Genomic DNA, 72,089 nt, shown 5'->3' on the forward strand with positions numbered 1-72,089 from the left:
ACCCTGAGGGACACATGTCTTTTGAGTCTATTAACCTTGCACATTGACTTTCACAGGCCATACATTGTAATTCACATTTGTGGACAAACATGCTTATGACTTGTACATGTTTTGTCATTTGTCCTGACGTCTTTCTTCTCACCTGTCCACCTAGTATCACTAGTTCTGTACATTTCATTAGGACGGGTTACCTTCATACCTCTCACCTGTACACATTATGGGTATACCTGGGGTTTGACCTATGATTCTGTTACATTTGTCATGATAATGTGCCTTTCTGGTAGATTGCTGGCAAGCCATGATGGACAGTGCGGTTAGGTAATCATGACTGACATTTCTATTTCATGATTACTAACTCTCATAACATTCGCATTCCTGACTACTCAATTATTCTATCAATGGTCTGACTTTGTCTGAGGTATATTTAATATAGTCCCTATTTGTCTGTCGTGTACTATGCCTTAGTCCAGCTGTCTTATTCTGACATTCTGGCAGGTATGGTTACCATCTTGGTCGTATGCGTGTCCATCCATGATAATTGCCTACATGACACTGATATAGGTCCCTACATCTTCCCCCAATGGTTTACACAATATCCAGTAGATGGGTTGCACCTTTTTGGAGAATGTAGGCATGTGCTATACCCACATAGGTATAGTGATCATTCCCATGGGGCATACCTAATAGATCTGTGCCAACCAACACCTTGGCCCAATTCTGCATACCCATGATTCCCATACCTGACACACCTCCACAGTACCCATTAAACATGTTTAATGTGAGTGATAATAAAGTGTGAGGACACTTCTGAGCACTCCCCACTCTGCGGATATCAGCCCGTATGTCATACATTCAGTCGACCCCTTGCACCTGCTACTGTTGCATGTACACCTATATCGTAGTTGCAGGTGTGACTTCTTTTGCATCAATGATGGTTGGCACTTCGTACAGGATCAATTTTTGGGGACCTGCAAAGGACACCTATATTCATGTTTAACGTGTAGAATTTGCAGGCCCTGTCACACTGGTACTTTCCGGGCAATGCTTTGGAAACCATCGGTGTATTCTCCTTTCATGCATGTCTGTCTGTCTATCCATATTAGCTATACCGTGACCTATTTATATACATGTGTTATATGTACAGGGACATATGTTTGTTGTGTATATATCTATTCATGTATCGTGTGTGTATAGATTTATATATGTACATATATACATATGTCTGTACATTCCTCATCTCGTAATTTGCTTTGGATTATGTCTGTGGATATATGTGTATATATATCTCCATATCATACCTTTCAACTGTACAGATTTCCGCTGCATGTACAGCTGTTTGCCTCTTATCTTTGGTCTGTTTTTCATAACCTTGTGTCTATCTGGCAAGTTAGTGGCATATCATTAAAGACTGATGTTGGTAAATAATGACAAACATTAAAGGTTATGACTTCATACCTTTCAGAGAATCCATGCTAGTGACACACCTGTTATTCTATCCACTTTCTATGTTTGTTAGGGCAATATCTGGGGATTGTCCCTATTTGTACCAGTTGTTGTCATGGCTTTGTCCGGTTTCGTACTTTACAGGTTTAACAGGTATGAGCCATGTACATAGAACGTGGGGAAAACACCATTCATTTTCTATTCTGTGAGTGGATTACACACGCGCAGGCGCACTTGCATATCCTTATTGTGGGTTACATGTGTTTCATAGATAATTGTGCTTCCGTGAACTTTCATAATTCTGACCGTAACAGTTACATATCTGTATTCCAGTTTACGGACTACTGCGAAACACACTTTCACCTTTTCATATTTAAATGTGTGTACTGCACGAACGCTTTCATTACACTTTCAGGTTATATGTGCAGTGGTCGTAGGTCAACCGGGACTTCATTCACGTTGGCCGGATACCGGAACCACTATTCTATTGGTGTTCTCCCTCATTGATATGCATACCCATAGTACTTAGCTACCTCAAAATATGCCTCACCACTTCACCTACGACACAGGCATCCATTCTCCTGCTGGGAAAAAGGCGGTACTACATATTACACATTCCCTATTGCCTACTGCTGTGGACTCCGGCTGTATTGTTAATCACTCCGAGGATATGCAGAACACCAAGGCATATAGCCCAGCCACATACAGGTCTTTGATTGTCAGGGTGTTCATGTAATGATCTGGGTTTAGGCTTGTCCACCTGGTGAACGGAACTTCCCTGGCCAAGGTCAAATGTCAGACGAAGCATATGGACAGGGATTATCTCCCTATTTTGAGGTTTTACCTGTGTTTATAGACACAGGTGTTTGGGCACCTGTCAGCAGCTTATTCTGTTGGCCTTACATATTATGGGTGGGGTTGTTATAGTCCATACTCCACGATGAGGGGTGTTCCCATTCATATTTGACTATTACTTGTATACGGTCATATGGGGATTATTATTTTTGGACATGAAGTGACTACAGGTATGCAGTTGTACATTACACAAGTGTGAAGGGCTGTTCCTGTAAATATGTACAGAACATACCTCTCAACCTCTTAGAGCACCAAACCTGTGCAAAACCTACACGATGGGGGGGACAATTAGGAACACATTTTAACGATTGCTCTTACAAGCTTAGAATGTTGATAGAATGCTAGGTTTTGCATTAGTATGACTTTTCTGCAGGTTGTGGAGTCTTATACTCAGGATATTTCTCATTATTTAGTGACGTCAATCCTCAGCTATTTACCACACTGGTGCAGATTGTCAGAGGCACACACCAACACTATGGGCGAACCTGTGGTCATTCTTAGGGTTGCCACCTTTTCGACTGCCCAAAGTGGGACATGTTCTGTAGAGATGTCAGATTTTCCAGGACAAAACATACCTACAGCCATGCATAGTACTGAACTTTAACCTTTTTTGTACATATAATAGCTTATTCTAGTAAAATTTGAATTGCTTATGCTACTTCACATAACATATTGAGGATTCATATATAAAATAACTGTTTTATGCGACTATTAAAGTAAATTAGGAAATAAACTCTCAGGACATTTGCTATGTCTTGATTTTTTTCACAGGACACAACTGCCTACAGAGGGATTGTTACTCGCAAAGTGGGCCAGGTGGTGACCCTAGTCATTCTGCGAATATCCGGACAGTTGAGTGGTATGGCACAAACCTCTGTAATATGCTGTTGTGTTCTGGCACAGCAGTAGCTCAGCATTAAAGACTGCAGTTGGAACGTGCTGACAGACAGTTGGGTTTTAGACTTCATACTCCAGACATTAATGCCAATGTGCAAACTGTTATTCTGTCAAATTCTGTTTCTAAGAGATATGTTTACAGATTGTCCCTGATTTTGGACCTTTGTCTCACTTATATTCACAGCTCTGTCCAGATATCTTGCTCACACAGGTTGACATGTATGGTCAGTCACGACTGCACACAGTCAGTGTCCCTCACACTTGATCAGGGTTGACCTGTTTATGTAGTGTCTTCCTCGCCCTCATGCCGTTTTCCACTTTGCGAATGTGTGCATTATATTCCTCTCCTATTCATGTCTGGACATGTGCGTCACGGGAAGGTATTTTATCCTGGGTGGTAGGTTATGCATGCCCACTTAGGGCTGGACAGTGTCATGGACCTCCACAGCACGTTCTGACTTGTGTCTAGATATCTACTGGATTGGACATCATGTCGTCATACCCATTCTACTATTTACACAAGTTGGTCATCCCGTGAGGGTTATCCCAAAAATTGGTCAAAACCAAAACAAGTTAGATAACGAAGATTTTTGTGGCTGCACGAAAACGTGCAGGGGGTTTTACCTGCAGGGGATACATGGTTTGCAATCCTGACACTGCCTAGGGTGACAATACCTACTACATATGCATAGGGGTCACTGTGTGTAGCTGTTTCTGCAACAAACCAGTGGACCAAGTACGGCTGGATTTGGTGGACGTTCTGGTATGGTGGCAGGTTGTGTGTTGTGGAGGGTATGCTGGGTAGGCTATTATGCATCCAGGTGTGTTGCGTTTGTTATGGCCAGTTCCATCAGGACCCATCTGTGGGTATGTGACGGTGCCGTATCTATACATTTGTCTCGCATATTTCCATATTCATATGTTTGTGAGATTGTGTTCTACACTATGGCCTGTCTGCTTGTCTTGCAGCTGTTTCTACATGAGGTTGCGTTTCTTTCCACTTCACCCGCTGCCCCCTCATACACCTCCGGTTCACCTTTTCTGCATATGACACAAGTAATGCCTTTGAGGAATTTACCATTAAACACACACCCCTCACATGCGAATTACTCACACCCCATAGAGCACTACTTTGGTTGTTGGCCCATGACATGGCCAGAGTTACACATTGACTACCCTACATGTGTCGGGTACCTTTATGGTTGTGTGGACTACCCTGCCATATTTGCTTTCCATATGCTATACCTCACGCACATAGGTACACGCCCTTACTTCACTTTCATTACTTGGTTGGTTATCCGGGTACTACCCGTTCGACTGTGTCACATACGCATTCGGATTATACAGCTGACTTCCGGATTTTGCCAGCCTGTTCTACTCATTGGTAGGATGGCACCTTTTCCTATGTCCAAGCTATTCCTTACACATGTTCGACCGTTGTGGACATTGCCTCCCCACAGTCAACGGTTGTGTTTCCACCTTTTCAATTGGCCACAGTGTGACATAGGTTTACCACCTGTCCCACTTTGCGAGGGACAGCCCCTCTTTGGGCAGTTGTGTCTTGACATGTAATTGTCAACATGGCAAATGTCCTGAGATTTTAGGGCAAACATATTTCTTATATTTTATGTGATAGTTGCATTAAACAGTTAATTCTGTATCTGAAATACCTGACTGTTATGAGAAACAGAATAAGCAACTAAAATGCTACAGGAATACGCTTTTCTGTAGGCAAAACAGTTATGTTCTGTCCTTTGTACTGGCCGTGGGTATGTGTCGGCCTGTACAGTCTGATGTCTGTACCAAACATGTCCCACTTTGGCCATTTGTAAGGGTGGCAACCCTACTGTGACAGTTGCGGTGCACACAGCATATTTTACAGGCCGACACATACCCAAGGTCAGTTCGGCAGATAGAACTTACAATTCTTGCCTATATCTAAGCTTATTCTTGTAGCATTTCGTTATCTTATTCTGTTTGTTATGACATTTATGCATTATACGTCCAGTGAAATATGTTTAATGCAACTATTGCATGATGTCTACGGAGGAATTATGTCCTATATGCTCTGGACATTTGCCAGTTTTACATGTTTGTGTCAGGACACATCTGCCCACAGAGGGACTGTCGCTCGCAAAGTGGGACAGGTGGTAATCTTGGTCGACTGTACGGATCATACTGTTCCTTTTGGCCTACATGTGTCTGTGTTATTATGGCTCATTTATATGCTCCTTCTGTTTCGTTTACATGCATATGCTATTTCCTATCACATTTGGTATGTGAAATACGGACATACCTTTTGTATGTGACTATTACATGGCTTGTGGGATATGATTCAGACATACGGTCACTACCTATATCTACATTTCTCCTCGTGTATTTTGTTATGGACACATCTGCACAGCTATGTTCCCTCCCTCAAATTATGGGTCGGCTGGTGACCCTCTCCGTTGGACTGGACGTACCTACTGGCGGTGCTCTAACATCTGATACGTTTCACTTCCACATGGTATAGCTATCAACACTATGTTGGACTACAGGCATACGGTTTTCCTGTCATTTGTTCATGGGTAGGGACCCATTATTCCCTACCATGCATTTGTGTTTGACTCTTCATTTTCTGTTTGCAGGGACTCTGCTTTGCATACGTTTCAGTCTCCACGGACACTGATAGGTACGATTACTATTGCTGGCGGAATATAATATTCAGCAGTTTAGGTTGCTCCTCAAAAGCCGACATTGACACGCCTCTCTGCGCAACTTCTATACACCCCTTGCACTTGCGCACGTTTCCTATGCACGTGGCTGTGGCAGCTGCGCACCTTCATTAATATTCATTTAGCGTATCTACTCCACATCTACGCCGCATGGCTGGCGCAAGCCTTACGCCGGACTTGCGCCGAGCTTCATAAATCCGGGGGTATGTCTATAGCTTAAAATTCCTTCTTTTGAAATTCAGCATTGTAAGCTTTCAGTATAATGAGACTCAGTCAAATGAGTTTTCAGTATTTTGAAAATTAGAACCACAGCTAGTAACAGGCAGAAAGGCAAGGCTCAACAGTTGTAAAATCCACAAATGTTATTAAAAGTTAGCGCTTTCGCAGTGTTCACCACAGCTTTGATGAAGCTGTGGTGAACACTGTGAAAGTGTTAACTTTTAATCAAACTTGTGGATTTTACAACTGTTGAGCCTTGCCTTTCTGCCTGTTACTAGCTGTGGTTTTGCTTGGAATTCTGCTTAGGTTTGCTGCTGGAACACACTCACTGCTTTTGGGTTTTCTTGCTGATTTTAAAAATTAGGTATTGTGGACTCATTCAAATGAAATTCAGTATTTTGAGATTCAGTCATGTGAAGTGGACCCATATCTATCTATATATATATATATATATATGTATATATATATATATATATATATATATATATGGAGAGAGAGAGAGAAAGAGATTTGTATATATATATATATATATATATATATATATATATATATAGATATATAATACATATATATATATTTACAGAGAGAGAAAGAGATTTGTATATATATATATATATATATATATATATATATATATATATATATATATATATATATATATATATAAATATATATATCGAGAGAGAGAGAGAGAGAAAGAGATTTGTATATATATATATATATAGGTTCATAGCTTCATATGTTCATACTAGGCTATCTGCCCTGGGCAATTATAAGCCTAGCCCAATTCTGTATGGCTTACGCCACCCCTTGATTTGAGTATACTGTGCCCTTTTTAAGGTTTAGTTTACTGTGCCTCTGTCTAATAGTAACACAGGAGTAATCCCTGGGACAAACCTACGATCCCCCATCCACCTATCGAGATTCTTCTTGAAGAGATTCAGTGAGGTGCTCTGCCTCACATGAACTGGAATTCTATTCCAGAGCGAAGGGAGCCTCTGGGTTATGAACCTGTCCCTCCAGCAAGTTCTATTTATTTCTGTGCTGAGGTTCAAGTCCCTCGAGTGTGTGGCTCTAAGGGATTTAGATTTACTGAGGTGGAGCATGTCCATTAATTCTGGATTTGACATAGCTTTGTATGTCAGGCATAGATCACCTGGAAGTAGGCGGTATGCAACTGAGTAGAGCTGGAGTTTTTTTAACCGAGCAGCATATGGCATCTGTTTGAGACCCTTGATCCTCTTGGTGAGTTACTTTTGGGGTCTTTCTAATTGCTGCAGGTGTCGGGTAAGGTACATCCCAAAAGGGGCATTGTATTCTATGATGGGCCTGATGAGGGATGAATAAAGGGGCACGATTACCTCTCTTGATCTAGATGTGAAACCCTTCATGATGAGGTGGGCTATGTAGAAGGTCTTTCTAACCACTTTGGCAATGTGGTTTTCAAAGGAGAGATTGCTATCAACTTGGGTCCCCAGGTCCCTAATAACTTTCTCTGTACATAACGGGTTACTGCCTATGTGGTAACTTGTGGGCACATTGTTTTTGCCAAAGGGTATGACTATACATTTTTTGGCATTTAGCTTTAAACCATGGTGCTGGCACCAGTTATCTGTCTCTGTGAGACCTTTTTGAAGGATGTTTGTGTCAGCTGGAGAGTTGATTATGGCGCCCAGTTTGCAGTCATCTGCGAACTTGGTGAGCCATAGTCCTCCCACGTTTGCCTGTACCTCGGAAAAGTATATACCGAACAAGAGTGGTCCCAGGACAGAACCCTGTGGGACACCACTTGTGACCGGTTTCGAGTCTGACATGGCTCCAGCAACTCTCACTCTGTGGGTTCTGTCTTTGAGCCAGTTTGTGACCCATCTTGTGACATAGGGGTTTATATTTAAGCTGGATAGCTTATCTATGATGCCCGAGTGGGGTATTGTGTCAAATACCTTTGCAAGGTCCAGATAGGCTGTGTGGACTACCTTCCCTTCATCCATGGCTTTGGTGACTGTTTTGAAGAAGTCAACCAGGTTCAAAAGGCAGAATCTGCCCTTGACGAAGCCGAACTGGGTAGGATCTAGTGTCTGTAGGTCCCCAGTGTCTTTGTTTATGAGCTCCGTGATGATCCTCTCCATAGCCTTGCAGACTAAGCTAGTCAGGCTTATGGGGCGATAGTTTCTAGGGTCCATAGAGGCTCCACCTTTGTGGAGTGGGACCACTGTTTCTGTATGCCATTCTGTGGGCACATATCCTGTAGTGAGGCTGAGATTGTATAGTTGTTTTATTTGAGGGATTAGTTCCTCTTGGAGTTCATGTAGGATGCAACCTGGGATGCCATCTGGTCCCATGGAAGCAGTGTTTTTTGCTTTGGAGAGGGCAGCCTTCATCTGAGCATCAGAGATGTTTGGGAGGCAGCCCTCTGCCGGGATAGATACTTGCTCTTTTGGGGCGGGGGGGGTGGAGAAGTTTGCACTGAACCTGTCTGCCAGGATATTGGTGATGTCTGTGAGTTCAGTGTATTTTTTGTCAATTAGAATCAACTCAGAACAAGTCTGGGAGTTGCATCCCAGGTTTCTAACATAACTGAAAAAAGCCTTATGATTGTCTTTGGTGTCCTGTGCAATTTTTCTCTCGAAGCTGGCCTTGGAGGATTTTATGAGGGATCGTAATTTTTTGCTAGTACTGATCAGAGATGCCTTCCCTATTAGGGATTTTGCTCTATCATGTAGTAGCTTCCTCCTTCTGTTGTACAGTTTATTTATGGCAGGGGTCCACCAGACTGGACGCCTGCCTTTGGATGATTGGGTCTTGGTTTTGTTTGGGATAGCATGATCCATGCATTCCTGGAGATGTCCATAGAATGCATTTATATAGGATTCTGCAGTTTGGGCCGTAGTTTCCACTGGCCCTGGGGCCTTCAAGGATTCCACTTCAGTTTTGAGAAGTGAGAAGTTTGCTTTTGAGAAGTTTTTCACTGTGGTTTTCTGGGCTGGGGGTGGGGTCGGGATGTGGACATCCAGTGAAATGAATTTATGGTCTGATCTTACCAATGAGGGATATACTTCTGGTGTGGAGCATAGAGTCCCCATGTTGGTAATGATCAGGTCTAGTATGTTGTCCCCTCTTGTGGGAGTGGTGACTAGTTGTTCCATAGCATTTGAGTTTATAATTTCCAGGAACCTTTGGGCTAAAGTGATGGGGCTTGAGTAGTGCTCCCAGTCAATGTTTGGGTAGTTGAAGTTGCCCAATATAATGGTGTTCAGAGAGATCTTCATGTTCTCCAATGTTTTCAGGAAAGCCGAGTGGGATTCCTGACTTTGAGAGGGTGGTCTGTAGGATGCTATAAACTGAAAAGCAGTCTTGCCCACTGTTAGTTGCACATGGATGGTCTCCGATACTTCATGCAATGCCACTAACCTGGAGGTGTGGATATCCTTGATAAATATGGAAACTCCCCCTCCTTTTGTGGTTCGGTCCGGGTTTTGGGGCCGAAAAGCATGATATGAGGTATAGCCTGGTAGTGCTGGGGTGCTCTCTGGAGCCTTGAACCAGGTTTCTGTCACTGCACAGATATCGATGTTCTCCATACTGAGGAGAGCTTCGAGTGCGTGCATCTTGAGGTTAAGACTTCTGGCGTTAAGCAGCATTACCCTTAGTTTCTTGTTTCTTGTGCTGTCTATGAGGGTGGGTTTGACTTTTGAGCCTTGCCTAAAAAAGGCACTATGGGGGTGGCAAGAGCCTTTGCCAATATCCGAAAGCCCAGTGGTGACAGGTGCAAGCCATCCCTAGCGAAGCAATGTGGCTTGTCGAGCATGTCATCCCAGACTGACAGACACTGGGTCCCCTTTGAATGACACCAAAATTTTAGCCAATTGTTAAAATCGATCATTTTGTCTTTGTACTGTGGCATCATTCTAGGTGAGGGTAAGATGCTGCTCAAGGTCAGGGTCATACCAGCCTGGGCTACATGATCAAAGAGCTCCTCTATGTCTCTTTTCATGTAGTCCAGGGAGGTACGTTTCAGGTCATTCACACCAGCATGTACAATGACTGAGTCATATTTGTATTTGCTTTGGAGTGACCTGAGTGCTTGCGTTATGTGGCGGATCCTAGCACCCGACAGGCAGCTCACCGTGACCTTCTCTTTATTCAGCCTGGTGAGCGGGACGTCAGTGTGTCTGACAATAGATTCACCTATTACAAGAGTATCAGGTGTGTTATTCAGCCTTAAGGGCTGTGGCTGCTTGGCACACTGACTTTGTGGGTTATGTGTTGTGTGTGTTTTGTTTTGAGGTAGCATTTGCTTGGATGTCTGCTTTGGAGGTCTCTGTTGCTTAGGTAGATTTTTATTTAGAGCCTCCGAGTATGTTTTTGTGTATTTATGTGTTTGGTTCGCTGATGTGCTGGGACTATGTGATACTGGAATTGTGTTGTGTGAGGTTACCTTCTCCTCCTGACTGGTTACACCAGTTTTGAGATGAGAGAGCTCAGCCTCCAGTTTGGCTAAATAGTTGCATCTCTCACATATATTTGAACCTGTTTGGAGGAGGAGAGGGTTGTCCGTGTACATGAGACAGTTGTTAACATTGCCTCAAAATTCCCAGATTCACCAACTGGACTGGAGAGGAAACCATTGACTGACCTTTGGACATGCTAGAGTAATATAGGGAAACTGAATTTAAGACGGACCAATAGAGGACAGGGTAATCATAGAGAGTATAAGAGTAAGTAGTGCTTATGGTTTAATAGTGCTAACTTCTAGGATTACTTAATTGGACCAGTGAAGGGCCTTAGAATGAGAATATGGTGTTTAAATTGAGAGATAGAGCAGTTCTAAGGGAAAAAGTGAAGAGCAGACTTTGTGGAGCCAGGAATAGTTTAAACCCAATTAGGCAGCACTGCCCGCTGTTGCACTATGCACAAAAACGCACAAAACCACTCAAAAGAGGGTTTTAAGAGAGGAAGATGAATGAGTTTTGGAATTGACCCAAAATGGCCAATAAAACTACAGTTTCAAGTCAGTAACCACTCCCACAGTGGCAGGCAGGCTGCTCAATGTTTTTCACTGCCACTGATCAACAGAGAGGCTTCCCTTTAGCCCAAGCAAAAAATGGCCTCACAGAAACTTACAAACAGTTCAAGAACAGCAAGCCTGTAACTGAACTTTTTTAAATCTCAGAAAAGTGGGAAAAAAGCAAGATTTTTTTGTTTTTTTGTTTTTTCAGAGATAGCAGAGGTTCACAAGTATCAACAAGTTATAACAGTGCAGTAAATGACCCCACACAAGAGTGCTAGGACAAAGACAGATAAAATGCAAGTTTTGAGAAAAAAACGATTTTAAAAATAAGTGCAAACAGGAAATTCAGTAAACAGCTCTAGGTTGTGCTCTAAATACAGTTACTAATGCAGAAATCAAGTTTATCAAGCCAGAAAATGCTCAAAATAGGCGGCTATGCAGAACCAAACTTAGCAAATAAACAGAGGAAAAATACTTAAAATCTCAAAAGTGGCTACTTTCTTCTCTCAGTGTTTTCTCCTCTTGGTGGGTGCTTCACCAAGAGCCAACAAGCCTGAAAAGATGCCAAAACCACGAGGAAACCAGGTTTAAAGAGAGGAAGATGAAGGAGTTTTGGAATTGACCCAAAATGGCCAATAAAACTACAGTTTCAAGTCAGTAACCACTCCCACAGGGGCAGGCAGGCTGCTCAATGTTTTTCACTGCCACTGATCAACAGAGAAACTTCCCTTTAGCCCAAGCAAAAAATGGCCTCACAGAAACTTACAAACAGTTCAAGAACAGCAAGCCTGTAACTGAACTTTTTTAAATCTCAGAAAAGTGGGAAAAAAGCAAGATTTTTTTTGTTTTTTTGTTTTTTCAGAGATAGCAGAGAGAGAGAGAGAGAGAGAGAGAAAGAGATTTGTATATAAATATATATATATATATATATATATATATATATATATATATATATATAGAGAGAGAGAGAGAGAGAGATTTGTATATATATATATATATATATATATATATATAGAGAGAGAGAGAGAGAGAAAGAGATTTATATATATATATATATATATATATATATATATATATATATATATAGACAACTCATTTTTCCCATTTTTGCACATGGGGTCAGGTGTCACTTCAACACTGATGATCATCTAGAGCCAATGTTTACAATATTTATATATGTATGTATAGATATATATATATATATATATATATATATATATATATATATATATATATATATATATATATACACACACACACACACACACACACACACAAACACACACGAGGAAGGAAGAAATAAATTAGTATAAATGTTAAAAATGGATGTAGCTAAAATACATACAGTCCATCCAGTCTTATGCAGTGGTATTAGAGAGATCTTATTTTACTAAGGAACCCTCTATTCCCCCTTTCAATTGTGGATTTGGTTAGGTTACAGGTTGGAGTATATGGTAGCATGCTGCTCTGATTGGCATGGTTGGTACTGTGGGCAGTTGTGATAACGCTGCTGTTTGTTTAATATAGTGGTCAGAGGTTCAATGCTGTCTTAATAGTAACAATTGTAAATGCTGTTATTTAATATTGCTTATGCAGTTGTATACTATGTTTGACTACTGTTAGTTTTGAGCATTCAGTAAAGTAGTTACACTGGTTATCTGGCTTTGTTTATTGTGTCAGTGCAGGTTTTATGTTCAACACAAATTCTTCCATCCACTGCCAACCACACTAATCCACAATGGCTGCCAGAATCCCATAAGACAGAACTTTCACATATGTCTGCTGTTCATAAGTAATTATAAGGTATAAACACTGGTAGGGAAGGGCCATCCATTAGTGGATATAGGCAAGAAAGTATAAATTAACTGTATCTTGCTAAACTGTGTTTTATTCCCACAAACTCCACCTGCATATTTTATGAATAAGAGGACTTCTCTTGACAAATCCACATCTCTTGTGTTGACCAGTTTGCAAACTATAAAAATTTGTCAGCATGTGAAATGTTGCACTCACACAGCCAGATGCATGCAAATGCAACATCTGTCCTATTTGATGTCACAGCCATCTGGATACATATTTACAGTAACACAGTCCATGTCTTAGATGACCCTCTGAGTATAACAGTTCTGAATGATGAAAGAAAAAGAATGGTCTAATAATGTTGATGTCTGCCCTACTGACTGTACGTCTATACATCTGGCCTGTGACAGTCACTAATGATAAATGGGAGGGAAGAGCAGACAGCAGCTGTAGGAAAATTTGCGGTTAATCCAGTATGAAGCGCTTTGTCCAACATCTGCACACACAGGCTGTAAAATTTGTTGTTCATTACTGGGAACTCAGCTCATATGTCATGCATTTTAAGTCTGTCTCTAGGGGTTATAGTAAGAGGACCCCTGTCCTTAAAACCAAGGAAATTATCCGCTCTTAAAAAAAGCAGAAATTCAAACAAAAAATCAACGTTAACATTTCTGGTACTGTCCAAGTCACATGCATCCTTGTGATTAAAAGGCAGCATTACATTGCAGAAGACAGAAGAAAGAGATCACATGTTTTAATTTCTTTGAAAATTCAGCCTTAAAATTTTAACTACAGTTGAGCTTTGAGACAACACTTAATCTCGAATTTATATGGGACTCAACAGCAAAAAGAGAATCTTTAAGAAACCCAGACTGTAAAATTGTATTAAGAATCATTTGTTTTGTTTTGTTTAAAACCGAAAATGGAAATTTGCTACTTTAAGTACATTTCCATATTTGGTAGTACCACTACTGGAATTTGGGACTTATTAAATATGACAGAAAACTATCTAATCAGCATTCATTATGTGATTATACATAGAAAGTTTAAAAGCAAAGTCTGAATAAGTGCAAACTATGCTTGTTTCAGTCAGCTCCTCAATCCAAGTTACTTGACATCTGTGGTTATCATATATTCACTTTATAAATAAAGGTAACACCTTTCATTTAATAAAATAACATAATATAGACAAATAAATTATTTGCAGATGAAGCAATATCTGAGAAAAAAACAAACATTTGCATCATAGTTCTATAACATCGCTCACGTAGAGAAAAGTAGTGATTCCAAGAAAAAAAATTAAAGCTTTAAAATAACATTGTGATTATCTCAAGCCAGTGTGAAGGTAAAGTGAGTACATCTCAGGGAACAATCAGCTAGGTTCAGAAATCCTTACAGGTCTGTCCTGAAAAAGAAATAACTTTAAGCTGGTTGAATCTACACAAGAAAAAAATGAAGTGAAATGAAGCAAATAAATTATTAAATAACTATTCCAATTTCACTGAAGCATAAAAAGCAAATTATTATCCTTGTGAAGTACCCTCTTGCTGGAAATGGCACAATGAAAGAGACATTCATAATTTATAGTGCATTTGTTTAAATACAAAAATAACTTGTTATAATTAATTAGTTGTACTAATAAAATGCTCAGAAAAAAAAAGAAGCATTGCATTGCAAAATTACCTATAGGAGATAGTAACATAGGTAGCAAAGGACATAGGGGAAGGATAAGAGGGGCATGTCCATGTGACATACAGCTGGAAAGCAGAGTTTACTAGACATGTGACAAAGACAGACATTTTAAAGTTTAAATGTTTCCTGGGCAGCATTAATCAATCTGGAGTTGTCAGAGTGTATAAGAACTCGAAATAGAGCATCCACCACAATTGTCCAACACTTTATATTTCCCCACACCTGGCCTCACCTGTGAAAATGTTTCCCTGACAGTTTCTTATCCCCCCCTCTTCTACTACTCATACACCTGACATTCTTTCATCAACTCCAATAATCCCACCTTCAAGTATTAGATTTTCTAACTCAAAATCAAGCTCAGTTTAATTTTTATACCATATCTAGCCTAATCAGATTATCCACTAATTACTTTTTCAAACCAAACTAAACTTTTTGCAGCTCTGTTCTATACAGACTTGCTGTAAAAAATTAAATTAAACAGTTATTTTCCATACTTCAACCTTCCACACTCACTTAACCTCTGTAGACATATTCAGTTAAACACAGGTCCCCTCCATCTGTCACAAAAGGATTGCCAAATTACTACAGGCTTTCTCCATTCTTCACAAAATGCTTGCCAGACTACCAACACAAATACACACTGCTCATTAGTACAAGCCGCTAAAGCAGATAACCTGCACCTTTATAGCATTAACCTCAGGTGCATTGGAAACAAACTCCCAGTGGTACATGCTCGGATTGGCCTCCACTTTCCTTACAACATGGTTTTAACCGAAACTGAAATAATGTTTAAAATATGAGTTGATCCTACCACAAGGTGTATAACATGCTTATATTAGATAGAACAAAAAAGCAGGTGGAGTGGCAATATTCTACAATAACACCCTCCAAAGTTACAACACAACTTATAACCCCCCAGCTACTAAAACTGCAGAGATGTTTGTATCCTCGCTTAAATTTAAACTATAAGACCTTATGCAGTCATTGCTATCTACTACCCTCAAGTAACAACATAGATACTACAGGTGAAATCCTCTCATGGATTTTAATATAGATCAATAAATTATTATTAATGATTCCAACTGTAATATAATCAGTTCACATGTCTTCACTCAAGTCATCTCCATTTCAGCTCAGCATAATAAAAACAATAATAAAAGCTCACCATTGACTGGATAGTCACAAATTCTCCAAACAATATTTTCACTTCTGGGTCCTTCCCTGACTCCTTAAGTGATTGCTTCCCCACTTTTGCAATTAGGCCATTAAAATTCTCTGTGAAACACCACAAGTATAGTAATCTAGTATTAAAACTCACATCTTTCCATGAGGATGCTTTTCTTGTCAGCTTAAGATACAATAACTGGAACTGACTTTTCATCCTAAATAAACATGCCCTAATAAGAATCAAAAGGTGAAAGTTAACCCTGCACCCAAAATAGCTAGAAAAAAAATAATAATAATGAAAAAAAGAAAACTCTCTCCAACCTCCAGAACTATATACAACTCTGAAACACTGCAAAACACATGAACAAATGTGACAAAAAACATACTATCCAAACTTCCAGTACAATAAGCAAAATGTTTCTGGGCCTCCGTTAACAAATTACTACATATAGATGCTGGCCACATTACTCAACCAACCCCTTCTGCTAATTCCAGTCAATTAAAATCAAATTTTATCAACACCCTAACTTCCCTCTTAAACAAATCAACCACTTGTAACACTTCCACAGCCAGAGTCAACAAATACCCATAACGCATTTGATTTTGAGTCCATCACCACATCCACCATCAGGAAATACCTTCTCAAACTAAATCCAGCTACACTTGGCCTAGACAATGTTCCAGCAGAGTACATTAAACTCACAGCAGACACCCTGGCTTATCCAGTTTCTATCCTAATACACTGTTCCATCACAGAAAGCTACGTCCTTAAAATGGGAAAAACCCTTATAGCATTCCCATACAAAAAGGTGGCTCTTCCACTGATATTGCCAAGTACAGGCCAATAGCCATTCTGTTCCTCCTATCCAAAGTCTTAGGAAATGTGCCCAATCACAGCTACTTAAATTTATTGCCAGAAAGAACTTACCAAGCTCCATGCAACACATTTTCTGGCCACACAATAGCACTATAACAGTTCTACTTGGCTTTGCTACCATAATCAGCAGGAATGCAGAGAATGCAGTAGCAGCACGTTTTTCTTGATTTAGTAAATACTTTTGACACAGTGTCTCACCAAAAACTACTACACAAACTCTTCTCCCTAGAACTTCAACTTTCATCACTGATCCGTACCTAAACAATACTCTGACAACAAACCTCTTTACCATTGCCTCTTCTGACCAAACCAAAATTGAACTTGCAGCTCATACCAAGCTCCTATGTGTCATCATAGATGATGCCATGAAGTGTCACAACCACATAAAGCAAGATATTAGCAAAACACACTAAAGAACTCCGCACCTTTTTCAAACTAAACCTTACCTGTCTGACCAGGCTAAGCAAACTATTAACATTATTCTTTCTACTGTTACCCACTGTCCTGTATGGTGTTCTATAATGTAAACATGCAAGCTACCCAAATAATCATAATAGAAAAATGTTACCACAAAACAGTTAAATTTGCAGCTGACATGCCTTATAGATTCCATCAGCGCATGGCACTAAAACAGATACATTGCTTAGAATTGCTTCATTATCTAATAGTTACACAACTAAAAACTGTTCACACTCTAATATTCCAACCTTAAAAAGCCTAACACTAAAATATATTATCCATCCTCAATCCCCAGCTAGGACCCTTTGTTCTACTGACAAATTGTTACTGCACCCAATTAAATCAAACAATACTGCAGACGACTCACTGTTTTCCTCTCATGCCTTCTAACATTTCCCTCTCACTCAGCCAGACTACCAGTCTGAAATCCTTCCAGCTAGTACTGAAGCAGCACATAAATGTCTCATGACTTTCTTCATACATCACAACTGGCTAGTTCCCCTAAATGATCCTTAGCTGCTCTGTCACATCCTGTCTTACTTATCTAGTACTCTTATCTAGTACTCTTTTATCTTATCCTGTACTGTTTTTCTACTTGGCCAGGTACAATATTCCATACTCTCCTCAATGTTGCATTGTTATGAACGTATACCTTATCACTGTCCTGCTATTATAAAATACTACAGATTTAAACTTTGTTTAAATACTCATTCTGATCTATGTGTGAATGATTTTTCATATCATCGCATTGCCTATATCATGATTATGCAATGTTTGTATGTAGACTATTCATGTGTATGTTGTCAGTGTTTTTTTTTTTTCTCACTATTGGAGTCTCAAACAGTTACTGCTTTTTTCCTCATTATTGTACACTGAAATGATTCATCATATTATGTACATGTGTATGCATATTACTTTCTTTATGTATCTTATGCAGCTTTTCTCCCCAGACATCAACTGAAAAGAGGTTTTCCATCCAGTCAAGCTTTCCCACTCAACAAAAGCAATACTTAATTAATTTAATTGTTATGTTAATTGTTTTGTTCTCATTGTTCACAAACAGGGTTTGGAACAACTGAAAACAAACTAAACCTCATTCCAACCTCAAAAACTAAATACAGCTCTGAAACACAGCAAAACATGGTAACAAATGTGACAAAAAAACATACTTTACAAACTTCCAGTACAATAAGCAAAATGTTTCTGGTCCTCCATCAACAAACATGTATGTATCGTTGCTGGCCACATTACTGAACCTACCCCTTCTAGTAATTACACTAATGAGAGCACTCATGCAATGGTTGTTTGAAGTATTCACTGTTCCTTAACAGCTGGGCTTTTTGCAAAACAAATCAGGAAAGTTATAGGAACATTTTAATTTTATAGTTCTTAAAAATGTTTTCTAACAATATTTTCTTAAAAGTTATAGATGGATTTAATGATTTGTTTAGATATTTGTTTTGTCATAAATGTATAATATTTATATTCATGGATTAAATTTATTTATTTGCACATCAAGATGTTATTTTTACTACTGAATGGGGATAGCATGAATTAATATCATGTCCTAGTGAGAATGCGGGTTTAAGAAATTGTTTTAATGCAGGATATAAAGCACTAGTTACCAAATTTTAACTTTTTTTTAAATGTTTGGTTGATATAAAATGTTTAGATTCTGAGGAAGCTCTGTAAATTGTAAGGGCAAAAGCTCTTAATCTGTGAATAATAATATTTTCAGTGAGTCTGCAAAGGATCTAGAGTGAACACTGTTTTGGTTCTTATTTCATTGGTCATTGTTTCATGTTTTTTATTGCTTTGTTGGCTATTGCAGATAAATAACAGAAAAATAAATTATGCCATCTAGCCCTAATAATTATTTGCAAAAAAAGTTGGGAAAGAAGTAGAGGTAATGATAAATTTTATTTTTCTGGACAGAAAGCATTTTGAAGAAACTGACCGCAACGATAAAATTAAAAAGAAGCCTGTTTCTTGGAAGAAGAAGAATTAAAGAGCAAAGAAATCACATTGTCAGCAAAGAGTTCTGTAGCTAAAACTATGGTTTTCCCAGTAGTGTTATACTTCATTGAGACTTGTACTATAAATAAAGCTCTGTACCAGAAAACTGATGCCTTTGAACTTAGAAGTTGTAGAGAAGTTTTGAGAATTCAGTGGGTTGCAAGAAGATGAAATAAAACCAGACTGTTCACAAGAAAACTTGATAAAAAATATACTCTGGCCATACAACAGGAAAATACCACGATGCTGGCAAAGACTGAAATTAAAAGAAGGATGGGACAATAGAAGCTAAGACTGATGAACACCATTACTGAAGTAATAAACATGAATGTGCAAAAATGTTAAGAAGTTGTTGACAGACAAGCTTAGTATACTAGTATTCTTGGTGTCAGGAAGAATTGTAGTCAGTTAAATGAATTAACACCCGCAAACCATCCAAATTATTATTACCTGCATTAAAAATTGCATTATGGTAAGTAATAATGTTAACAGTGATTGGGCAAATAATCCTGACCTCCTCATCACAGGTACTAATCAGCCTCTAAGGAATAGGTAGCTAGTCTCACTTTTGCAAATGACCCCACAACTCTGCTAAAAAAGAAAAGCTACTTTATAGTTGATTCTAACCCCAGTCCCACATAAAATAATTGCAGCTGGCAGAATATTGGCTAGCATAAGCAACAACATACTGGTCTATGCCATTTAAATATCAATCAAAATTAAATGTAATGACAGCATCATTGAAATTTATATTCAAAATATCTAAAACAAGCACTAATCCTAAGGCAGTAGTGCTTCCCACTTTTTAAACACAGAGAATAAACTGTACTCAGTGATTCCTAAATTGTATAAGAGACAAGAAACCGATTGACAACACCCAAAATGGACTTAGGAAAATGTGCTTATTAGTACATTTCTGCTTGCTGTAACTGACTCTTTGCATAAGGGTCACCAGGGACTTAATAAGGAGAAAGTGATACCACTCCAGTGATATACATGGATAAAGTCATGACGGCAATCAGGTAACTTAAGCTTAATTACTGTTTTGGGTACCTAATGGAACTGGCTAGGGGAAGTGAAAAGTGATGAGGTTTTGACTGCTTGACTCTTTTTTTGGGAGGGGGTTGGAGATGGTATGCTAGAAGCTGGTGCTGCTCTTTGTGAATTTGGGGGAGAGTAGACCTTGGAAATGCAGCCAGGCTAGACATGTAGGTGGGTTTGGGGAGTGTTTTTCATCCTTGAGCCTTAAGAAGGACATTCTTTGGCCATACTTCATTGCAAGCAGTGACCATTAAATATAACTCCATCATGTAAGGGGAGGTTGGACTATAGTGTATCACATATTCTGTACCACCAGGGCTGTGGCAGCTCCTTGACCACTCTCTTTCTCATACAATCTTAATGACCAGCTTTCCAGGGATGGGCAAGCAACCTCAGCCAGTTGAGTAACCCACTTAATGCAAGAGTAAAGTTTAAGAGTTGTTTTGGCTCATATGGGATGCCATTGGTCACTACTAGCTTTTAAAAAGAAAAGATTTACTGAGGAAAAAGTGACAGAATAAAGCATGTGCAACTTCTTAACTGACTAACAGCTGAAGGCATACCAGATGAATATACTGTGTGGCTCTTTGATTACTTCCACCTTAGATAACAATGCATACAGTTCAACCAACCATCTCAGAACATGGACTACTTCTTTTGGTGTAGCAGCCTCATGAACTAATATAACTACTATGAATTATGCACACAAGTCTGCTTTGGTCTATCCTACTAATCAAGGTGCTGACTTCTAAATGCACTTTCAGATTGCCTCCACCTCACCCCAACATTCACTAGATGATTCCAGTCTTCTACTTAAGCCTACTAGCTCAAAGTATAAGCACTTCTCATCAAAAATTCCCGATCAGTCAGAATTGATTCATTTATTAACCTATTTGTATTTGTTTGCTTGCTTTTTTTCTCCTCTCCACACTTGACCATCATGTTTCCCCCTAGATATTTAATAGATACAGTCATGCCATTTGGACATTGTTGACAAACTCAAGAGGTTAGGTACAAACCTACATGTTACCTGGTGGATAGCCAACTGGCTCACAGACAGGACCCAGGAAGTTAGAATTGGGGAGTCCACCTCTACAAATAGGCCAGTCAGAAGTAGAGTCCCTCAGGGATCAGTCCTTGGATTGCTCCTTTTTGGCATTTACTTCACAGAAGTCAAGGCCAATGTCAGTGGTCGCAGGCTGACTAAATTTGCAGATGATTGCAAATTAGGAGCTGTTATTGAATCTCACACTGAGACAAATGTTCTCCAGGTGGGGCTGACACAGACAAACAACTGGTGTCAGAGCCGTTAACTGTAGAAAACCCTGAAATGGCACCACAGCTATGGCTGTATGAAGACACAAAGGCTTAAAATCAATATAGTTTATTCTCATACAAAAACAACAAAAAGGCCTGAGTACAAAGATGAGCGCTTTCAGCAAAACTTCTCCTTCTTCAGATCATGCAGTACAGAGCTTTTGTGTCTTCATACAGCTTAAGCCTTTGTGTCCTCATACAGCCATAGCCGTGGTGCCGTTTCAGGATTTTCTACAGTTTTTGCCTTGTTTGACCTGAAAACGTCTTCAGCGTGTGTAGGATATTTACTCTTTACTTGGTGTCAGAGCCATGGACTAAAATTAAATGCCAAGAAATGCATAATAGTATCCTTTGGGAAGTTATTCATCCCTGGTAACTACCATATTGACAATATACCCATTAGAGTTGACCCAGTAGTCAGGGACTTAGGGACACACATAGATAGTAATTTAGCCTTTGATCATCATATGTTGTGCAACTTATAAACAAAGGTATGGCATCTAAGTCCTTGGAAGTCATTGTTCCACTGTGTTTGGCATTCATCAGACCTATCATTGAGTACAATGCCCCTTTGGTATGTATCTAACCAGGCATATCCAACAATTGGAATGTCCACAGAGGTTCCTCACTAAATGAATACAGGGTGTAAGTAATATGTCCTATGCAGACTGCCTTAAGGCCCTATCCCTGTAGTCTGTCTCCTACAGGGTTTTGAGGGGAGATCTATGCCTGGCACACAGGGCATTGTCAGACCCCACTCTGATGGACCTCCTGCATATCCACAAAACAAACAGCACCAGAATTACCCATTCTAAACACTTAAACCTTGCCTGTGATATAAATAGGACCCATTGGAGAGATAGGTATGTACCCCAGAGACTACCCTGTCTATGGAACAGACTCCCCATCCATATGAAGCATTGTTCCCCCAACCCAATTCAAGTGCAACTTGGGCAATTGGATGGAAAAACATAAATTCATTCCTGGTTTGGCACCTATGTCTTTAATGGACACAGGTAACCTATAAATGGTTCATCTCCCAGGCCCATGCTTACACTTATCAAGGGTATCAGAACTTGTTAGAGATTTGGGATGCTTGGCTAGGCTTAAAAAGGCTCTTGTGGTCGTTAGCCTAGTAAACACCTATGAACCTCTGAATCTCCCAGTAACAGCCCTTCAGCCAACCCATTCCCATTGAGCTGAGGACTGGGTTCTGGGAGTGATACAGCCATCTGCGGTGGATCAGGGCTTTTCTTAAGCTCTAACACATCGTGCATGAACTTGTAGGCATTCTTGTAAAGAACTTGCAAAGGTGTGTGGGGGTTAGACTACTGCTCATCTCAGCAAGTAGAATAAGCCTACACCCCCCACCTCCACATAAGATGTACTCATATACATTCCTTTAGTCTCTAATGGAGAAATCAGTGTAGGGTTAGCAGCTTCCCCACACTCCCCCTTGACTGAGGCAGGAGGCCTCAGACACTTTATTCCTCTCCCTTCCCTTGCCATATCCAGCCAGGACTTGATTCACTAATTAAACTTTGATTATATGGGTCATTGTCAGGATTTTATCCTTTCACACTGACAGAAACAGTGTTTTGTAACAGAAAGGTTGCAGAGGAAAGAATCAATTTACATCAGAGACTCCTGAAGAAAAGCTCTAGATATACAGGATATACAAGACAAAAAGTTGTAATATAAACAGAACAGCTACAAATGCAGAAAGGAGTATGCACACTGGAGTTTGCAGAGGATACAATGACAAAAAAAAAAAAAACGAGGATATCTGTCAATATTTCCTTGAAAATGCTTATTTGAAAATGGGGCATTCTTGACACATTTAGTTCTCGCTATATGCCACTTTGATATGTCATTTGACCAAGAGTACTTTTTGCAACTTTTTTACAAATTTGACTTTTTAATGAACCATTTGTCCAGTGTCATTTTACTAACTACTCTGGAAGAATGCAGGATATTAGCTAATGTGGCATTAAAATAGTAGGAAAATGAAATAATTTCATTCCTATTTATTGTCAAGTTTCTCATTTGTGTACTGAATTGACTGTGAAAACAGTTTTAAAATGAACAAAGTTTTATAGTAGGGCAATGATTTGTAAGCACAGGAAAATAATCCATGCTTATTCTGAATTAGTTAAAAAACGGTATCATATTCATTATCTAATTAATATAACAAAGTTATAGATTTGTATTTATCACACAATGAAATGTAAGATTTCAAATTATTCAGACCCTTGGAAGAATAAAAATGCCAATTACACCCATGTACACATCTTATCAGTTACATGACACAGTAGATTCAGTTCAATAAAGCTTCTACTATGTTGCATACTGAAAAAAATTGATGAGCATAACACATATAAACACCCTATATATGTTTCTCACATTTGTAACTAAATTTAAATTACTGTCTAAATCTTCTGACCATTGCCACCCATATATTGCCATTATAAATACCCAGAATTATTTTTCTTTACTTTACTTGGTATTACTCCAAAGTTTCTCAGTAAAATTATGTGTTATACTATCTACAGTGAAAATTAGGTTTCCATGTATGTCATAAAGTTTCTTGTGTTCACCTATTCCACTGTACCCATATGTACTACCCCTGATCAACCCCACCCCCATACTTTATACTATGAAAAACCCTTTCTCCTAGCAGTGCCATTACACAACATACTGTTGCATACTTCCTATATAGTAACACACAGGTACAGCACTAAAACTAGCCCCTTATCTTGTCCTTCCTCTAACCATAACCCTTAAACATTTATACAGACACTCTGCCACCCTTAAAATCAAACCCTTCACTATGACCCAAATGTTTCATATTAGCACTCACAACCACTTACCTTAGCCCAATGCACAACCTGTGCAAAACACATGAAAGACAGTACTAGCCCATTGTCATTGATAAAAACCTGCACTCAACAAAAACAGCATTCAGAGGAAAAACACAGCATTACAGTCTGTCAGCCAAGCTGACATTTGACACAATAAACTTCAGCATGTATATATATATATATATATATATGTGTGTGTGTGTGTGTGTGTGTGTGTGTGTGTGTGTGTGTGTGTGTGTGTGTGTGTGTATCCTTCAATATACCTAGTTACCATTATAGAATCCAAGGCAGAGTATACATATTTTTATTACATCTATAACATATAATTTCTAAATATGTAAACTAACCTTATCACCATTTGTTTATTCCACTTGCAGCATATTTTTACCTCAGATAACTCTAAGACAACACGAGTTACTCCAAAATGCAAAAGGAAGATGATACTTCAGACACAGCACTCACAAACTGCAGACACATTCAAACCTAAAACAACTAAGCTCACTAAAAATAATTCACAAATACAAATCAACACTTTAAATGGAAAGGAAAAAAATAACTAAGTAAATATATATAATAAAATCTCAGCCACAGCCCCATCACAAGTCACAATTATACACACAGCATACAATAAATAGTAAACAAACAATGCAAGCACACTCAAAAACATAGTAACATAATGACAACACTATATAGTCTTAAAATTAGCTGCACTTCTGTAAAACATTGACACAATGACTAACTATAGCCACTTCACATATATTAAAAAGAAACTACATGCATTACACACAAACACACAGAGAAAATGCACACAGACCCTCTACCAAACACTAAACCTATATAAAACAACACCTCCCAATTAAATATTTTACTCTAAAACAATATAAAATACAAAACAGAAAAAAAATTAAGTAAGCAAAACAAATCTGGTTATAGATGTATGTTGGATTCAAATGTAACAAAGTACTCTAAATACACCCCAAATTATTAAAACAACTGGGGAAGCTGTAGATCTGACAGTATCCTAACCCTAAAAGCAACACATTAAAAGTACTCAAAATCAGGATAACTCACATTTAAAAGGATAGTAAATGACATTAGAAAAGTAGAAGAAAACATACACAAGACAGGTCATTCAGAAGAACCTAAGGAAATAACATAAAGCCCAAATGAATTGTACAATAGACAAAAACTTATGCATTTAATACCTCCCAGTGAAATGAATGAATGGGAAACAGTTTCACTTTATCAGAAGAACAGAATGAAATGTTTACTAATTTTGATAAACATTAACATATCACTAGCCTAATAATCCTTCAATATTGTAGGCAGGGTTAGTCTGTATCTCACCTTATGTTATTTATATTCCCTAATGGCCTCTGTAAACTGTAACAATTGCTGAAATGTTACCTTTGAGAAATTATGTTCGCTGTAAAAGGTCAGAGCAATATTGAAGCATTCTTCACAGATTTTTGAACTGTCACATAAGTTATTCTTTCTCATAGCTTATGGCAAAGTGTATCAGACTAAGAAACCCAACAATCTCATATTTCATATCTATTTCAGACAGAAGAAATAAACTACTTTTTTTCAATACCCAGTGAGGACTGTGAGAAGCCATTCTCCTGTCAATCTCAGATTCTTCCTTCGAGTCTTATCTTTCATTGCAATTAATATTTATTCCACGTAGTCCATTTATTTCATCATCCCATATGATTTGTCATGAACTGCACCAACCTCCTGCTCGATCAACCTCATGATGATGTCACAATCACATTGAGGCTGGCATCATAGACAATTAGTACATAGTGTGGTACTAATTACACGTCATGGGAAAGTGGTGGGAGTTCAAAGACAGTGCATAATGCATGTTTTCTAACCTGTAAGCAACCCTTGGAGGCAAGCTTCTGAATATTAGTACAGATACTGAGCTTTTCTTCATAATCATTTGTCATTTGGTTTAATAAAAGACTAATCATCTCATATAAGTCCCACATTGTTTTCTAATTAATAATCTAACTCATTTACATAAGACACAAACTGTTTTCTAATAGATAATCTATCTCATTTAGTCTATCAAGTATACACCTATGAACCTATTAGCCACCTTTTATGATAACATGCATCAATAACCAGATCTGTTTCACTTCTTCTGTGCAACTTTTATTAATTTTTCAAAATCATTTTATGTAATTGTGTTTCCATTGGAGCATGCCACTTAAAAATAAACTGCTTTTATATATCATTTAATTTCTGTTCACATGCCCATCATGCTCTTGGGAGTAATTTCCTAGAATCTTACTAACTTTTGGCAGAGTAAATTTACACACACCAAATCAAAGTGCAATGCCCCATGAGCTTTTTCAGCCTTCTCTGTTCAGCTGTTGCCAGCATTTTATCCAGTATGATCATATACAAGTATATCATCCTCATTTCCAGTGAAACTCCTTCTGCTATGGAGATAAAGCTGCCTATATGATCGGGTAGCACTTCTTCAGCTTCTTTTTTTATTTGTATCTCCCCATCACTTCCTCAGATAACATGCATATATTTGCATATGTATCTTCTGCAGTATGTTATATGAAATGCCCAAAATATGAGCCTCAAATTAATCCTGGTTAGTTAACTGAAAAAAAAAAAAAAAAATTTGACAGCAGCTTCCATACAATGTTTATATTCTTTCAATGTAATACTTTTCTTTCTTTAAAAAAAATGTCCTTTTTAAACAAATTCTCCAATAAACTTATCACATACATTTTGGTATGCTTAATGCATTATCTTTCCATCCAACTATTTTTTTTAATTATTACTATTAACTGCAAGATATTTTCAGCACTTTGCCCCCAACTGTATGTCAAAAATAAACACCCTCCAGGCATACCTCTCAACCTCTTAGTGCAAGAAATCTGGACAATGCCTAAAATAATGGAGGGATAGAGGCCCATAAAGAGGGACAGATTTTAAATGCTGCTCTTATAAACTTAGAAAGTTGTTAGAATTCTTGGATTTGTGCTATGATGCATTTTTTGAATGATATGAAGTATAAAACAAGTGTGAAACTCAAATGCATGTCATTATGTAGCAACTCCAAATTTAAGAGATTTGTTAGAAAACCACACATTTTATGAGAAGCAGATGAAAAATATGAGGCAAAAATCTGGGCATAGTGCAAAAATTTGGACAGTTGAGAGGTATGCCTCCTGGCCAGTTGATCCATTCGTTACCAGCACAGGGTCAAGAGTAGACCATGAGGAGTCATCATCTAGACAGCCATCAGGGAGGTTTGCATTTTTTCTGTTTTATCTCCCCACCCCTAAGTGGTACACACATGGGTAGGCATCTGGAAAAGGCATGCAATGGGCTATCCATGGAGGACAGACCGTAACTTCTGCAAAGGATGTACCCTCCAAGCAGCCTTGCCCTTCCCTCACACCATAGGCAATGGTCTCTCTGGACTCCCAAAGGGAGACTGCTCTACTAGGTATGCTGTTAAGTGTATGCACCCCCTCAGTAAGACATGCCTCTTCATTCCTCCCCCTCCCTGTCTGGCTCCTCCATTACTGGGGCCACTAACTGAACCCTAATTACTGGGTCAAAGTCAGGACTCCATCCCTCTGCACAATTATTGATTAAGAATAAAACCAATCAGTTCTGACCGGAGAGTCTTCTTGTACTGCTGTGGATTATTTTGCCAGTGATCATTGGTGAATGTGGAATTTATGGCTTGGATTTAGTCCTACTTGGCCAGATTTGATCCCAAGACCAAAGCTCTAGTGATCAACCCCCAGATTTACGAAGCCCTTTATAGTGTGCAGGATTAGTTTAGGAGCTATTTTTGGCAATATGGCCGACGTGCGATCCAGGAATGAGCTCCCGGGACGTGAGCTCTTACACTAATCCTGCACTGACCGAGCTTCCATATGCAGATTACTCTCATTTGCAGGTAAAAACCATGCAAATGAGGGTAATCTGTGATTCAGGAAGCTGGCAGCTCTTCGTGCAGGATGAGTGCAGTGTGCAGAAATGTACTCGGTTAGTAACCGAGTACATTTCTACAATCTACAAAACGGAGCTATGACAACTCCAAATAAAGACTGCATATCATTGAGGAAGCATGCCAATGGCCAAGTAGAAGGCCATTAGCATTGCAAACTGTTTAAAAAAAAAATAAACAACTTTATTTTTTTTGCCGATCTCGCATGTTGAAGCATAGGGCAGCGATGCACAAATGGGATCGGGGGGAAATAAAAAAATAAACTTAAAATAAGCATTCTAACTAAAATCAATATTCTGCCATGCAAGTCAATGGCAGGCAGAAGGCAACCTGGCCAGTGAGTAATTGTTGCTTATGGGGTAGGCTCAGTGTGGGACATGTAACTATGCATTAGCAGGCAATCCTATGCAAATGAGGGAAAGGTTAGTGAATCTCAGATTTTCCCAGGGTGTGAGGCAGGTCCCAAGAGTGTAAGAGTATAATAGCTGGGTGCAAGACTAGGTTATAGGTGACATCATGGGAGGTGTGTGTCAGGCATACTGTAAGTGGATTGGGGCCCTGTGGCTCAGGATTTCTCCTAGCTTAGCACAGCTAAGCTAGGGATGTGTCTAAACCAGCCTAGCACTCTTTACAAAGTGTAAGTGGGTGTGTGTGCAACTCAGCAGGTTTTACAGGAAGAAAAAAAAAGTTAAACTAGGAAATAGCAGCTCTGTGCACATATGAGCACTCCATTTGTGAGGCGTGGACACAGACTTAAACGGGGAGGCAATGGGAAGGGAAAACAGCAGTAGGAAGGTAATCATGGAGAACTAGCTTAGCTGACAGGTGAAATGTATCAAAATCAGCCAATTACACAGGCAGCAGACCAGCCCAGCCCAGCACACCACTATAAACTATGCAAACACTTGCCCCCCCCTTGGTTTTTCCAAAAACTCTGCACCACCGGTGTATACAGATGGGGAAATTGTACAAAATGAAAGCAAGAGAAAAAATGTTAGGGGCTGCTTTTGCTATCATAAACCAGCATGTGCAAGAGGTAGAGGGTGGTGAGGATGTGAATGCTGCTGAGCATCCCACAGTGAGAAGACGGAGAAGAGTGTACAGACCCAGGGTAACCTACCAAGGGCTACATGAGCTGGAGATAGTGGAGTGCTATAGGGTGGACAGGGACCTCCTACATCAAATTGTTGAGCTGTGCCGGCCACGCCTCACACACAGAACTAACAGAGGGGAACCCATTCCAGTGGATACCAAGGTATGTGTAGACCTAAGAATACTAGCTACAGGTACCTTCCAAAGGCCAACTGGGGATATGATGGGGATTTCACAGGCATCAGCATCCAGGGTACTCCACCAGTTCCTGGATGCCATGTCAGCACATGTCGGTAAGCACATATATTTCCCCATTATCCGTGAGGCGCTGGCCAGCAATATGCATCTCTTTCACCAAATAGCAGAATACCCTGAGGTAGTGGGTGCAATAGACTGCATGCACATATGCATTAAAGCACCACCAGGTGAGCAGGATAGGGTTTACATCATCTGCAAGGGTTTCCCCTCCATCAACTGCCAGGTCATGTGTGATGCCCAGGGCATAATAATGAATGTGTGTGCAGGCTGCCCTGGAAGCTACCACGATTCCCACATCTGGCATCTGATGCAGCTGTACCAGACATTTGCCAATGGGGACATCAAACATGGTCACCTAGTAGGGGATGCTGGATATGCACTGGAGCCATGGCTGATGACACCCATCAGAAATGCACACACTCCCGAACAAGAACTCCATAATGAGGCACACGCACAAACACAAATCATAATAGAGTGTGTGTTTGGGATGCTCAAGTCACGGTTCCGGTGCCTGGACACATCCGGTGGAGTCTTGCAGTACTCACCAACTACATGTACCCAAATTGTCCTTGTATGTGCCATGCTACACAATATGATCCAGCAGAAACAGCTGCAGCAGGGACAGCATTGGGCAGGGCCACACAGCCCCCCACCAGTGCCAAGGCCTGCACAGGCACAGAGTGACCCGGAGGAGGAACAACCTGAGCCTGTCCCAGTAGGCAGAAGGAGGCATACCCAGTATGCCCTGGCCTTGGCAAAGAGGCAACTCATAGCACATGCACTGACACAGTAGGGACCCATGGAATGACACCTCTCTCCGACTCGCACATACAGTAAAAGGGATTACAAACATGACACTACCTGTGCTCAACCATGTATAGGGTGTGTACTATGTGCATCTGACATAGGCAGCCCTGCAGCACCACCCTCAAGACTGGGACACCTACAAGGTAAGTGGCCTACACATGCCAGTTGGGGGGGGCACATACCCAACAACAGTCACAGCCAGCAGGATAGGTGTAGACAAACACAAACAGATGCTGCACTATGGCCTCTGAATGAGCTCCATGGGTTTCCCCTACCACAGGCCTACACAGACAGACTACAGCAGGCCAGCCAGTTGGATGTAAGTTTTGAAAGCTAGGAAGTCAGAAACTAATATGTAGGTAGTTAAAGTTAAGATCTGTAGTACACTGGTATGCCTCTAACCAGCATGATAGGTAAGACTACAGACTGAAATGGTGTAACCGACATACCAGTACGGTCCTAGCAAATGTGTAAAAGTGTAAGGTGTGCCCCACCATCCTACGTACACTTATAGTAACAGTCAGGTATGCCCCCCCCCACCCCTGTGTAGAAATGTAGAAATAGTCAGGTGCCCCCCCCAGCTATGCAGAAATGTAGCAACAGTAAATGCCAAATGAATGATGTATACCCTGCAGACACAGCATGCTACCTGTCGGTGTACAACACAAAGGTCAGCATCGCAGTACAAACTACCCAGACTTGACCCACACATGCAATAGAGATGGCCATACTGGACATGCTCACACAGAGGAATGAAGGCAATGTCAGTCAACAACATACTGAAAGTCTATACTGGGCATGCTCACACACTTAAACACATGAAGGCCATGTCAGCAAACACCAATGGACCAGACATATCTGGCAGTTGCATTTCTTCGTTCAGACACATGTCAGTATGCACCACTCCTGCCTTGCACACAGTGGATAGGAATACAGACATATATGTAAGGACAACACACTATAATAAGCCAAAGTTAGACAGACATAGATGTGTTGAAGAGGGTGACTGCGACAAGGAGCCATCTGGGCCTGTCCCACCCACCCAGCACACAGCCAAAGGGCCTCAAACACATGAGGTGCAGGTGTCATTCAATGCAGATAATAGCCACCAGTATCTGTCAGCATGACGGCGTGCTGTACGGGCCAGCTGTGCAACATGACTGCACAAGGAAATAGTCACCTAGTAGCTGTATACACGTACCTGTGGCATATGACCCCATGTGTACCCGCATGCGGCATGTCAATCCCTACATGAATGGGTTACAGCCCATGCACACACTGCCCTCCACATAGCAGTATCATGACAAGCCTGCTGAGGTCATTCAGTGTGAAATACAGCTTTGGGACAGTTGTAGCTCAGTCATCCCCATGGTGCATCCCATAACTGTGTACTGCTGTACTGATAAACTAGTTAGGTAGTAGTCCTAACCTCAGACTTGGCAACTGTGTGATTGTGTGTTTGTCTGCATGTCTCTTGGTCTCTGACTTTGTAGAGAGAAATGCTTTGTAGTCTACTCACACTCTGTACAGTTCATATACACAACTTTGGCAAGGCTGCTGATGTCACTCACCTAGAAATCCACCTCTGGGGAAATCAGAGCTCAGTAATCTCTGTAGCGCATCCTGTAACTGCGTGCTGCTGTAGTGTGATAAAGTAGTTAGATAGGTGTGCTAACCCCAGACCTGGCAAGTGTGCGTGTGTGTGTGTGTGTGTGTGTGTGTGTGTGTGTGTCTGAGTAGAGAGCAAGGCTTTGTAGCCCACCACACCCTGTACAATACATATGCTAAACTTTGTCAAGGCTGCTGACATCACTCACCTAGAAATACACCTCTGGGGAAATCATAGCTCAGTAATCTCTGTAGGTGTCCTGTAACTGCTTACTGCTGTAGTGAGATAAAGGAGTGAGGTAGGTGTTCTAACCCCAGACCTGGTAACTATGTGCTTTTGTGTGTGTGTGTGTGTGTGTGTGTGTGTGTGTGTGTGTGTGTGTGTGTGTGTGTGTGTTTGTCTGAATGAGTAGAGTGAATGCTTTTTAGCCCACGTACAATACATATACTCAGCTTTGGCAAGGCTGCTGATGTCACTCACCTAGAAATACACCTCTGGAAATCATAGCCCAGTAATCTCTGTAGCGCATCCTGTAACTGCATACTGCTGTAGTGTGATTTAGAACTTTGGTAGGGTTCCATCTCCACCCATGGCAGTTCTGGATGCTTTGTGTGTGTTTCAATGTCTGTGTATGGAGGAATGCATCATAGGCTACTCACTCGCAATACATTTCAAATGCCCTGCTTTGGCGATCCTGCTGACGTCATTCATTGTGAAATGCAACTTTCTGGAAAAAGGTCTGTAGTAATCCCTGTGGTGTGACCTATAACTGCTCCATAAGTGTGATATAGGCCTTGGTCAGGGGTTCAATACCCACACATGTCAGTTGTGGATGTTTTGTGTGTGTCTCATTGTCTGAGTAGGGAGCAATGCATTTTAGGCTAGTCACTCACAGTACAGTTGGAATGGCCCTCTTTGGTAATCCTGCTGATGTCATTCAATGTGAAATACACCTTTGGGGAAGAAGTACTTCAGTAGTGCCCATGGTGCGTACTATAACTGCATAGTACTGTAGCGCAATAAACTAGTTAGGTAGGGGTTCAACTCCCAGACATGACAGATGTGTGTGTGTGTGTGTGTGTGTGTGTGTGTGTGTGTGTGTGTGTGTAACTCAGATCCTGTGTAGAAGGTGTGGGGAGTGTGTGACACCTGTGGGCAATGTGGAGGAAGTTTTGCTTATTTCGTTTATGGTGGCCCTACTGTATATCACAATGTCAACCATAAAGGGATAACAGATGTAAATTAGCCAAGAGGCTGGGGTGTAAAGCTATACCCATACATGTGACATCAAGGCCAGCCACATGTTTGGCTGTGGGGGGATGCCTATTCGTACAAGACATATAGTGCATGGGGCATCTCAACCCCATTAACAGTGCATGTGGACATATGTGTATTTGTTAATCTGCCATTGCTATCTATAGATGTATGGCCATATATACCTATATAGATTTATATATATATATATATATATATATATATATATATATATATATATATATATATATATATATATATGTATATATATATATATATATACACATATATATGTATATATATATACATATATATATATATATATATATATATATATATATATATATATATATATATATATATATATATATATATATATAAACCATGTCCGTATACACCTACATAGATATATATATATCTGTGTAAACATATGTGCTTGTGTATATGTAGACATATAGGTATAGACACATATATGTGTTGATTTAGGCACATGCATGTATATATGTGCATATATATTGATCTATATGCATATAGTTTTAGAAAGTAATATATATATATATATATATATATATATATATATATATATATATATATATATATATATACATCTCTAGATATGTTGTATCTGTTTAGAGTGTTCAGATATTAATATAGGTACAAACACATACATCTAGATGTTGGTATACATTCTCTGTACTGTTGCATAACTGGACTGGATGATATGTTTCTGAAAGCATCAAAGCTCTTTGTATCTGTCATGGCTTAGTGGGAAATCCCTTTGTCTATGGTATGCAGGGCCCTTGGTTTGAGCCTTGCTAGAGCTGTTTATTTTGTTGCTAGACAGAACACGGCCCATTGGATACACAGTAATTAAGGCACTGTAAAGCAGATGCAAGCAAGTTTGCACGGATTTGCGCGGAGCTAAGCAATGCCTACACAGGTTAAGCAATTCAGCAGCTAACTCAGTGGGCACCAGAACTGATGTGAGGCTATGATTACACATGACAGTTAGGTGAGTTGCCATTCCATTTTGTAGTTCATGTAGTACACAGCCCAGGATGTCCTCTGGTCCCATGGATGCTGTATTCCTAGATGTGGGTAGTGCACTTTCTGCCTGTGTGGCCATGATTACTGGGCAATGGAACCCTTTTCATATTGACATGGGCACTTTTGGGATTGAGAGGGGGTGAATGTAGCACTAAATCAATTTGCCAGGATATTGGCACATTCCGTGAGAGCAGTCTACGTAATGCCATTCTGTTGCAGCTCAGAGCACTTCTGAGCATTGCCAGTTAGAATTTGGACATAACTATAGAATGCTGTGTGGTTGTCTGTGGAATCTGTGTTGATTATAGTTACATAACCTGTTTTGGAGGATTCCATGAGGGATCACAACGTCTTACTGGGGTTGGTAATGGAGTTGTTTGCATCCTTGGATTACCCTTTTTTTTTCAACAGTGTCTACCATCTGTTGTATACTCTGTAAATGGCAGGAGACCACCAGACTGGCTTGATTATTTGGGAGGTCAGCGTCGTGGTTCTATGTGGGATGTCAGGAATCATGCACAGGTGGCTGTGCTCATACAGTGTTTTAGTCCAGGATTCATCAGTTGAACTGTCAGCTCCTGTTTCCATGGGTGTCATAAACATTGTCACTTCTGCCTTGAGTAGCATGAAGATGGCCTTGGAGATGTCTTTTATGGACAACTGTATATACATTCCTTTCACATTTTCAGTTTGATTAGCCTATGGTGGGATTACTTTGGTGGAACCTCAGTCCCATGTACTGTTGTGATGGCTTAGTGGTTAGTTACTGTGACTATAGTGTACAGGGTCTTGGGTTCATGACCTGTAAAGGCAGGTTATTTTGTTCTGGCCAGAACAACAGTTAATGCATACAGACTAATTAGGGCAATTTAGGTCAGTCACACTCAATACAATTAAAATGCCCTACTCTGGCAATCCTGCTGATATCAATCACTGTGAAGTACACCTTTGGGGAAGGGGTACTCCAGCAGTTTCTGTGGTGTGTGCTATAACAGCATAATGCTGTAGTGTGATATAGAACAATGGTAGGGGTTCTATTCTTATACATGGGAGTTGTGGATGCTTTTGTGTCTGTACCTATGCCTGTGTAGAGAGCAATGCATGTTTGGCTAGTTACACTCATTACAATTCATTCACCATACTTTGGCAGTTCTGCTGATGTCACTCACTGTGAAAGAAACCTTTGGGGAAAGACTACTCCACTAATCTCAGTGGTGCATTCTATAATGGCATAGTGCTGTAGTGTAATAACTAGTTAGGTAGGGGTTCTAATCCCAGATGTGACAGGTGTGTGTGTCATAATGTGTTGATGTTTGTCCTGTGTGGATGTGGTTGTGTGTAACAACTGGACCCAATGGTGAGTGTGTTTTTAAACTTTCTTATATGGTGCCCCTAGCATAATTCACAATATCCACCGTGCAGGGATAACAGATGTGATATCAGTACATAGTCAGTCATGGGTTCCCTACCCTGGACTGGTAGGTGTGTGACACAAATATGCTTACCTTTTATTTTCCCAACCCACCGTGACTTATCTTTGCCTCTGTCTGCCTCTCTCACTCCCTCTCTGGTGGATGTGGAGACTTACACCTGGTTTGCTTAGGCAGCGGCATGTGTATTGTCAGTGATGCTCATGATCAGCTGATGGCCTCTGCACAGATTACAGCCCTCCTCTAGCTGATTGTATGTGGAACATCTGTGGTAACATTCCCATAGCCAATTGCATGGAAACACAATCCAATATCTAGGAACATCATGTTGGTGTTGGGCCGTTTCAGTCACTGTGAGCAAGAACTAGATCTGTTGTTTGGCAAATAGCATCACAGATGGATTGGGGACTTACCTCTGACAACATACAGTGTGGAAACAGGCCAACACACAGGAGGGGGATGTGCCTGTCCTGACTACAGACTGTAAGTGCTGCTATACTGCAGTTGGGGTAATACTGGTTTAACAGGGTGTGTGTGGATATGGCTGTCCTACATGTTTTAATACTTGTCATGTCGGTGCTATGTTTATGAGGAATCCTCATCTGTAGGGTCATCTGCAGACTGGGCAGTGTGTGGTGCCTTGTCTTCCTTTTGTTACCCACAGAGCACCTATCTCTCAACTGCAGAAGGTAGTGTGAGGATTGCAGTCAGTAGATGGTGACAGCCGGGAGAGGTACTGATGTCACATCCCTCATAGGACATATGTTGCATCACACCTTGTTATGACAGGAAATGTATGAGGTCATCACAGCGACATGTCAATATTGGCCCTGTGTTTGTGCCTCCAGCCACAACCGTGTCAACCTTTGTACATATGTCGGGCAGTAGGGGGTGCATATGTTCTGTACACCATATTCATTGACAACATAGCTGATAACAAGTCAGAGAGATATCAGACTGCTACACATGTTATATATGTTATATTTGAAGACATAACCTGGGCATTCTGTGGTTGTGTGTACAGTACTGAGGTATGTGTAAGTCTGGTAATTGTCGACAGTGTGTGTATAGTGCATATGTACCTTGGCCTGTGCAGAGACTGTGGTAGATGTCATTGTTCTTGGTCCTGTTCTATCTGATGTTACATGCTGCTTCACTGTATGTCACCCTATCAGCTTAGATGTTTGTAGGTGCGAATGCACACATGTCCGAAACCACAGACAACCATCGGACCACACTGCGTAGTGGCCCAGTATATGTAGTGTTGTTGTGTGAGTGGCTCATATAAGGATGGTGTACATCAGATAGTTCATATACTGTAATAGCATGCTAGATTACCATATGTGGCTGTGGCTGTGTTCACATTGGTTATGGTTATGCACTTTCACACAGGTGTATGTTACTCTGTGATGCAACATGCCTGTAGAGCCTGCTATCTATGCAGGTACATGTGTATTCCCATATAGGATGTAGCCCAGTGTTGAGTCAGTCTGCCTGTAGCCTGCACTGTGCTTTGTTACATGCCTAGCAGCTTACTGTACTTTTTCAGTTAGATGTCATGTCTAGATACTTGCCAGATGTACTGCTGCCTGGCCACCATAATAGTCATGTATGTCAGACAATGCAGTGGGATGCTGTTCAGATGTATGTCAGTAACTAGTGGATAGTATGTGGCCATGGCATCTCTGAACCAGCGGTTATTAAGTGTCAGGACAGATAGGGGTGTATGAATGCATAACCTATGGAGGAAAATTTATACCAGTATGTATGTGTTATACCCATCTACATTGCTGTTAACATCCACATTGACAGGCCTGTCCACATGCCTTGCATGAAGGGGTTCTGTGTATACTCCTGGACTGACCCAAGTGAGTCAGACTGTCCACATATATTGGCCACATCGCAGCTGTAGTCCACAGGGGCATTACTGTGCTAGCAATGGTACTGTACTATGATGTAATGCAAACCACAGCAAAGATGGCCAACCATGAAAATCTTCTGCACAAAGTCTTTAATGGACATGACAACAGTAAAAACAACTAGCAGTTAAATTTTAAACAAGCGCTTTCGCCTGGCTGATACCAGGCTTTACCAAGATCTGTACTATGATGACTTTAGGATGTCTGTAAGTAGCCAATGACATACATGTTAGCAGCAGATGTGGCCTCCCGCACACACTATTTCTGTGAAGACAATCCCGATTACAGTAGCAATAGTCTTCAAATATACCTGCACTACATACGTGACATCCCCTTGCACTGAGAGGTTGGGACTATTGGGGTTGAGGTAGGGCTCCACTCCATGTGCAGGACATATGGTGAACATATATTTATATATAAGTATACATATATTCATATAGATATGTACACATATGCATATCTTGCTTACTGTATGACAATAGTTTTACACATATGTGCCTGTGTTCCAGCCTCTGTCCTCCACCTACATAGCTACATACTGTCAGGGGTTGTATGCAGTGGGCTGTGTGTATGTCATGCTGTCATTCCTGCCATCACTCCACTGCTGTTGTGTCCCCCACACATACTGGTGGGTTGGGGCCATATATGTGTGGGTTTCACCTACACAATACATGTGTGCCCTAATGCACTCCAGAGGCCAGTGTATGTAACAGTGGTATATGGCCCAGTATTAGTGAGTGCAGGGGGGTGCACCATGACTAACCTAGGCTGTTACAACATGTGTGGGTATCTGGGATAAGCTGCCTTAAGGTATCTGGATGTACTTTACCATACAATCCACCTTGGGTAAATGCAGGCCTACTGCCTCCTGCCATAAGGGATGTTCTGTTTGTCAGTGTGATTGTGATGGTGTCAGGTATGCCCTGTTATGTAACAGATACATCCCATTTTGTCAATTGGGGTTTGTAACCCCTAGGGATTGTGTACAGAGTGTAGATAAAGGCTGCTGACCTATACATCTGCATTATGTACTGTTGATTGTCTGGTATGTTGTGGCCCAGTCTGTCATTAATAGGTTCATAGGTTCATAGGTTCATAGGTTTATACTAGGCTATCTGCCCTAAGGCATTTGTAAGCCTAGCCCAAATTTTTGTGGCTTACGCCACCCCTTATATGAAAAAATACTGTGCCCATTAGTTTGTTGTGTCTCTGTCCAGCAGTGACACAGAGATGATTCCCGGGGTAAACCTGCGATCTCCCATCCACAGGTCTAGATTTCTCTTGAACAGAGTCAGCGAGGTGCTCTGCCTCACATGGACCGGGATTTTATTCCACAGCATAGGGAGTCTCTGAGTGATAAATCTATCCCTCCAGCACGTCCTATTTATATCCGTGCTAAGGTTTAAGTCGCTTGCTCTAGTGGTTTTGGTGGATTTGGATTTTTTGAGGTGGAGCATGTCCATTAATTCTGGGTTGGACATGGCCTTGTATGTCAGGCACATGTCACCTCTGAGCAGATGGTATGCGACTGAATAGAGCTGGAGTTTCTTCAATCTGGCAGCATATGACAGATTTTGGAGTCCCTTTATCCTTTGGTGAGGAATTTTTGGGGTCTCTCCAATTGCTGCAGATGTCGGGTGAGATACATCCCTAATGGGGCATTGTACTCGATCATTGGTCTGATAAGTGAAGAGTACAGGGAACAATGACCTCACTAGATCTGGATGTGAATCCCTTCATGATCAGGTGGGCAATGTAGAAGGTCTTTCTAACCACTTTAGCAATGTGAGTGTCAAAAGAAAGGCCACTGTCAACCTGGGTCCCCAGGTCCCTGATAACCTCTTCTGTGCTTAGTGTATTGCCACCTATATGGTAGCTTGGGGTTACCTTGTTTTTCCCGAAGGGTATGACTATACATTTTTTGGCGTTTAACTTCAGGCCATGGCTCTGGCACCAGCTATCTGTTTCCGTGAGTCCCTTCTGAAGGATATCCGTGTCCGATGCACTTTCCACTATGGCGCCCAGTTTGCAGTTGTCTGCAAACTTTGTCAGCCAAAGTCCTCCCATGTTGGCCTGTACTTCTGAGAAGTAGATGCCATACAATAGGGGGCCAAGGACCGAGCCCTGTGGGACACCACTTGTGACCGGCTTGGAGTCTGACACAGTGCCAGCAACTCTAACCCTGTGGGTTCTGTCCTTAAGCCAGTTTGCAACCCATCTTGTGACATATGGGTTTACATTTAAGCTGGTAGTTTTTCTACAATACCCGAGTGGGGTATTGTGTCGAAAGCCTTGCAAGGTCAAGGTAGGCTGTATGGACTGCCTTTCCTCATCAATGGCCTTGGTGACTGTTTCAAGAAGTCACCAAGTTCAAAAGGCATGATCTTCCCTTGACAAAGCCAAACTGGGTCGGGTCCAATGTCTGCAAGTCCCCTATATCTTTGTTTATGAGCTCCATTATGATCCTCTCCATAGCTTTGCAGACTAGACTTGTTAAGCTTATGGGGTGGTAATTACCAGGGTCCGTGAGGCACCGCCTTTGTGGAGTGGGACCACAGTTGCCGTGACGCCACTCCTTGGGCACGATCCTGTGGTAAGGCTGAGATTAAACAGCTGCCTTATGTGCGGTTTAATTCCTCATTTAGCTCGTGTAGCACACAGCCGGGGACACCATCCGGTCCCATTGATGCTGTGTTTTTAGCTTTAGAGAGAGCAGCTTTCACCTGCGCATTTGAGATGTCCGGGAGGCTACACTCGGCTGGGATAGTTATCTCTCCTTTAGGGGAGGGGTGAAGTTTGCACTGAACCTGTCTGCCAGTATGTTGGCAATGTCTGTGGGTTCAGTGATTTTTGTATCATTTTGGACTAATTCTGAGCATATCTGGGAGTTTCCACCCAGGTTCCTAAGATAGCTGAAAAAGGCCTTATGATTGTCCTTTGAATTCATGGCAATTTTTCTCTCAAAATTGGCCTTAGTTGATTTTATGAGTGCTCGATTTTTTACTAATAATGATCAGGGTGACTTCCCTTTATGGATTTTGTTCTATCATGTAATAGCTTTCTCCTCTTATTGTAAAGTTTGTTAATGGCTGGGGTCCACCAGACTGGACGTTTGCCCTTTGTGGAAAGAGTCTTGGTTTTATTTGGGATTGCCTGATCCATACAGTCCTGGAGGTGTTCATAGAAGGCATTTGTAAGGGCTTCCGCAGCTTGGGTTGTGGTTTCCTCTGGCTCAGGGGCCTTGAAGGATACCACACCAGTCTTGAGTAGTGTGAAGTTTGCTTTAGAGAAGTTCTTCACTATGGTCTTTTTTGTTTGGGGTGGGGGTGATGTACTATTTGAAGTCATTGCCCTGGACAGCAACATATGTCAACCTTTCCAGACTACTGTCTTAGTATAACTGCTTCACAGTTGCATTACACTGTTCATATGGATGTCAGTGTCTAAATAGCTATATGACATGGCATATACAACTGTCATAGTACACAAATAAAGCTTTCACATTCATTTATGCACACCTGTGTGTGGTGTTATACCCTTTGATATCTCTATGGGTATATGTTGCAGGCTATGAATGTAATTCATATGGGTGACTCAAACAGTTTCCAGTTGGTAAGGTGGTGACTGTAAGAATACTGGCTGCTCCATATTGTGTGCACGTACTACATATGTATATTACTGTATGAATCTCGTGTGTGTATGTGTAGTGATTTATATATATACTAGCTGTACCTGGCCACGCGTTGCTGTGGCTCAGTCTGGTTAAATGGAAAAGAAAGAAAAGAGAAAGCACACATTTCTAATATATTTAGATTCACAATACTTGTGGGTATACAATATTTTTGTTGTTACATATATAGAGATTGTCTGGTTTGCTGACTCTAGAACACGCAACATATAATTGTCCATGTGAGAAGCAATCCGTGTGTAGATCTAAACTGCACAATTCTAAAGATTGGTCCTGAGCTTTGTTGATGGTGATTGCAAACGCCAATCGAATTGGGAATTGCTATCTCTTAAATTGAAATGGCATATCCGTTGGAATCATAGGAATGCGAGGAATGAGGACATCTTCACCTTTGAAAGGTCCTGTCAAGATTGTTGTTCTATGATGAATTTTTTTACTGCAAGCCGCGTGCCGTTGCAAATCTTTGGCTGGTTGATATTTCACAACATGATAATTGGCACGCCGATTTTCCATTGCAGTACGTGCGGTGGCATCCCTGGCAGATCGAGTGAATTCAGAAATTCTGTTGGATAATTAACCGCTTCATCTGCTTTCACAACAGTGTCGACGGACTTGTATGTGACTGCCTCGCTTTGAATGTTAAACTGAATAAATATTGTTAAGTTCGTAGATGTCTTTGTTCCTGCCCACAAGAATAGCTCGTTCAGTCAGCCAATCATGATTCTTATAATTGGTTTGAATATTGGGAAATACTTTTTCAACCAATTCTTCTTTTGACGTCACTAAATTGCAGAAGTTATGAGGCAATGAAATTCGTCCTGAGGTCAGATCAACCGGCACCTTTCCATTCCCAATTTCCAGCAATTGATGTGAGAATATCTCAGCTGATCGATCGTTTTGCAGCTGGACATACATATTTGTAGTTAATTTTAACATCTTTACGTGTCACCACAAAGTAGAGTATTTCAGGCAAGCATTTATTTCGTCCGCTGGTGTTGATCAAGGAAGTACAGGTAATGTTTGCCTGAAATCTCCTGCAAGCAATATTAATGCGTTCCCAAATGGTCTGATGTTTCCACGCAAATCTTGCAATGATCCGATCAAGAGCCTCAAGCGATTTTTTTCTGCACCATTGTGCATTCATCCAACACAATACGTTTGCATTTCTGCAATACTTTTCCCATGCCGGATGCTTTGGAAATGTTGCACATGGGAGTTTCAATGAATTGCATGTTCAATGGCAATTTCAAAGCGGAATGAGCAGTTCTTCCACCTGGTAGCAAAGTCGCAGCTATTCCAGACAACGCAAGAGCTAAGGCTATGCCATTTTCGGATCAAATCGCTGCCAGAATCAATGTAATTAGGAACGTTTTATCAGTTCCTCCTGGCACATCTAAGAAGAAGATTTCTCCAATCCAATTATTGATAGTTTGCATTATTTGATCGTAAATGCCTTTTTGCTCAAGCGTTAGCTTAGGAATATTTGATTGCACATACGACAAAAGATCACCTGTGTTGTAATTTTGTTAACGACGCAATTCTGCATCGAATGAAGCAGCAGCAGCAGATCAATTCAGTGAAGGCATTCCCAATTGATTGAGAACTTTGTTCACGATTTCTAAGCACAAATCTTCAATCATTATCAACGCTTCGTTGTAGATTTCTGCTGTGAAATTCATGTTTATATTTGAATTTTCCTTGTGTATTTGACGGAAAATATCTTCAACCATGTGCGATTTATATTTCTCCCATAACTCTGTTGGAGATGAAGGAGAGCAGGCGGTCAAAATGATTGCAAACAATGCACGAATTTGATTTGAATGTGACGTATTGCACGCGTCATTAATGCATACATCCCAGTGTCGGTCATTCTCCAATAAATTCAGAGCTTGACATGCACTACGGAAAGTGGCATGTGTAACGCCATTGACAATTCTCAATTGCTGGAAAGACGTTGGACCGGGCACATTTACCAACAGCATGCGAAGAAAGAAGCATTCATCTTGATTGGGATGCACGGTGTGCAGTCTGCCTAGCATAGTTTCTTTGAATATGCCAGGTTGTCCATTGACTCGCTCTCCTCGTTTGCATCATTCAAATGATTTTCTACTTGCATTCCATGTGTAATATGTAGGCACTTCCAAATACAGCAGTGTTTTTGCAAACGCATCATTTTGACATAATGTGAAGAAAGCAGTTAACGTTGTAGCCGGTGGATTCAGGGCTATTTCTTGCACATTTGCAGCTGTGAAATAAACACATTGTCCATTTTCTAGATGTACTGCTAAGTGAGCAACAGCTGGACTTCGTTCATGTATGGGAAATGAAAGAATTCACCATACAGCTTCATTGCTGCTTATGTATCTTCCAGCCTGATACTGTGCGATTTCATCGATATGTGTGACCGCATTCCTATCACTTCTTTCTGGTTGCACGCCAAAAACTGCCATATCGCTGCCTTTATTCACGTACTTACAAATGTATTTCATCGATTTAACGGAGTTACAGTATTCCACATTTATGTGCACTTTGTATGTTTTTGATAGCAAAGGCGAATATGGAACAACCCACCAGTTATCTACTTCGATGTCACCGTTTCGCATTTGTATGGTTGCTAATTTACCACCATCTTCTGCTGATCTTCTCCTGTATAAAGGATATCCATCGTTTCCTGTAACTGTGTTGGATACTAATGCTCGAGGATATCGCTTAGAGCATTTTCCGTCTATCATGCATGGTGAATTTGGATTCAGTGTACCACAAGGTCCATGTATCATATTTTTCATCACAACTTCATGCAAATCCTTATTGACGTCGGCATCGGGTATTTCAGCACATATTACATTGTCAATTTTGTTTGAAGTGATTTTGTTATAGAGCCAGATTAGTATATGTGCGTGTGGCAATCCTCTCTTTTGCCATTCCACTGAGTACATCCAGCAGCACACAGAGCCAAACACTTCATGTTTTACCATGAAATCCATCAGCGATTTTAGCTTCTGTCTGAAAACACGTGCTGTTATGTCATGCCTATCCACCGGCGATTGCCCAAGAAGTAAGAGCTGTTGTATATCGTCCCAAGCTGGATTGCATGTGAATGTAATGAATAGTTCTGGACGCCCGTAGTGACGAACATACGCAATTGCATCTTGAGCGTACTCATGCATATGACATGGACTGCCTGTATATGAAGATGGCAAAATCGTTATTCTTCCAACATTAGTTGTATTACCGTCATTTACAACTGCATCTCGCAAATGAACGTATTCTTCAGAGAGAAGCTTGGTCTGATTTAAACGGATGAATATCAAACGTTCCGTTTCGATTTTTGCATACATATCTACGATGTATTGGTGAAACAATTGACGGCATTTCAAAATGTGATTGTCTTCATTCTCTCTAATTATTAATCAGTATGAATAATAGTTCATTGCGCTGCATTTCATATTTGTTTCTTCACCACTGACTGGATTTATCATCTTAAAGTTGAAGTGATATCCATCGGCACCATCCCAAAAAATGATTGGATATTGCAGGGCATCGTAGCATCGATGAGTTTCTGCAACTGTTGTCAATTGATCGTTTCTCCGATGAAGAACAATATCTCTAGGTTGGAAATGATCTCCGACTATAACAATTGCCACTTCGTCTATAGTTGGAGCATTGAATCTTGGCACATGTTCTCCAGCAGGCGTTTTGTCAGCATGAATAACAATCTTGTGTGTATCAGAGGGCATCATGTCAATTGCTGTTTTGAACAAACGCACTAAATTGTTTTTTTCATGAAGAAGCTCTTGCAGTTAGGAAATGATGGACCTTTGTATGCCGGTAGAAATTCCGCAGCGTGCATTCAATTCATCATTGCCATCACCGATGAAATACATTTGTAGGAATTTATGTTGACCATCTGGGAACGGAAGCAGGGAGCCAGCTTTATGATAAATTTGTCCTTTCACTTTGAAAGTTGGCATGAATTGAGCTGTTACGATTTCTGCACCAAATGACATAATATGGAAGCATGAGTTGTATTTCCTGATGTTAGATAGGAAATGCTTTGATTCGGCGGTATATCTGGCAAGCAAAGTTTTTAATGGCTCTGGCGGTTCTCCAAGTTGAGGCAGTTTAATTTTTCCGGCAGCGCAACGCATTCCTTTCGTTTCTCCATTAAATTTCAGAGCCTTGCAATAAGGACACACTTCAGTCATAGTGCCGATGAGAACATGCCGGCTCAAACTATAATCATCAGCTGGGTTGTACCGGAATGCAAGGCGATTGTAATCTCATGATTGCTGAGCACAGAGTTGTGTTTGACGCTGATCTGCTGTTTCTCGTTGATGTCTTTCAGCCATTGATCCTGGCCCTGCATGAGTCGGCCTTCATGTTGGTGGACTAGGTGCCAACCCATATATTTGGACTCCTCAATGCCCCACCTTTGCGCTCTAAAGCGATTACCCTCTGACACCTGCCATCCTGACTGCAAATGGGTACCACAATCAGTTATGGTGAGTATTCCCACCAATGGGGCTTAAATATGCCGCATTTCCCACACTTTTTTGTGATTGGCCATTTTTGAGAATTCTAAGCTGACTGCAGTCCTGCTTAGTAATGGTTAGTCTACCATTTCTAAGTATATGTATGCTAATAGTGGTTGTTTCTCCTAAGCTATCATGGCTTAGTGGTTCTGTGCTTTGATTATGATGCAAAGGGTCCTGGGTTCAAACCTTGTCATTCTTTTATTTTAATACTGTCTAGACAGGCTAGGGGGTGTGGCTGCATTTAAGCAACTTAGCTCTACGTTGCTTCACTGTGCCCTACGGTGCCCTGGTTGGCGTGGCGCGCATATCCGCACAAACCCATTGCGCTGGGTAAAGTGCTTTTAAACATTGGGCAACTCTATTGCACTGGGTTAAGCACTATTAAACTATGGGCAACTCTGTTTAGCTGGGTAAAGTGCTATTTAACTATGGGCATCTCTGTTTAACTGGGTACAGCGCTATTAAACTATAGGCACCTGTGTTTAGCTGTGTGAAACGTTGCTTAACACCAGGCTATTATATATCTGGGTCCTTTAAAAATATATATTTTGTTCACTGATACATTGGCCATGTCACTGCTTTTAATAAAATTTTAATCATATTTGTCGGGTATTATTTCAAATACTGCTTTAAAAGCATAAATAAGAAGGGGAGTGGTGGGACTCGAACCATGAATACCTTTTCTTTGTGCATACGCTCTACAATTACGCTATTGCTATTTGGATTAATTTGTATAAGTAGTTCTTATATGCTCTTCAATGTCACAGTTGCTAACTGTGGTTAAGCAATGGGCACACCCGCGCAAACAAGCGCAAATATGGGCAGCTATATTGTGGATTTAAAAAAAATATATTTTAAATTTTATAACTCTGCTGGGGGGTTACAGTGTCAGGGAGTGTGGTGTTGGGTGCAAGTACATTTGAGCGAACTCGCTCTTGTTTGTTGACATTATGCTTTTTAAAAACTTGCAGGGGCGTGGACTTTTAGACTGCTCGGCAGTCGGACATGCCCCCTGCTTGCCTCCTCAGTCTGTGTAAGAGTTACGGATGAGTCAGCGTGCCCTAATGAATATTCATGGCACGCTGACGTCATACCATTCAACTGCAGCCTCCGAGTAAGACATATTAAGTCTTACAAGGTGGTTTCTTGAATCCAGCCCAATGACTTTTAAAACACTTGATAAAGTATCGAGTATATGGAAGCTTGTGTGATTTTACTGATAGCAAACTATATTCTTGGTTTCTTTGAGCTGACATAGTTTGCTTAAATTCTTAAAAAAAACATTCCATTCATATGAAAACCTTGAAAAACCAACTTGCAGATATGTAATAGTATATTTTAGCAATTCATTCCGCTTTTCTGCTGTAATGATCTGGAAGCAGGTATGTCAATACCCAACGCAATTTTTACTTGGATGAATTTCAATTAAAAAAAAAAATATATATATATATATATATATATATATATATATATATATATATATAAGTGCTACAGAATCCTCAAAGACCAAAATCCTGAAGACCAAAATCCTGAAAGTTCAAAAGACTGAAAACTCAAAATCCCGAAAACACACAGGATACCAACACTTACTATATTCCAGCACAAGTACATACAGAAACATATTACCCTTCATCTATATGCAGGGGACAAGCCCCCCTGCACCCCCATGTGGGTTGTGCCCATTCTCTGCTACTTAAATATATCAACTCCAAGATTGCACTTGACTACACTAAGCGCAATCTTGGAGTTTATATATTTAAGTAGCAGGGGGTGTGGGGACCGCACGGGGGCTTGCCCCCTGCTTATATTTGGGGAACAGTAATATAGTTTGTGTTTTGTTTCTTTATGTATTTGTGCTGGAATATAGTAAGTGTTGGTATCCTGTGTGTTTTCAGGATTTTGAGTTTTCAGTATTTTGAACTTTCTGGATTTTTAACTTTCAGATTTTTGGTCTCAGGATTTTGGTCTTCAAGAATATGTTAGTTATGTATGTACCATAACTTGGTATCTGTGCTGTCCTCTTCTCATTCTCCTTCACTGATGAGTCTTGGATCTGACTCGGCCACCTCCCACAGACTTTAGCTTCCAGGATCAAGCTCCTCCCCTATCCATAATCCTCTGCCCTTAGCTCAACCTCCTCAGATCAACTTTGCTGCCCCCTATAAACAGAATAGAGAAGGAAAATATAACCAAGATCTCAACCTGGAACTAAGGTTCCAACAGAGGCTGGTCCACATCTTCTAAATCCATACCTTTATTGAGGGGGGTGGATGGGTGGGAAGATGAAGCAAAATGAGAAGAGAACAACAGATACCAAGTTATGGTAAGTACATAACTAATAAATCTGATGTTGTCCTTCTCATTCTGCTTCATTGATGGGTCAGCATCCCCAGCTACATGATTTCTTGGGCAGCCTGAAGGAAGGATATGCTGGAACACCAATGAACCAAAAGATCTTCTGCCCTGGATATAATGTCTAATTTATCGTGGGTCACAAAGGTATGAGAGGTAGACCAAGTGGCTGCAGCACAAATGTCATCAAAATGGAGCTAGTCAAATGGGCTTTTGGAGGACCAGGTAAGGCTAAACCATGCTTGTCATAAATAAAGGAAATGCAGCTAGTAATCCACTTTGCTATTATAATTTTTGAAACAGTTTAGCCTTTACAATTCAGGGAAAAAGAAACAAATAACTGCTCTGATTTTCTAAACTGCTTTGTCCTATGGAGAAAGAAACATAGCTGTCTGTGAACGTCTAACAAATGTAAAAGGTATTCCCCTTTGTTAGAATAGTTAGGAAAAAAAATGCTGGTAACTGAATGCATTGGTTTATTTTAGCTGAAGTGGCAACCTTCTGCATGAAAGAAGGCTTAGTATGGAGAGAAACCCTATCCTTGTGAAAAATTATATAGGGGTGTTTGGAAGATAGAGCTTGCAATTCAGATACCCAATTTGCTGAAGTAATAGCAACAAGAAAAGCAGATTTCCAGGACAAATATTTCAAGTCACAGTCATTAGCTAGCTCAAAGGGTCATTGGGTTAAAGCTTGTAGAATGACAGTCAAATCCCATGAAGGAGTAGGATCGTTGATTGGAGGCCACAGAAGGAAAACACCTTTCATAAAGGCTTTACATAACCTAGCAGAAACAACAGACCCTGAAGGTAATCCTGAACGGACATCAGATATGGCTGTCAACTGGAGCTTAATGCTTGCAAAACTAGAAACTCACTTATATAATTCTAGAAAAAACAGAATAGAGATATTTGGGGCTGAAGAGGAAACAATGTGATTACTGGCAGCCCAAATTGAGAATCTTTTCCATTTATTCTTATACATGTTCTTAGTAGATGCTTTCTGAGGGGCCTATATCACGTTGTCGAACTTTTAAAAGTTCAAACACCATATGGTCAACACCATATGTTGAAACTTTAAAAGTTCAACAACATAATAAAAAAAAAAAAACACAAAAAACTTACCTGATGGTTGTAAGCAGGGGGGCAAGCCACCCTGCACCCCCCCACACCCCCCGCTACTTAAATATACCTACTTCGAGATTGCACTACGTTGCAGAAAAGGGAAAGCTTCCCTTACAAGTTCAAACATATGGTTTTGACCATATGATGTTCAAACTTGTAAAAGTTCAACAACATGAATGGGACCCCTTTATGAGAGGCCAAAATTATAGCTTTGACCAGGGAAGAGAATCTGGACCCTGTAGCAATCATAGGAACTGGAGAAACCTTGAGGTTAACATGAATGTGGGGAGATTTAGGTGGCATCCTAGCGTCGGGTGTGAAAGGAAGTCTGGTTTGGGTTCCAGCATTCATGGAGGATGTTTGAGGTCAGACCAGAGGAAGGGGAACCACACCTAATGAGTCCAAAAGGAGGCAATGAGTATCACCGTGCACTTCAAATATTTGACTTTCTAGAAAATCTTGGAATCAAAGGAAGAGGAGGATAGGTATACAAGAGTCCAGGAGGCCAATCCTGGACCAGAACATTTCTTGGGGAATCCCCTGAAGGGGGAATCAGAGCAAAGTAACAGCTGCATTTGTTGTTGTAAGGGGATGCAAAGAGGTTACAGCAAGGAAGACACCAGCAGTCGAATATCTCCTTTGCTACTGACTAATTGAGGAACCACTCAATGGGCATCAGAATAGATCTGCTGAGCCTGGATTTCCCTGGAACATGTGTTGCAAATAGAAAGCAGTTTGAAGAAATTACCCATTCCCAGACACTCATGGCCTCTCTGCAGAGAGGATATGAATAGGTTCCTCCTTGCTTGTTGATGTACCAGACTACTGATATGTTCTCTGTGTGAATAGCAATTGTCCCTGCAGGGAGAATGTCCTGAAAAGCTTGCAGTGATAAAAGGACAGTTCTCATCTCCAGAAAATTGATATGCAGACTGTTTTCTATCAGCTTCTATGCGTCTTGGACCATCTTCCCCTAGAAATGCCCCCACCCTAGATGAAAAATGTCCATGGTCACAGTGGCTGAAGGTAGGGGGAGAGTGAAACATCTGCTGATTGTCTGATCTCCTTAAATCCACCACCATAGATTAGGCCTGCAAATGTTTGTCAGTTTGATAGGACGAGATGGGGCTGATGCAGAATAGACGACTGAACAGATAGTGTCCATTGAAGAATGCACATATAGTACCTGGCTAGAGGAGCCAAAAGTATAGCAGTTGCCATGGATCCCAGGGCTCATAGAATCAACCTGGCTGGAAAAAATGGAAGATTTAGAATGGTTTGGACTTGAGATTTCAATGTGTCACTGTGATTTTGTGGCAAAGCAGCTATTTGAGTAACAGTGTTCAGTTGTATTCCAATGAACTCCAAGATCTGAACCAGTATTGTTAATGCCAAGAAATTGAGACAGTTGGCAAAGATAGTTTCTGGCCTGACAAAGTTGATGCAGAGTGGGGGTACTGAGGAGCCAATTGTTTAAACACGGGAATACCTGAAACCCCTGCAGTCGGAGATGAGCTGCAAATACAGCCATACACTTGGTGAAAAAAGGGCAAGGCTCGAAATTAGAAGTCATTGTCTCCCAGGTGGAAGCACAGATGACTTCTGGAGCACCTGTCTATTTTTATGTGATAGTACGCATCCTTGAAATCTATAGAGCACATCCAATTATTCTTTCTCAGTAACAGGAGGATGGACTGAACCATTACCATCTGGCACTTGGTCTTCTTTATACACAAGTTGAGATTGCTTAAGTCCAGAAGGGACCATAGGTCCCCTGTTTTCTTTGACAACAAAAAGAAATGGGAGTAAGTTATGGACCCTCTCTGATCAGTTGGGACCTCTTGGATGACTCTTTTTGGCAGTACTTTGCCAATTTCAGTAACTGCCAACTCCCTCTGACTGGATGGAACATCAAGGAGTCTCTTTAGTACATTTGGTGGGGGAAGAGAAAAGGGAATGTAGTAGCCTCTGGCTATAATGTTTCGCATCCACGAGTTTGTCATGATTTGGGCCCAGGCACTTGAGTGCAGAGAAAAATGACCCCTGACTGCCTGGTTCATTTAGGGGTGGAAAACTTAATCCCCAAAGCAGACAAGGTTTAACCTTCTTGCTTGATGCAGGTCAGAGTGTCCTTAACAGATGGTCAGAATAGCAAGGAACCATCGAAGGGGGCATTGAAGAAAGCCGCTTTAAAGGGCTCTGCGAAATCACACAGCCTCATCCAAGCATGGCGAAACATTGTGATGCCAGTGCTGGCTGCTCTAGAAAAACTCTCCACTGAGTGGGAAACAAGTCTCATGGAAGAATTTGCTGTAGAAGTAAGAGAGGTCAGCTTAGAAGAAATCTTAGCAAACTCCTCCTAGGGCATACACTCCACCAAAGAGTCAGAGAGTTCTTTAACCAAGTCTCCCTGAAGGTGAATAAAATGTGCCAGATGTCCTCAGCAAAAAGGTACCTGAGGCAACCTGTCAATCACTCTGGACTCCCTGTTTGGTGGATGGACAATCGAGCTCTGCTGGGTGAGCTCTTTCTTAGTAGCGGCTGCCACCACCATAGTGTCAACTGGAATGCCTTTACTCCAGAAAGCATGGTCCTCTGGGGATGAAAGGATTTTGCCCAGTCATTTTGGTACTGGTATGGTGTCCAGGCTCCTTCCAGGCCCAACGGGCTACAAGATCTATAAGAGCATCCACCAGGGGTGACTACCCAAGATGTAGATGGTCTCTTCCCAAAGGCCTCCAGGAATACAGATTCCTCTGAAGAGGGGTTTTGGAAGATCATCCATCTTTTAACTTCAACTTCTCTAAGATGTCTGCAAAAGAGACATCCAGTGGTGATTTGGGAGACCCCTCTCCCTCATTGTAATCTATATCCTCGCCGAGGGACAACATAGGAGAGTCCACGTACCTCCTATTGCATGTCCTCTTGCATGGGATCTCATCAGGGGATATTCAGGAGAGGAATCGGAAGAGAAAGGGGCCATCTCCAGTGGAAGAGACTGGAGGTCCTTCAAGACAGGCTGATCCTGGACAGAAATGGTAGATCCAAGGCTCCGATCCAGAGTGGGTATGTGGAGTGGAGCAGCAGTCAAAGGGTCCAGTACTCTGCTAACACAGAAAGTCTTTTCTAAGACCTGGAAGGCTGAGGGTCTTAGGTAGACCCCACTGAGCTCCCTAGGAGGTGAAGCTACAGAGGAAGACAGAGGAGGCTCACCAGAACCCTGACTATCAGACAGAACTGGACCTGCTCTGTCGAGGACCAAAGCTCTAAGGGGTAGGGACTGATCCAAGAACACTGGAGCCAAACCTTGCCCCTCAGATCTGGCCATGACATCCCAGATCCAGGATGCACTCTGATCTGAAGATCTCAGAGCAGAGGCAGTCAAGGTAATGATCAGAGGTGAGGAAGTAAAAGCCCTCTGATCCAACTCTGAATCCCCTCAGAAGGAAAAACTCTTCAAGATCAATTTTTTTTCCCTTTCTTGTATGGCTCTAGGGTTGAACCCTCACAAATGTTGCAAGGGGAGTCCAGATGAGGCAGTCCTAAACAATGTACACACAGGTCATGTGCATCTGAGTGTGGAATCTTTTTCTTGCACTTGGAGCACCTTTTAAAACCTGAAGGCTTTTTTATAGCAACAAGAAAATTAAGTATCAAATATTAACAATAAACTATTAGCATTTAACCCTTAACTACTAACTATAACAATCATTAACTATTAACTATTAACTATAGCCTACAAATGTACGGATAGACTGCTGACTATTAACTATAGCATTCAACTGTACAAATAGAGAAGAGAGATAGAAGGGCTGAAGCCCAAAGGAAAAAAAGGAGGAAAAAGTGAGTAGAAAAGCCTTAGACACCTCAAAAATAAAGCGAAAATGAGAAGGGACAAAGAACTCTAACAATACAAGCAAACTAAAGTCAAATATAATAGAAAAAATGATGAAAAGCTATCAAAAGCTAAGACTTAGCTGAGCACTAGAAAACCACATCTGGGCACACCAGCAGCAAACGAGAAGTGGGGAGGTTGAGACAGATGCAGAGGATTATGGGTAGGGGAGGAACTTGAACGTGGAAGCTAAAGTCTGTGGGAGGCGGCCGAGTTGGATCTAAGGATTAGATCCAAGACCGATCAGTGAAGCAGAATGAGAAGGACAACATCAGATCCATGAATTTTAAACACCTCTTATATGTCAGGAATAAATTAGCCTCTACTGAGCAAACAAATGATGGCACCATCTCTCATAAAGACACTCTATGGTTCTTTTCATGGATATTCACCCCTTAGTGTGATCATGCAAATTATTGATCAAAAGGTTGCCAGCCACTGATTATCTTGTTTATTCTTTGAGGCCCATCAGTCATAAACAATCAGTGCAAGATGGGGAACAGACTAAATAGCACACTCATGTCTGTTGCAGGGTCTGTTATAACAGCATTTACTACTGAGATGTCACCACAAGGAAATAAGAGGAAATGCAGTGAATGTGAGGCATGTATATGCCTCCCAGAGGCTCTGTGTTATCATTCATTCAAAGAAGCTGCAAGGAAAAAAAGTCATATAGAATCATATAGAATCAATTATACTGCTGTTCTCACGTATTTGTTACAAAAAATAAAGAGTAGAATTGGGAAAATAGAAGAGTAATGAAAAATGGGGGTACAGATATAAAGTGAAAACCTATGGAATGATCAGGACAGAGTTGGAAAAGGTGTGTAAAGATTTTTGTGGGTTAGGTGCCTGTTTTATACACATATATGTATAGATAGATGGATAGATAGACAGATAGATAGATAGATAGATAGATAGATAGATAGATAGATAGATAGATAGATAGATAGATAGATAGATAGATAGATAGAGAAGACACACACACACACACACACACATATATGCAAATATATATATATATATATATATATATATATATATATATATATATATATATATATATATATTTATATGAAAAGAAGGCATCATTTTCAGCTGTCATCTGCAGAGATAAGAAAGTAAAAAAGAATTATGGTAAAAGCCACAAACTAAGTACAGATTTCAAATATTGGTTCTATTAACTTACACTTTCCAATATAATTTCCAGTTTTATCAGGGATGGAGCAGAGGTTGTAGAATAATTCAAGGAGGTTCCACCAAATTCTGTATAATTGAGAGTTATGAGAAGTTAAGAGAGGGAAGAAAGGGAAGTAAAAGTAAGGTAAGATGGTTAGCATAGGTAATAAGGACACACAGGTAAATATAGATGACAGACAATTCTCACAGGCAAGATGTTGACACAATGGGAGAGAAGGAACTCAACAAAAAAGTAGGTGTCAGGCAAAACAGAGAATAGATAATAGTGGTTGGGATTATTGAATAACAAACAAGGGTGGGCTTAGACACAATAGGAATGGCAACACCATGATGGGTGACAGAATTGGATTGTACACCTGACATTCCTCCTGGCTGTGGCTCAATGAAAGCTTAAATGCCACTGGTGGCTCAGATGGAGGAATGTAAGGGGGTAGGGATATAACTCAATGTGCCACTAGAAGAGGCTCTCTAGATGGCTGATGCAGGCAGCTAAGTTAGTGGTTTATCAACTTCCCAAAATGTCAGTCATCTGCCAGTATATTATGAAGGTGTCACACCTACTGCCACTTCTACCAATGGAAAACATCAGCCTCAAGCTGCAGTGCAGGTCTGGATGGTGTGTCCCCTGTAACTGGTGACACATTGTAGATGATAACCTGTGTATTACAGACCACCTGAAAGTAAACAGAGTGATGCCTAATTATCAAAATTATCTAGCATAAAGGGGTCAAATTCAATCTGCAATCAATATACCTAACCAACAAAAGTCCCTAGCACTAGGAATTAATGCCAAGCCTGCAGTCTACAAACCCAGCTAGCAACATTTTTTTAGCAAACTCCTTGAGAATGGATGCCACTGCCTCATGTGAATGAAAGATGGACAGTACACACATCTAAAAATCATAATAGTTGCTATGTAACAATCCAGGAACAGACCTGTTTGCTTCAGAGATGCACTATCAAAGATTCCTTTTACATCAGTTTTAGCAGCAGATGGCTTTTCAGTTTAGTTGGATCAAACATGATCTGCCAGTTTCACCTATCCCAGTGGTGCCAGTGGAAATAAGATAATAAATATCAGAATTCATTCCATTAGCTCTACTGAGGGCCGAGACAGGCCTGTTTTTCCAAACTGATGTAGATGACTACAGCAAGGCTGATGAACTGTCCCCCTACACTGTTGACTCAGCAGAAAAGGACTCTGATCCACCCCAACCTTAATGGTCTGAAGTGAACCACATGGCCGATACTAGTCAATAGCAACTGTTTCCCTATACGTGGGAGACCAGACAAAGTCTTACCAGTCCAAGTTGACTACATTTTCAATACTGTGAGAGAAAAGAAAAAAAGTCTTATCTCTTATCCTTACATACTATGTAGATCTGTTTAAATAGAGGATAGTTTATTCTTAATTCAGGTCATATCTGTCTGCTGTTCTTAGCTGCATGCTTTTTGGTTTACATCTTTTATAAATTTAGTTTTGAAAGGTATTCTGTTCCTCAGGACACACAAGGGTCCCCTCTTCCAAGACTGTAACCTCTTCTTTATCACTAAAAATGTCATTCTGCCTCCATTTGATTATATGGCTATGGCTAAACTTATATATTATGGAAAGCACTTATTCTAGTGCTCATTACTTCAAATAAACAAATTTATGATTTGTCTGCATGGACATGCAGTGAGGAATGTATCATTTTCAGGAAAGACACTATATCCTTGAAAACTAACCCCTCCATCATGGAATATGGGCTTTGTATGTCAGCCTACTAACTGCCAATGTGTTTACTCAAAAGATAAGAAGACAGGGAAAAAGATTTAATGGATATGCAATGTAGCCAATATACTGACAGGGCAAAAGACTTCAGACAAACCAAACTGTTTTTGTCCTTTCTAATAAGCAAACAGAAAAAAACCAATACCAGAAGATAGTCTATGAATAGATGGTCAGCTGCCTCACTTTCTTCTATGATAACTATGGCAAGATTTTAAGTGAGTAGCTTTAGTACATTCCCAAAATGCAGATACTATGGTCTGGATTCAATAAACACCATGTAGGTTCCATGGAGCCCCCATGTTTGTTCATCACATTAACAATGCATTTACTTGCTGCATATTAATATAATACACACAATGTGCAGCACACATTGGTAAGATTTCAAAACATACCGTGAATCACGAAGCATACCACCAAACCTTTTAATGCAAGAAATCTGGACAAATACTAAACAAATACAAAAGGCCAAAAATAGAGACAGATTTACTATATTGTTCTGATAACTGCAGAAAATAGGTAGAATTTATGTTAGCATGCATGCATGCATTTTCTGAAGGATATGAAGTATGAAACTGAAATGTATATCATTATGACTTCAATCTTCAGTGATTTCCCAGTAAACCACACATTTTGCAAGGGACAGCCCAAAAATATGATGCAAACATCTGGACATTCTGCCAAAATCTGGACAGTCTCCCCCCTTTTTTTTTTTTAGGCCAGTGTTTACATGATGCACCGCTTGGCACAAACATGTTTGGCTATGCTGACGTGGTTTGTGCAAAGCATAGCAGCTCGCAGACTGGAGGAATGAACCACCCAGGTTGCAAACATGACCCAGACAGCCACAAATATAAACCGGATACATTCAATTAATATTACTGGCTATCGCACAAACACATTAATTGGCTTTGCTCTACGAGTAACAATGAGACATTTACAAAAGCTTTTATGATACGATATATCATGTTACTAAGCCAGTGGCGCCAGGTGTTAAGTATAGGTGTAGAGTTCAGATGGTCTGGTGTTCTAGTACAGGGTCTGCAAATTTTGTTTTACTGTTGTGAGACTGCAGATTACAGCAATGAAGTGCAACATACATAACTGTTTTCTCAACCTTCTTGTAATAATAGCTGTAAGTGTAGGAGAACCATAGACATGGTTCATTTGACTAGCACATTTACACATGTGCCTGTATACCAAATAATCTTGAAATTGCAGTGCTTGCCACTGTTGTGCATCGCTTAACATCTTGCAAACATGGTACCAGGCAGTGTGCACCCCCCCCCCGCCTACTATGTTGGAGTAATGGTAAGTGATGTGCAACATTTTTAAATGTTGCAAAACTAAAATGTGCACACTCTCAGTAAGCACAAGATATGCAATAGGCAGGAAAACATCAGGATATAAAATGCAATAGGCAGTAAATGCTCATTCTACATTGAGCTTGAGCTATAGCGGGTATGTCAGGAGTTGCTGGTGAGGGTGTGCACTTTCTGGCACAGAGTTGGGGTGTCCAGGAGTCCAACATTTTTGTTGGACTCCTAGTTAAGGAACAAGGGCCCTGGTTGCTGCAGCAGGACTATTCAGGCTCAGAATATAAGTCTGAAGCCTGGAATAGTATTGCCAGGGATTTGACCAGTGCTACAGGTATCTCCCACACTGGTGGGCAAAAAGACATTACTTTGATGACCTCTGGAGGAGGAAGTGGGATACCCTTGACCATTGGATTGGGGAATGTAATACAGGGGACACCTCACAGATGTGTAAGTATCAATTTCACTGAGTAATTCTAAGAGTTAAAAGCTGAATATATTCAAGACTGGTATCTGTAATGGTATTTCGCTCTGTTCTGTTTTTTTCCACAGCTGCTATGGAGCTAGCCTCAAATGTCAGGTTCTATGCCACGCATTTGTTAAGGGTGGGTGAAGCATGCAATATGGGAAAGATAGGAAAGTGGTGAAATGGGTAGCAATCAGGGGGAAGAACAGCAAGAAAGGAAGGCAAGAATGTACAGGAAAGATGTAGGAAAGAATCATTGCTATCCATTACTTGAAGAATAAAACATGAACATATACGCAAAATATTAGCTGAATTTGGACTGTCACCTGCAGAGAGAGGGGTGACCACAACACAATCTGTTGTACAGGAAAATGGACCGAATCAAGTGTGTCACAAAGACACATGTGCAAAATGGAGAACTATGTGCCTTTTTTTTTTGGCGTGAAAGGAATGTTGAAAAAGGGTGTAGGAATGTGTCTGAGTGAGGTTAGTTGGGGAGGTGAGGAAGCAATTGTAGACAGACAAGACAAGACAAGTGGCAGGGATAGTGAGGAACACAAGAGTTGGGTGAACACCATGGTTGGGGTGAGGATGGGGACATCACAAATGCATGGATGTCATCACTCACTGGACTGTCATCACTGTCACCTCACTGCACCAGTGGTTGCAGTGTCTGATGTCTGTGTCTCTGTGTTATTTAATACAATGATGGAGAGTAGTGTCTCCATCCAGTATAGGCATGCACCAACTGTGTGATGCACAATCCTACACACCAACCCTGGCAGTTCATTGTGGTTGATAAACTCTCCACCTCTGCAACTGCTCCAGGAGGGAAACACTGGCCTTTCCTGTGGGATATCACTTCCTGAGGGCCAGGTAGTACAGGGGCAACAGAGGGGTGCTACCAGGTCACGCAACAGATTTGTTTAGCAGCACTGCTGTAGCCGGTGGAGTAGAGGCAGGATGATCCTGTGGGACAGGCCTACCAAGCTGTGCTGCAGGAAAAAAACAAAACAAAAAAATAAAAACTTAAAAAAGAAAAAAAAGAGAGAGAAAGGTTGGGGTGAGAGACAAAAAAGGGAGAACATTAGTAACTACAGACATGACATACATAGCAGTAATACAATTATTTGACTCTATTCTGTTACCTTTGCTTTTAAGATTACCAACTCCTAACAAATACCTTTTATACTGTTTACACTACCCAGCTTCTAACAGATGCACACAATACTACAGATTGCAGCAAGCAATCCATGATGTGTGCATATATTGCACACATGCATGTTCCAATTATACTGATTACAGTTTACAGCAGGCCAGTGGTGACACCCCTTTAGAGCTCTAACATTACATTGCAATATCAATGAAAACTTAACAGTATTGTATATTTGGGAAGTGTAGACTTTGAAGGCACAACCTATGCCTACTCTGTAATAAGAGACCTGTTGTTTTGGCCTCCAGACTAATGCAAACAGGTCTCCAGACTAATGCATGCATACTTTCTATTACAGTTGACAAATGAATGTTCAGTTTGACACAACTGTATAATAAACCAATAAAGGTGTCTTTACTTTTAACGCTAAAATAACAGTGTGACAACAGAAGGTACTGCCAGCCATGCCAGGAGAAGTAGTGCAGTAGATGTATGACGTGCCAACACAGCTTGCTGGAATTTAGTAAATAATTATATGTCACTTGTATATCAGACTTATTTGTACAGATGCTTGTGCTGAAAATGTATTTGTGAGGTTTGCTTGTGTTAAAATATATCAACAGTGCACCCTGCTGGAATGAAAAGAAACATAAATTTATTATAGTAACTGAATTAAATGCATATGTTTTAATAGAGGACACTGGGACAGCAAAGGATAAACAATTAGTTTACTTTAAGAAAAATAAGGGGAAATGTAAATGAACTGTTAAACCATTAAACTGGTACCCCACAGTGCTGAATAGGACCAAATACAGTGCGTCTGGAAGAAGCCTTTGTTCATTAGCTCAGTAAAAAGGGGGAAGCACAGGCACTCCCATAAACATTTAAGATGTGTATCGCTATTCCTGTATCAGCTTCAAAGGGGGTTACTGTGAGAATCTAGACGCAGGTGACCAGATGTGGTCATTTCAACCCATCTTCAATATTATATGTTACAAGGAGTAATCTCTGAGGATGGCGTATTCTATTTTGAGAAACCTGACTAGAAAGACTGCTCATGTATTTCATTGTGCCTTGCTCTATCAAGTAAGTTATTAGGGAATAGTAATTATCCTAGATTCAATCAGGAATATAGCAAAGCTTATTTTAGATATTGTTCTTCTTTAGTTGCCTGAGTCTGTCCATCAAATGTTCTTTTCAATGTTTCTTGTGATCTGAACTCTGTGGTTTACTGTGAATATATATTCAGCATTTTATGTTCTTTTATTATTTATAATTAAATATATTTAAAACTGTTACTGTGGCTGGCCCTTGTAGAAAGTATTTAACCTTTGAGAGTGCTTACAGTTATTTGGTGACACTGTGTGGGCCACTCCAGAAGGCCTAGCCATCTTGGTCAACTACTACCATTTGTATTAGTATTAATATTACACAGTATAATTGGACACCTTTTGTTAAGGGCCTTAAAGTAGATGATTGTGAAGTGTCTGGTGGCGGCCTCAGAGTAGTTGATTGTGGAGTGTCTGGTGGTGGTGATATCTACCTTATACTCTGGGCAGAAGGGGACATAGTAGGTAAATCTGTGTCAGCTTTTCCCAGGTGTGTGTGGGTGTGTGAAGAAGCAAATCTCACAGTATATGTATGTCAGCTACGTGGGACAGGGACACAAAGTACTGGGTTTACAGAGAGGATGCTGGAGGACTTGGCTTGGACACTTGGCTGAGGGCCTAACCCTACAGCTATACCAATGGAGAGTCTTATTGGGGAATCAAACAGAGAAGGAAAAAGCTGATGGAGACACAAGAGAAGCCGCAAAACCACTTTATTCAACCAAAACTGAGCGCTTTCCTAAGGATATAACACAACTTCTTCAGAATCTAATCAAAACTTCACACATCCGGTCTTAAATTACCCTCCTAATAAATCACATGATAAAAGACACACCTACTCATATGCAGTCACATTTAAAAAAAAAAAAACATTACCTGGTTACTAAAAAATGTTTTTTTTTAAATGTGACTGCATATGAGTAGGTATGTCTTTTATCATGTGATTTATTAGGAGGGTTATTTAAGACCAAGTCTGTGAAGTTTTGATTAGATTCTGAAGAAGTTGTGTTATAGCCTTATGAAAGCTCTCAGTTTTGGTTGAATAAAGTGGTTTTGTGGCTTCTTTTGTGTCTCCTGCAGCTTTTTCTTTCTGTTTGGTTCTTGGTTCATTTTGTGACTTGAAGTCTTACTGGGGACCCAGAGGAAGACCGATATAGAGAAATCCAGACCCCGGGCTGAATGTGTTCCTGTGTGCTCTTAAGGGAAACTGTGCTTGATGTAGAGAGGTCTGCATCTGGAAATACTGAGTGTATCCATTTGTATTCCAAGTGAATGTCAGTGGTGAGGATTCAGGCTCCTTTATTACTGGCCCAGCATGGAGATGTCACAGACAGTACTGTTCAGATACATACATACCACATGCTTATTGCATCAGTGCCAATGTAGCAGCATGGGTTTGCACATTTAGTTCTCGGTCTGCAACAGCTACAGAAAAAAAAGAAAAGAACAGAATACCATTAAGTATACCAGCTTTTTACTATTACAAGTAGTATCTGTAAGTGATGCTTACACATATGTGAGGTGCCCCCAGTCCTACATTGCTTGATCCTGATGTCTCTGTAGTGATTCTAACATTGTTGACCAGTGCAGGGAATACTGATCAGAGCCCGGGCCAGACTATTCCATGCCACTGCCTTGTAATTCAAGCTGCAGTAGTCCCTCTGCAAAAGTCTGGGCCCATGTTCATTCACAAGGACTCCAACAAACAGTTTGGACTCCTGGACACCCCGTCATTCAGCATGGAATCTTAAAACCTCTCCAGGAATGCCTGCCATGATTACCACAGATCAAGACCCATTTAAAATGATGTTTTCCTGCCAATTGCAGGTATTGCATTAACTGGGAATACATATCTTCTTTTTTTGCAACATTTGAAAGTGTTGCACATCACTTACCATCATGCAAACACTTTGCATGAGAGTGAACACTGCAGGGAAATGTGTGTGCATAATGCCAATAGTATTAATTGAATGCATCTGGTGTATGTTTGTGGTTGTCTGCATCCTGTCAGCTACCTGGGTGGCACATTCAGCTTGGTTGTGCACTCCGCTCTAAGCACAAATGAGATGTACATAGCCAAAGCCATTTGTGTTAAGCAATGCATTGTGCAAACAGTGCCCCCCCAAAAAAATATTAAAAAAAAATGGAGAAATAGTTGAAATGAGGAAAATCAATCCATGACATGCACAGTAGAAAATGTTACTACACATGAGATAGGATTACATAGGTTTAGATCCCAACTTATCACTGCAATACACTGTCAGAAAACAGGAGGGGGGAGTTATCCATCTTTGCCACACAAACAGCTTTGCAGCAAATACATGTAGTCATTCCTCATACAAGCAAATACAACTAAATGTACACTGATATCAGTGCTTGACTTGTAATTTGTAAATGTATTATATTTAATATATATGGATGTATTGCACTTAGTGATCACACAACCTGTTATGATTATTCCTTGCAAATGTACAGCTGTGTCCTACCTTTCTGAGTTTCTTGGTCATTCACCAGTTATCTGACCAGTACTCAGAGACATGCAGTGTGTAAGCCATTCTATACCATTTACCTTGAAATGTGTGAGGATATTAACTGGGAACACTACGATATGCAGTTGCCATCCAATGGAGAGCAGGTCGGATGGCACAAATAAACATAGACTGCTATTTTGAGAGGGGAGCAAAGGTAGGTTCCTGTCATGGCACATGCAAGGTATACTGTTATTTTGAAGGGGGTGGACCTAGGCTGAGCTACTGTTATGGCACAAGCAAAGATATGTTGTTCTTGTTACTCTCCTTGTTTTGCATCCTGCCTGTTTGATTTTGTGAGGGATGTGAAGATGAAAAATGCAGTGTGTCTCATTGCTTTCAAACTTCTTTCTGTTATGATTTTCTATTACAATGCATGGTGCTAAACTGAGGGCATGCAGTGATCATCAGCACTTTGGGGAAGTATCAATGTCTAAATATTTGAGGCCTGAGGCCTACTACTTGCTAATGGACACATACAAGTCAAATAACTCTCTGCTGTCACGTTACATCAATTTCTCTTCAAATCTGCCACCTTGTAGTTGCTTAATGTACAAAATGATGAAATACAAGGACATGCCATGATATTATTATGCAATACAGTACATGTTCAAGATTTACCTTGAAAATGCAGCAGTTGCCACAGTATTAGTTCAGGGCTGACTGTGATGCAAGCAGCACACAGCCAATACATGGGGAGGTAAAGGCTCTGGCTCTGAGTTGAGGCCAGCAGAGGTCACAGAGCTCCTGTATTGTTTCCCTGTCCACTGTGTAGCACTCTACAATGTACATGTTGTGTACGTTGTGATAAGTTAAATGTGGCCTGAAAACTCTTCTCCATCTCTACCTAGGTCTATTGGCAGCAGCAGCATTGCCTGCAGCCTGTAGCACATACAAATAGAGTTAAGCAGCAGCAGCTCCTAAAATTCTTTCTTTGGAGACTTTCTGTGTCTGTACTCCACTACTTTTGAAATCCACAGGGAAAAAAAACTAGCATGGAGTTTGCATGGTTGCTTTATAAGTTGTTGAATAGCTCCACAAGATTAGTTGATTAGCACGCAGTTCAGCTGCTTATGCTGTAATTAGCATCTCTGAAACAGAGGCTAAGACAGATGAAATCCATTAATAATCTACTCCATTATAAATAGCTAGCCAAACTGATGGTGAGGACATTTGCTGCATGTTTGCAGGACTTTGAAAAATATATATATTTTTAAAGATAGTTTTACAAAGGAGTATTGAACTCCAAGAGGTATTCTCCTATTTTATTACTTACATAATGCATATGCTGGAATATATTAATGAATAATGTGAAGCAAAGCCTTTTACACTGTCATCTGTATGCAATAGTTAGATGTGTACTGATGGCATGGCCATGTTTTTCAAGCCATTTCAGAGGTACAAATGATTGACAATACATGAAAATAGAAAGCTGTGTGATACATATGTACAAATGTTTCAGGGACAGGTCCTTTGAAAGCATGCTTATCATTTCAAAGATGTTTTATTAGCAAAACAGTTCATTTGCCTGTTCTTTTGTGGGTGGGGGAGCAAAGAAAAGTTATTGTTATGTCAGAAACTAGAATGGACTGTTCTTTTGGGGTGCAGCACAGTTGAGTTGCTGCTATGGCACATACAAAGATATGTTGCTCTTGCTACTCTCCTTGTTTTGCATCCTGCCTATAATTAGTATTTCACATCTGTAGACTGTTTCCTGTTTTTCCAGTGGGTACTACTGACTGCCTACCTTTACTGTTTTATCTGGGAACAATTACTTTGTAGTTATGTGATACTTATGTGTATTATCATTCTGTTATCTTTTAGGACACAAAATGTCATTGAGGTGGAGTCCTCCCTTCAGTGAAGCCAAACATAATATCATTGTTGATGCACTCTGTCAACATGGTATATTGCTTCTGGGAAGGGGTTGCCTAATATGCCTGAAAGGCTCAGAGTATGGTAGCAGATTGTTGCCAACATAAATTCTGTGGTTGGCCACAGCTGGGCATATGAGCAGGTGTGCCATAGGGCCACTGACATGATTATCTCTGGATGTAGGCATGCAGCTGCTGTTGCCCAAAACAAGAGGGCAATCAGGGGTGGGCCTGCTGCAGAACCACCTCTTACCCCCGATGAGGAATTCCTGGCAAACATCCTGCAACAGGACAACTCACAGCAGAGTGGACCACAACATGTCATTGATGGAGATGCTACTCTTTCACAGTCCCAGGAGGAACTTCCAGGTAGGCTTTGTTATATGACCAGTTGAATACTGTTATATAGTAAAACAATTGAAATAAAAGTTACTTCTGTGTCACATCTTTTTTTGTGGGGGGACTGAAGATTGGTACAGTGGTAAGCTCATTTTGGAGTTGTCACCCACATTCTTGTTGAATGTACACCTAATGCAGATATAGATGAGTACATATAGTACCCCCTGCCTTACTGCTAAATGTGATGATGTTGCCCTTACCTATTGTTTAACTTATTTTAGGACCATCATGAAACAAGTGATCTATTCTTCCTGCAGATGATAAGCCAAACATATTTATTTTAGTACTGCAAATCAATTTAAAGAAATATCATAAGGTGTCATTTTATGCCTGTTGTGTGTATTGCTATACTGTCTGTAATAGTGGCACCACTGTTAGTTGTTTAGCATATATTGCACCATAGTAGTGCAGGTATGCCTGTGTTTCTAAATGTTTATCACAGGTGATCATGATAGTAGGAGTGTGGGCCCTGTGCCACCTGATGTCAGTGTCTCATCATATACTGATGATGATGGTGATGAAACTGAGGCACAGGGGTTCAGAGGTTGAATCTGACACAGAGGTTGACATTCAGCAACCCCCTTCATTTTCCCCAGACACAGCCAGTATGCCTACGCCTACCCAGTCCACTTGGCCCACAGATATAGGGCAGGTGGAGGGGGAGGACACTGAGCAGGGAAGTGTGGCTCCTGCAGCTTCAGTGCATGTTAATTCTGGACATAGGCAAAGTGTTGTGAAGGTGCCATTCCATGCAAGAGGATTGATAGAAGTTCTTGGAGGGGGCCTGCTGTCCCTCCTCTACCTGGTGCAGATGCCTGCTCCCATGTCACTCAATGTATATTTAGAGCCATTGTTGAGGCACAGGCATGTTCAGAAAGAGGCTCCAGGCAAATGCTCAGGGTTGTGGATGTGGCACAGTTTGACATACATGACTGCCTCCACCATGTCAGCGATTCACTGGATCGGATAAATGACATGTTGGAATGTAGGGTGTCTGTGCTGGACTGAGGGGTGTCTATGATGGAAAGAGGGGTTTCTGTGATGGAAAATCTGTTGGGAGGGGAATGACATCTTTGTGGGTGTAGTTTAGCCACAACATCTGCTGATAGTCAATGTGACCATGCCTGATCAAACTTCCATAGTGGCAGTACTTCCTCTGGTCCATTGGTGAGTGTGCTGTCCACACCCAGATGTGGCAGGCTATGAGGTCATGGTCCTGGAAGTCCCTGTGAAGGGAACATGTCCAGCAAACATCAGTCATACTCAGGTAGCAGCACTGCATCTGACCTTGAATGTGGAGGTCCCAGTGCAACTCCTGGCAGAGCCAGCTCTCATGGTTGGGGCTGACAATGATGAATTGCCACCACTACCTTGCATGGCTCACACTTGTCTGACATACCAAGATGTAGAGCTAGCACTGAGCTTGGCTGTGTTCATGCAGACTCTCACAACTCACTTTCACATGGAGGACCCCTACAGACACATAGACAACAGTTACATGGTTCAACCTGCCTTCTTCCCTTTCTTCCTCACACGCATTGATCTTTTGTGTCAGACCAGGCCTCCTGCCCCCCCCAATATGCTGTGCAAGTGATGAGAAATGTGCCATATTCCTGTTTTCTTTCTTTTGGATTCAGGGATACAAAAGATTTGTGTCTGATGCACAGGGTGCATAGCTATATTAGTGCCTAGTATATCTGCATTTGTGTTGATGTGAATGACTGGAGACATACCTGACTGCACTACATGAAGGGAGACATGACTTGAGCTCAAAGAATCTTTTTCCAGGCAGGTATGTCCCTAGCCCTAAGCAGCATTCCACCTTCATCCAGGATGATGGCTCAATATAAGCAAAACATGATCTACTTCAACAATTGGCTTAGCTTCTCTTTTCAGTAGAGTGGGATCCAATATCTGTCAGCCTGGGAAGATATGGTCAACAGACCATGCTGCTTGGCCGGAAATGGTCTTCATCTGTCACCTCTTGGGTTTTGATTACTGGCAAAGGTACTTGCCTCCCTCATAGTGTCTTTTTGGGCAGTATCAGAACAACTAAAGTCAACATGAAGAAAAATCCACTAGAGAGAAACTGAAGGTTATGCTGCTTAATGCAAGGAATATAAATCAGAAACTGCACTCACTGGAAGTGCTCCTTACCTTGGAAAATGCCTGTGTTTGTGCAGTCACAGAGATATGGTTCAAGGCCGCAGAGAGCTCCCTGGCCATGCAAGGCTACAGTACCTTCCACATGTTCAGGCCTCAAAACGAGAGTGAAAGAACCAAAGGCGGATGTGTATACAACTTAATTAAAGACAAATACACCCCAAGACTGCTCAAATAGTTTGATTTCTTAGCACTACTCCAAGTGCAACTAACTGTAGGTAAACCCCCCCCCTTCCATATCATTGTTAGCTATAGGTCCCCCACCATGAACCATGAGAACAATTCTGCCTATTTGGACCTACTTGAGTCACTCACTATACAGCCAAGCACCTTGGTCATGTGTGTTTCAACTATCCTTCCATCGACTGGGAGTCATATATGAGCACAAACACACTCGCCTTAACGTTTCTGGACTTTGTTAATACAAATGCGCTTTAACAGATAGTCTGCACCCCCACAAGGGGCGTAAATATCCTAGACCTAGTACTCACCAACATAGGGAGTCTCTGCACTACCCCCTGTCTGTTGCCCTACCTGGTCAGGTCTGATCGGACTTCTGTCTCTTTCAAATTAACAATCATACCTGACCCCCCCAAGAGCAAAAACCATGAAACATTTCTCTAAAGTAAACTGTAGCTGCCTACATGATGCCATAAATAGTTACAGCCCTCCTGCTACCACTGTCAACAATGACTGCTATACAGAGGTGTACTCAAATGCCCTGTATAAACACCTATACAATTGTATAGACATGATTGAACGGATCCAAACAAGGTCCTCACAAAAAAGCAAGCCACCTTGGTAGGAACCAAGCGTAAACAGGTTATACAATAAGTGGAAGAAACTAATGTCTAAGAACAAGAGAGAACTGACTCAGTAGAGGAGGGACACCCTCCACAGCATGAACAAACAAATTACCCATCTTGTAAAGTCCTCTAAAGCCAAGTACAAAGTTAAAATAGCATCCCTAGATGAAGATAATAATGAGGCATTCTTTAGCTACTTCAGAAATCTAAAAGGGAAGAGCCAGCTTTGTACCAAACTAGTAGCGGATGGTATCAGTCATACTTACCCTGAGGACATTGTCAACTAGCTAGCAGACAGGTTTTGGGTAAACTTTACCTCTCTTTCCCCACCAGACATACCCTAAAGCTTACCTGTCACCAGTTCTCTACCTAGTATCTCAAAAGAGCAGTTCATAATTGCACTCTCCATGGTAAAAAAAAACAGCCTCTATGGGACTGGATAACATCACTGGCTACCTACTAAATGGTCTGAAACTTAATGGAACCAGTTGACCCTCTCTTCATCTACAGTGTAAGTATTGGCTTTGTCCCAGCAGAGTGGAAAATAGCAACAATAATTTCCTTGCACAAAAGGGGTCTATGAACTGACCCTTGGAACTGTAGCCCCATAAGTCTAACCAGCCTTATCTGCAAGGCCTTGGAGAGAATCATCATGAACCTTATCAACAAACACATAGGTGACCTTCAAACTCTTGGCCCAACACAATTTGGCTTCATTAAGGGTAGATCATGATTATTAAACCTGGTGGACTTCTTTGTGAATGTCACCAAAGCCTGGATGAAGGCAAAACACTATACATATAGCCTATCTTGACTTAACCAAGGCTTTTGACACAATCCCCCATTCAGGCATCATTGAGAAACTCACACAGTTGGGAATTAACCCATATGTCTCTAGATGGGTAGCCAACTAGATTCCAGGGGAAAATAGTTGGCTTGTGGCTTTCCATGTTCACCAATGACTGCAAACTGGGTTCAATCATTGAGTCCCCCTATGATGTTGACATACTAGAACAAGGGCTTCACAGACAAAAAAAGCCACAGACTCAAAACAAATACAAAATAATGCATTATCATCCCTTTCAGCAAAGGGAAAGTCCCTGCAAACTACAAATTACAATATTAACAGCACCCCCTTAGCTCAAACCCTGTGGTGAAAGATTTGGGAGCACAGGTTGATAGCAACATTAACTTTGATCACCATGTGTCCACAGTGGTAAGGAAGGCCTTCTATGTTGCAAATCTCATAAGCAAGAGCATCACATCCATAGCTAAAGATGTTATAACCCCATGTATTCATCCCTCATCAGACCACTAAAAGAGTACAATACTCCCTTCTGTTTGTATCTCACCAGACACCTGCACCAGCAGTAGAGACCTCAGAGATTTCTCACCAAGAAAATTCAGGGTCTGCAACACATGACATCAATGGACAGACTGAAGGCCCTGCCACTGTATTCTGTTTCTTATTGGCTGGTGAGAGGCAACTTGTGTCCGGCCTACAGAGCAGTCTCAGACCCTGCCTTAATGGAAATGCTGCACATCCACAGGTAACATGGGACAAGATTCATTCACTCTAGGGATTGTAACCTTGCCTACGACATTAACAGGACATGCTGGAGAGAAAGATATGTCTTCCAGAGACTGCAACTCCTCTGGAACAAACTCCCAATTCATGTAAAACAGAGCTCCTTAATGACCCTATTTAGACAACTGATGGGAAACTGTAAATTTACCCTGGGTTTTTCACTCATGTCTCTCTTGGATAAAGGCAGTCAGTGCTGATCATAGACTTGTGCTGCAAATATAGACCATACAACTTGGTCAGTAAGGTAACAATGGTATAACATGGCTAGGCTTATAAAGACCCTAGGGCCAATAGCCTAGCAACCTCCTATGAACGTAAGGTGATATCTGCTTGACTCCATGCCAATGTCTAATCCTGCCCTAGTGGGATGGCTGTATATGCAATAATCTGATATAGCTGATTACATCAGCATTGTGCAGAAATACAATGAAAAACAAAACGCACTAAGAAGCAAACAAAATGAGCTGGAAACCACAATCCCAATAGGATACAGTTTTATTGTTTAGAAAGGTTCTTAATTGAATTAAAATTTTAGGATTGGTTTTATTAAGATGTAACACAAGTTATTTTAAAGTATTGCTGCTATTTTAAGTAGGGATGAGCACATTATTATGCGTTTTGATTTGTTAGCTTTTATTATATTGCTTATATATACTTGCAATATAGTATAAATGTATACGTGTTGGTGTTGGAGTGATGCACATTCAAGCAATTTGCTAATTATGTTAATTAGGTTTAACTGATTGCTCAACTTGCACTTGTATATAAGGATAGCAAGAAATGTTATGCATTTTTTATGTCTGAAGAAGGAGAGACACTGCGCTCTCCGAAAGCGTTTGCTAATAAAACTGTATCCTATTGGGATTGTGGTTTCCAGCTCATTTTGTTTGCTTTTTACATCAGCATTGTCTTTTGAGCAAATGGTGATAACAGTGTCTCACATGCTGGTTTAAAAGGCTCTCGGTAATGTCAAGTAACAACTCACATACACACACACACACACACACACACACACACACACACACACACACACACACACACAATTGACTGTAGTAAGAATAAACCCCCTACCTAAGTACACAGACTACAAAACACAGTACGTTATCCAAACTCCACAGCACAAGTATGACTTTTACATGGCTGCAAGTGAACTTATAGTGGATGACATCAGCAGGCCATGTGGGAAAAAAGAGGTTGGGACAACTGCATGAAATGGATGTGTAGCCTTGTGCAAGTATTAAAAGACTAGCAAGCCATGCCATTGGAGAAGTAACTGTAGGATAGCACATCTATTCTGCTGAGTAGAGATACACATACACATACACACCCAGCTGACTGCAGTGAGAACAGAACCCCTGCCTATCTCAGTGTACAGACTACAGAACACAGTACTTTATGGAAGCACCATAACACAAGTCTGACTTTTACATTGCCACAGGTCAACTTATAATAGATGACATCAGCAGTGCATGTTGGATAGAAAATGGAGGGAGACCTGCTGGAAATGGCAACACATGCATGTATTGTGAATATATGACATATGAGTCTGCATGTCCTCCCCGCGGTTGGTGGGCATTCGAAAGACATATATAAATGGGCGTGCCTTCGTTGAAGGTTGAACGTCGAGCTGGCACCTCGGCGTTCATGAAAATCTACTGCCAATCATTAGCGGACCGGAGTTCCGCTGTGGCGACCCCTAACCGGTAAAAGCCAAAAGACAACAACAACTTAGAATGTGCCCTGAATATGCAATATTTCCATGTGTAGTTTTATGTCATACAAAGGAAATGGACAATAAACACCAAGAAGAAAGCATAATCTATAGAGTTCCATAGTGCAGTGAGCAGCACATTTGTGTGATGGATAACAAAGGGTATATGCATGCAAGTTGCACCTTTTTGCACGTAAGTAAGCAGTGCAAAAATGTGAGCCCCTTTGCTAATGGCTGCCAAGCAGAATGCAACAGTGGTGGGCAATTCCATGTATAGGCAGTTGTATATGTGTTTTTCGCAAAAGTTAAAGATCAAGATAGCAGAAATAAATTTCAGGGCTACACTACACAGTATATCCATAGCCATACATTTGATCATAAAGGTAATAAGATGTAGATTACTCTATCAGTAACAATAATAGTATATGTAATACAGTGTATTCAAACCCAGGGCCATATGTATGGCAGCTTAAAAAACTTTTTAGTTAAAGGGAAATTTATTATGCCCCTTATAAATATATATATAGTATGACTTCCAGTTTGGGAACACAGGTTTGTGGGAGATGTAAAGCCTGTAAATATCTAGTAAGCAGTTTTGACAGTATTAATAGACTTAGATTTAGGGTTAAGGG

This window comes from Protopterus annectens, chromosome 5.part0 (assembly GCF_019279795.1).
Source record: "Protopterus annectens isolate FY-2018-M chromosome 5.part0, PAN1.0, whole genome shotgun sequence".
Classification (NCBI taxonomy): domain Eukaryota; kingdom Metazoa; phylum Chordata; order Ceratodontiformes; family Protopteridae; genus Protopterus; species Protopterus annectens.